General features: G+C 40.0%; 1 long non-coding RNA gene and 2 pseudogenes across 1 annotated transcript; all 3 read left to right on the forward strand.

The window, feature by feature from the left end:
• The first annotated feature begins 2,607 nt into the window (after nucleotides 1–2,607).
• Nucleotides 2,608–50,653, forward strand: LOC143436477 (nucleolar RNA helicase 2-like; annotated as a pseudogene).
• A 776-nt stretch (nucleotides 50,654–51,429) lies between these two features.
• On the forward strand, nucleotides 51,430–52,911 carry LOC143435660 (putative sperm motility kinase W pseudogene; annotated as a pseudogene).
• Nucleotides 52,912–61,432: 8,521 nt separating this feature from the next.
• On the forward strand, nucleotides 61,433–66,981 carry LOC143435661 (uncharacterized). Its single transcript, XR_013106140.1, has 3 exons — nucleotides 61,433–61,984; nucleotides 65,949–66,109; nucleotides 66,516–66,981. It is a non-coding gene; the product is annotated as an uncharacterized LOC143435661 (long non-coding RNA).
• The last annotated feature ends 5,108 nt before the right edge of the window (nucleotides 66,982–72,089 follow it).

Consider the following 72,089-nt stretch of genomic DNA (forward strand, 5'->3'; position numbering starts at 1 on the left):
TTGCCTCTTTCCATCTACAGACAAATTACTGTCCAGAAAAGGACACACTTGCAGAATAGTCAACTGATTATATCTGCCTAGACAGAGAAATCAGCCCTTAATAATTCTGCATCTCTAAGGTCTGTCAGATGATTCTTGGCCAGAAGGCTGAAGACTTGATGCTCCAACGTTCGGTAGTATAGGGGCTTTCCAGGTGTTCAGCAGTCTCTATAAATTGGCTAAGTTTTAGAAGCTATGTTTAATGCTTCCCATAACTTCTGTTAACTCAGTCTTTCTGGATTTCTGACAGGGTTGAAGACCTATAGTCTCATAGCCAATCCTGGCTATTTACTTTGAGAGAAAAGATCTGAGTAGATGGTTTTCAGCTGACATTCATTCTAACAAAAAAAAAAAAAGAGCCAGGTTCAGAACTAAGTGTTTTAGTTAGGATAGATGACAGAGGTTCTGGTTAGTCAACAAAATGATGGACTGGGTATTAGGACTATCTTGTACCTCACTGGTACAATTAGGAATAAGTATGCTCTAATTGTATTCTGAGAGAAAAGTTTTACTTTAACAGGAAGAGTGATATGTAGGAGGAGCTAAGTGGGAAGGAGTGCTGAGAGAAAGAGATGGAGTAAGGAGAGAAGATGAAGGAGAGGAGAAGCTAGGTGATGAGAGAGAGAAAGAGAGAGGGGGCATGGAGTCAGATGTTCACATGTCTCCACCAGTCAAAGATAGTTTTTATATATAGGTTGGGTATTGGGTTACACTTCTGATTGAGTATTACGAAATTTATAAAGCCTTTGATTAACATTTTTAAAAATTGTATAAAAGCAAAAAGGAAAAGGGGGCATGGGATAGGGGTTTTCTAGGGAGGGGAAATGGGGAAAGGGGATGGCATCTGAAATGTAAATAAAATATAAAATTTAAAAAATTTTTTTAAAAAGAAAAAAATATTCAATATCAATCTTCTGTAGGAACATCATTATTCTGTGAGGAGAGGTATGCTTTGAGCATACAGGAGAAAGGATTCTGTAAATTTCAAAAAAAATCTGTCCAACTTATGAGTGAGGATTATTTTATATGCAACCCAATTTTTTAAAACCACATGACTACAAAGATTTAAAAAAGAAGGTCAGACTTTTTTGGTACACCCAAAATCTAATAACTTGCTGGTTTTCTTCAAATTGTTATAGTTTCTAACAAATATTACCTTCATTGGAATCATTCTAAGTATTTGAATATTAATTCAGATAGGATTGACTTTCCAGACATGTTCATTTGCTTTCAATTTTCCTTATCATGAAATTGAGTTGGTATTATTTTTGTCATATTTTAACATTATTGTTTGAAGTGTGTGATGACAACTGTTGGTGGCTGTATCTCTTTGACATTTGGATTCACAGGAATCCTAGTGCTTTCTAATTAAAAGATACGGTGCTTTTGTACATCTTTTTTGAAAGATGTAACATATTTTGCCAAAATTATATTCCCTTAAAGAAAATATGTATCACAAATATCCCATTTGTATGAGCAGGTCACAGTAAAGAAGCCAGCAGAAGATTTGCCACTCTGGTATTACAGGGAAGGATTTCATTAGGGATAAGAGAAGAAGCATGTTCAGAGGCAGGTGGAAGAGTTCTGAGTAAAGAGAAAAAAGAAACAGATTTGCTATGGCCACGGCTGGGTAATAGAGAAGGAAGAATATCAGAAGAGAAAAATGGGGATAACTTGAGTAGGAGTAACTTTGCACTCATAAAGATGGAGAAGGGGACTGTATAGTTAGCATAGCACAGGAGATGGAGAGGTTTGGAGAGGTACAGAAATCTAGGTGGAGACTTTAAAATGTACAAGTGTTTTTACTGCCCAGAATCCATGATGATATCCTTACAGGAACCACAGGCAAGAGGCAAGGGAAATAACCGTTATTCTGGACAAGACCAACTTCACAAATATTTCTTGAAAGATGGAGGGTTTGTTTGATTGTTTGTTTGTTTTCTTATTTGACAGATATCTAGTTTATTATAACAGTTTTGACAGCTCAACTGAACATTAGGATCGCACAAGCAGAAGTCTTTGGCTTGAGTTGTTTAGATGAATAAAATTACACCTTCAGAAGACAATCTATACCAGCTGCTCATTTCTAAGTTTCCACCATTCAAGACAGTTTGGAGAAGGGACAATCACTTTAAAAAGAAATTTCTGAAGGAAACAAATGTATAGGCCAATATAGGAAAGAACAGGATGCTCACATGTATAAAAAGCAGCCTAAAATTTTTAACTATGGTTAATTTTTTAATTTCTTATTATCTTTTTCATTAGCATATTATTTATGTTAAAAGTTACAATTATATTTTAGTATCACATTTTTATTTATTTTTGAATTTCATGCATGTATACCATATGTTATAATTATAAATGTAATGTTACCATTATAAATGTTGCTATAATATTCCTCAGATCTTTATTTCAACTTTATTTACTGTATTTTAATATCATGAACTCTTTAAAATTTAATATGAACATTGGTTTTATAACTTATCCACTAAGTCTTGTTCTGTTAGGTGGAGACCTGTACCAGGAGAATCTTATTTTTTGTATATGGAAACCCTTGTTAAGGGAGACATGGGAGGAGTACATCGATCCTTGCTGTGCCAAGGCCCCGTGGAAATCACGAGCTACAACAAAAGGAAGAAAAGATATCTATCCTTATTCAATGATGTTCTGGTTGTGTCTAGTAACCTGTGAGTATATGCAGCATGCATTCCTCACTATGAGAGGCTACACGTTAATTGGGCTTTTTGTACAAAAATAACCTATGTGCTTTTACTTCTTTTTTTAAAAAAAAGATTATAATTATAATTACTTCATGATCGCAACTTCTCTTTCCTCTGCCATGGTTTAGGCTTGGTGAACACTCCCCTATACGTTTCTCAATTTGTTTTGACAAAAGTTTTAGACACAATTTAAAAAATGAATTATTTAAGGTGCTCCCCTACTACCAATGTTGTAAATTTGCCTGTGAAACCTGACCAGTCACTGTAAGCTCCCAGCATAGAAAATGGTAGTTAGTATCTGACTGGTGCAGGCTCAAAATAGGTGAATGGCCTGGCTGTCTTTCAATCTGTCCATCCTTCTTATCACTTCTGCCCAACTCCCCTTCAGTCTACAGATGGAAATACATTTAGAAAAAAAAGATAGTAATCAACTCATTTGAATTAAAAACTGATATATACTGATAGTGTATCTTTTAAGTGTAGTCAATGTAAGTAAGTGAAATTCACTTTGATTTTTGAGAGTAAAGGAAACTAGAATGACTGTTTTTCTTGAGAGGCCATCTAGTTTTCCACTTTTGCTGTATGGTAATAATAGGTAAAACTATTTTGAGAGTGTCATTCATATTATGGAAAGAACATTAGTAGTTCCATAGGAGATAATTCTCATTATTACCGTTTTCAAAGAAGATGATCTCTTTTTATACCTATTAAAATTAAAGGTTTTAGGTTTAGGCATTTCTTCTAAAATATGGTTCATATATACATATATGTATATTATATGTACAATTGATGTCTTGTGGTGGAAAAATGTAAGTACAGATGTTTCATATGATTAATATGTGTGTTTGTATGTTTGTGAGTGTGTATGTGTATCCTTTTAGTAAACTTTACTATGCTTTAGTAAATATGCTTTAATTTTGACCATTCCATGTTATATTACATAGTGTGGAAAATCATTCTCTGTAGTATCATGTTTCAAAAACATCACTCATTTGCAGTTTAGGTGGGCTTATAGATACGATTTTTGAATCAGGGTTTATTTTTGTGTCATATTGTCTCCTGAATCTGAGAGACGCAGAGTCAGTATTTATAGTTTTGGACAAACATACTAGCTTAAGTGTCCAATGCTGAGTTACATATCCAATTTAACACACACGCACACAGACACACACACACACACACACACACACACACATACACACAAACACACAGAGGTAATATGCAGTCTATTATAAAAAAATAGAACAGTCACAAATGTGGAAAGGATTCTGTCAATAGATTAAAGAGAAAAAAGAGAGCAACAAAAAAATAAATGAAAGCACTTTATGTATGTGAACTTCTCAAAAGACAAACTCCATATAAAAGATATGATGAAAACAGGAAAGATATGATTACAAGATTATTATTTCTTACAAACATGTTTGATAAGATCAGAATGCTTGATAGGAAGACACAATTCTAATAATTTGTTTAAAATATTGGGATAATAATCTTTTGTATACTTGTATGGGATGTGCATCATATGTTTACTAAAGAAGCCATTGTAGTGAGCTGATGTGACTTCCTAATATACAGAGAAGGACAATGGAAAACAAATTTTATTCAGTCAGACAATATTTCTACATTATTTATTTTGGAAAAATGATTAAATTAATTAAAATACAAAATTTTAACTAACATTTTTTGGTATGTATGTTAAGGAAATAAAGCAAAATGGTTACTAATTAACAAAAATGAGGGATGAAATATTGAAACACATGGCTTTCTAAAATTGACATATACATTAATACACACACACACACACACACACATATATATATGTTCACAGTATAGCCATTCATATTCTCCAATCATAAAACAATCAGGCTATGTCAAGTTGCGTGCATTGGGAATCTTGTATCCAGTGACTTCTTTCAACACATGATTTGGTGAATGCCATCTACCATGGTTTGAACTGTGCCTGAGTGATAAAATGAAGGAGTCTTGTTCTGCTCTGGGGCAGGAAGAACTGGGAATTTCTACAAGCGATTACAACTACAATGCAAATCAAACTAACAGATACACTTGATTCTCTTTCTAGGAAAAGGAAGTTTAAGATCAAATGCATCATACCACTGAATAACCTGTGGGCCGTGGATGATGTGATCCTTTACAGGGGAAACAAAAACTGTAGTTCCAAGACCCTTTTTCTCCTATGGCCTACTGAAAATTTTTTTGCCACTTTTCGGTAAGACCTACAGTTTGGACCTGTATTCACAAGAGGATACCTATATAAATTGAGGGCCAATCAATGCTTCATGATTCACAGTTTAAACAAATTAAGCAGAATGTATGAAAAATAAGAATCCATTTTAGTCTGATTGTATACAGATTGACAGCTCAAATTTCCCCCTTATATGATGATTCTAGTGTGTTCCCCAATTGAGTAACATCACCTTCAGCGTTCACATGCAGAGATTCCTGATCACAGCATCAGAACCAATCCCTACATATCACCAAGTACCTATAAGTTTTCCTGCTATATCACTTTTTATTTTACTGACATTAGATAAGTTTTATACACACAATATATATATATAATATACTATATATTATATAATGTATATTATATACAGTTATACACACATACACGTGTGTGTGTGTGTGTATGTGTGTGTAGGTTGAGGGGCACAAGCATAATCCACCCTTCTGATAAAAATGTTTGCACCTGGAGAATAGAGTAGGTGAGCAGTTAATGGCAGAAACATGGTGCCAGTCTTTGGGTAAGAATCAGTCCATAGTTCCATAGGAAGTCAGCTTGAGTTATAGATGTTAGAACCATGGCAAAAGGGAGAAGAAAGTTCTGTGAATGAAAGATTTTGCAGCATGGATAATTATTTTCAGGATGAGGAAACAATATACACATAATTTACAGATGGAAAAACTATACCTGACATAGGGTTGTGAACATGGGGAAGAGTAATAGTGCATTGGGTAAGGGTTGCTGTTTGGATAAGAAAAACATTGAACAACAAGATAATGTTGATGACTATAAGACACTGTGATTGTGTCAAATATCAATGAGTTCTAACTGATTCCACATAGAATTTGCAGTTATAAAATGTTAGCATTGTGAGTTCATCTTTAATCCATCTTAATTGAGAGTATTACAAGCTAAACTGGAATATTGGTGGGCTTATTAATTTGTACTAGAATAGTTAATGTGATGCCTCACACAGATGAAGCTCTAGTTTCTAGGATCTCCAGTCTTGTATGCCTATTCTGTAATTCACATGAAGAAATAAACAATATTTATTTTCTTAACAGATGTTCTCCCAGGGTTAAGTGTGTTCTAACCAAAGGTCATATAACTACCCTGTGTGTTAGTGTGAATAATGGTACCTTTCTATGTGAACATGACCTCTCCTGATAATAGGACACTGTTTGGTTTTTGTTTGTTTGTTTGTTTGTTTTTTGTTTTGGTGGTATACAAGTTTGGTTTTTTTATTTGAAAATATTTTTATTGGATACTTTATTTACATTTCAGATGTTATTCCATTTTCCCATTTCCCCCCACCCAGAAAACCCTGTCTCATCCTATCTCCTCCTGCTTATGTGAGGATGTGCTGCAACCCATCCTCCCACTCCCACCTCCCTGCCCTCCAATTCCCACACACTGGGGCATCCAGCATTCATGGGACCAAGGACCTCCTCTCCTACCTATGCCCAACAACTATATATCTATATCTATATCTATATCTATATCTATATCTATATCTATATCTATATCTATATCTATATCTATATCTATGAAATTGGAGCTAGGAGTAATTGCTGGCCCAGCCATAGTCACACAGCTCTTGGGACATAGTCAAGTCTTGACATTCCCAACTAGCTTCCACACTATATTCAACTTCCTGTCATACAAGTGTTCCATGAAACATGTCATTCAGAAGGGCAGTCATGTGGGGAATACCATCTACCCCTGCACCCTCATGGTGGCCATTCTTTTATAATAATTTTTATAATTTTTATGTGGAATAATCATATCATTCTCAAGTCTCTAATCCTGTTTTTCACTTTTAACATTACAGTTCAAAAGAACAGAAAGATCAGTGGTACTATTTTCTCAAAAGGTAATTTACTTGTGATTATTCTTTAACTCTGTAACTGATATGGGAATTGCAGTTTATGTTTTATTTCTTTCTTAAAAGTATATTTGGTAAATTGTTTCTAGGTATGTTGTTCATTAGATGATCACTGGATACTGCTTTAGATTCTCCTGTCTATCGCATATTTCATTTCATTTTGAGGAAGTTCTGCATTCATTGTCTCCTCTTTATATTGGAGTAAACAGTACTCTTCAGTCTTACTTTAAATTCAACTCCATAGATGTTACTCTACCGTGTGCATCCAAACCATGTACTACTTCCTCCTGTGAGGTCAAGCAGATTTTTTCCTTTTGCTTGTGTATTAGTCACTGAACTTTCTCTAGAGCCATGGAACTTATGGACTGTCTCAATATATTAAGAGAATATACTGTAATGACTTACATTCTGTAGTCCAACTAACCCAACATTGAGGAGCTGTGAATGGGAAATCAAAAAATCTAGTAGTTGTTCAGTCCATGAGGCTAGTTTGTTTCACCTGATCTTCTGTATAAACTGGAATCCTGAAGAAGTAGATATCAACAGATGTACTGGCAGTTACTGCAAGCAGGCAAAGAAGAGTGAGTCTGCCTTCAGTCAATGTCCTTATGTAGACCTCCATCAGAAGGTGTGGCTCAGATGTGTGTACCACCATGCCTAGATTGGGACCTTGCTTTGTCCCAGGCAGACCTTGCCCTCAAAGATCCTCTTCCATCAGTCTCTAGGGATTAATGGTGAGTGTGCCAATTCTACCTTGCCTGGGCCTATGCATTTCATGGCATCCATGCCTTAAGATCTCCATGTCAAGGTCCAAGTCAAAAGCCATGCCTTCCAGCCTCAAGATCTGGAACACAGGTGTGCCCTCTATTTCTGGATTGTAGTTCATTCCAGATGTAGTCAGGTTGACACCATTGCAAACAAAATTCTCTGAGCTTCCTAGACCAATGTATTATTTATTATCTGACCATGGCTTTGGTTCTGAAATATTTTTAAATATTCCCTAATCCAATAATGAATATTGCTAAATTGATTGTCTGTGTTTAACACTTAGATGGTACTTATAAAATATTAACAGAAATTAGCTTAAAAGAAGCAACTAACAAATTAATTTTACTATGCTTTGTGTTTTTATTGCACTTGAGCAGGTCCATTAATAAAGCCAAGAAGGGGATCAAGAAACCATTCTCACTGCAGATACTCACGGAGAACATCCCAACCTGTGACAGTGTATGTGAACACAAAGTCAAAACAGATATTTCAAGCAGAGAGACAGGCAGTTTGTAGAATAATGAAAGATGGAAACAGAAGAAGAGGGTGGAGGGGAGAGATAGTAAGAATTTATGTATATGGAAAAGCTGTAAGTGTATGGCATGCACACTTGTGTCTTTTATATGTGATATATAGAAAGAAATATGAAGCAAGATTGATCCACATGCTAAAGCAAGGACAAAGAGGAAATTTTTTTGACTGAAAATTAAGTCAGGTGGTTATAACAGCATACATTTCCAATCCAAATATTATTATTAGAATTAAGCTGCTTTATCCTCTGAGTTTTTATTTCTTTTTTTTTAAATTATGAAAAAAATTATTTTTATATTCAACGTCTACCTATTCTTTTTTTGGATATTTTATTTACACTTCAGATGCCATCCCCTTTCCCCATCCCCCCCCACTTAGAAAACCCCTATCCCATGCCCTCTTTCCCTTTTTGCATTCATACACTTTTTAAAAATGTTAATCAAAGGCTTTATAAGTTTGATAATGCTCAATCAGAAGTGTAACCCAATACCCAACCTAGATATATCCACTGTCTTTGACTGGTGGAGACACGCGAACATCTGCCTCCCTGTCTCCCTCCTCTTTCTCTCATCACCTAGCTTCTCCTCTCCTTCTTCTCCTCTCCTTGTTCCTTCTCTTCCTCTCAGTACTCCTCCCACCTTAGCTCCTCCTACATATCACCCTTCCTGTTAAAGTAAAACTTTTCTCTCAGAATACAATTAGAGCATACTTATTCCTAATTGTACCAGTGAGGTACAAGATAGTCCTAATACCCAGTCCATCATTTTGTTGACTAACCAGAACCTCTGTCATCTATCCTAACTAAAACACTTACTTTTGAACCTGGCTTTTTTCTTTGGCTTTAGAATGAATGTCAGCTGAAAACCATCTACTCAGATCTTTTCTCTCAAAGTAAATAGCCAGGATTGGCTATGAGACTATAGGTCTTCAACCCCGTCAGAAATCCAGAATTACTGAGTTAACTGAAGTTATGGGAAGCATTAAACATAGCTTCTAAAACTTAGCCAATTTATAGAGACTGCTGAACACCTGGAAAGCCCCTATACTACCGAACGTTGGAGCATCAAGTCTTCAGCCTTCTGGCCAAGAATCATCTGACAGACCTTAGAGATGCAGAATTATTAAGGGCTGATTTCTCTGTCTAGGCAGATATAATCAGTCGACTATTCTGCAAGTGTGTCTTTTTCTGGACAGTAATTTGTCTGTAGATGGAAAGAGGCAATTCTTGCCTAGTGGCTGTCACTGCACAACTGGAGTATCTCCAAGGATGCTCAATTTCTTCTTAGAATCCACGACAGGAAGCTGTCAGGAGCAGACAGGTCTCTAATCAAAATGAACATTAATACAGAAATGTTTGTAACATCAATTCTGTGGACTTCTGACGCTTTGAAAACCAACTATCCATGTAAGGTAACCTGGACTGTTGTCTGTTAACTAAACTCAGCTATTTCTAAATAAAACACAGAAAACACCCAAACAATAAACTCCAAGACACGAATTTGCTATAGTCCCTTAACTCACAGGCTAACCATCTCAAATCTGTTTAAAAAAAAGTTAAAGAAAGACTGGGTCTAAGCCTTGTATTCCTAAATGTGTTATACAGGCTCAATGTCCATGAGAGTATCAATATTCATCTCACTTTTATATCAATAAGAAGCTCATACCAATGAAAACCTTAAAATTTGAAATCAAAATAAATTGGTACCATTTAAGAAATTATATCTTCATCTTGATAATAATTGTACAGATTTCTACCAATAGGTTATGGCTATGCAATAAATCCTAGCTAATTCTCTCTATTCCCACAAACCACTACTTTTCCCTAAAAAGACAGCCCAACATTTACCACCTTAGTCCCCAAGCCCAGGGAATAGGGGCGCTGACTCTTCATTAACTTCTTCAAGCTGATTATGGGTGTTGAGATATTAGAAGAGGAGTGGGAGGAAGAGTAAATTGATAAGCCTCTGATGCTGTGTCTTCACTGAATCCAGATGGAATTCCAGGACCTCAGAGGTTTGAGCAGGTCTGCCCAGCTTGCTTGATGAGAAGATACACCAAGGCTGTGTATTCTGCAATATACAATTCTCAAAACAAATTTTAGTATCAAGATAATTTTTTTTTAAGAGGGCTGACATTTTATTAAAGATGTTGGTTTTAACGGCTTTTCTTTTCCCCCTCTTTTATTGGATATAATATTTACATTTAAAACTTTATCCCCTTACCCCATTCCCCCCACCACCCAGGAACCCCTTATCCCATCCCCCCTCCTCCTGCTTCTATGAGGGTGTGCACCCACCTACCCCCACTCCCCCTCCCCATCTTCAGATTCCCCCCACACACACTCAAGAGTTCAGCCTTCATGGGACCAAAGATCTCCTCTCCTACCTATGCCCAACAAGGCCATCCTCCCCTACATATACATCTGGAGTCATGTGTCCCTCCATATGTGCTCCTAGGCTGGTGGTTTGTGGGGAGCTGACAGAAGGCTGCTATCATGCTTGCAGTCATCTTGAGCCATATACCCTGATAAGAGACTTGATTACATTAGCCTGCAACAGCTGAGCACACTCTGATAACATCTTGTTTTAGATACCCAGGATTTTCCCTTGGGTGTGTGAGACTTAAAGGTGTGTGACTTAAGTTTTGATATGATGTGTCCTCATTTTCATTTAAATCTAAGAAGTCTTTAATTTCTTTCTTTATTCTTCCTTGACCAAGTTATCATTGAGTAGAACATTGTTCAGTTTCCACGTGGGCTTTCTGTTGTTTTTGTCCATGTCAAAGACAAGTCTTAGTCCATGGTGGTCTGATAGGGTACAAGGGATTATTTCAATCTTTTTGTATCTGTTGAGGCCTGTTTTGTGACCAATTATATGGTCTATTTTGGAGAAGGTACCATGAGGTGCTGTAAAGAAGGTATATTCTTTTGTTTTAGGATGAAAGGTTTTAGGATGTCAGTTAATGTTGGGAGCCACACTAGCCCCATGTTCAGGTGGCCAAAATGTCGAGGCCCAAGCAAAATGTTGAGGCTCGGGCTGCCCCGAGTTTGGCGGCCACTGTATCCCAGTCCAAGCTGCCACTCTGGTCCACGGGTCAGGGTTCAGCAAGAGAGAAAGTGAGGATGGACTCGAAGAATGGAGGGAGACCAGACAGAGGGTGATTCAATCCCATTTACTCTTCAGTCTCTCTTCTCTTCAAGTCCCAAATCCTAAGATCCTAGTCCCTAGTGCCTCCAAGTTCCAAGTTACTTCTTCCAAGTTCTCTTCCAAGTGCCTGCTACCTAATGCCTGATTCCTACTCCAAGTTGTACTCCAAGTTGTACTCTCTGAAGTATCTCCTAAAAGTGTCTGATTCTCTACCATTTGCCTCTGCCTTTTATATGTCTCACTTCTAAGCCATGCCTTTTGGTCACACCTTTAATCATGCCCTTAGGTCTTGTCTCTAAATCTGATCTCTACACGTCTAAGTCAAACTCTTAAGTTACACACATTTAATCTCACACACCTTTAATCTCACACACCCAAGGTATCTAAACCAAGATTATCAGAGTGTGCTCAGCTGTTGTAGGCTATTGTAATCCAAGTCTCATGTCAGGGTATATGGCTCAAGATGGCTGCAAAGCTGATAGCCGCTTTCTGCTAAAAGTTGGCTCCCAACAAGTTAAGGCCAATTGGTTCATAACTTCTGTTAGTTTCATTGTGTCTCGGTTTAGTTTCTGTTTTCATGATCTGTCCATAGCTGAGAGTGGGGTGTTGAAATCTCCCACTATTATTGTGTAGGGTGCAATGTATGCTTTAAGCTTTAGTAAAGTTTCTTTTATGTATGTGGGTGCCCTTCATTTGGGTCATAGATGTTCAGAATTGCGAGTTCCTCTTGGTACATTTTTCCTTTGATGAATATGAAGTGTCCTTCTTTATCTTTTTTAGTTACTTTTGGTTGAAAAACGATTTTATTTGATATTAGAATCGCTACTCCTGCTTGTTTCTTGGGACCATTTGCTTGGAAGATTGTTTTCCAACATTTTACTCTGAGGTAGTGTCTGTCTTTTTCAGAAAGGTGCGTTTCCTGTATGTAGCAAAATGTTGGGTCCTGTATCCAGTCTGATAGTCTATGTCTTTTTATTGTAGAATTGAGTCCATTGATATTAAGAGGTATTAAGGAAAAATGAATGTTGTTTCCTGTTATTTTTGTTATTGGCAGTGTAGATGTTTGTATAGCTACCTTCTTTTAGGGTTGTTGGAAGATTACTTTCTTGCTTTTTCTAGGTTGTAGTTTCCCTCCTTGTGTTGGAGTTTTCCACCAATTATCCTTTGAAGTGCTGGATTTGTGGTAAGATATTGTGTAAATTTGGATTTGTCATGGAATATTTTGGTTTCTCCATCAATATTGATTGAGAGTTTTGCTGGGTAAAGTAGTCTGGGCTGGCATTTGTGTTCTCTTAGGGCCTGTATGATATCAGTCCAAGATCTTCTGGCTTTTATGGTCTCTGGTGAGAAGTCTGGTGTAATTCTTATAGGTCTGCCTTTATATGTTACTTTGCCTTTTTCCCTTACTGCTTTTAGTATTTTTTCTTTGTTTTGTACATTTGATGTTTTGATTATTATGTGGCGGGAAGTATTTCTTTTCTGGTCTAAACTATTTGGTGTTCTATAGGCTTCTTGTATATTTATGGACATCTCTTTCTTTAGGTTAGGGAAGTTTTCCTCTATAATTTTGTTGAGGATATTTACTGGTCCTTTAAGATGGGAGTCTTCACCCTCACCTATACCTATTATCCTTAGGTTTGGCCTTCTCATTGTGTCTTGGATTGCTTGTATATTTTGGGTTAGTAGCTTTTTGTATTTTGCATTTTCTTTGACAGTTGTGTCAATGTTTTCCATGGTATCTTCTGCACATGAGATTCTCTCTTGTATCTCTTGTATTCTGTTGGTGATACTTGTGTCTATGACTCCTGATCTTTTTTAAGGTTTTCTGTCTCCAGGGTGTTCTCCCTTTGAGATTTCTTTATTGTTTCTACTTCAATTTTTAGATCCTGGACGGTTTTATTTAATTCCTTCTCCTGTTTGGTTGTGTTTTCTTGCAATTCCTTAAGGGATTTTTGTGTTTCCTCTTTAAGGGTTTCTATCTGTCTACCAGTGTTCTCCTTAAGTTCTTTGAGAGTGTTATTTATGTCTTTCTTAAAGTCCTCTATCATCATCATGAGAAGTGATTTTAATTCTGAATCTTGCTTTTCTGGTATGATGGGGTGTTCAGGGCTTGCTGTGATGGGGGAACTGGGTTCTGATGATGCCATGTAACTTTGGATTCTGTTGCTTATGTTCTTGCGCTTGCCTTTCACCATCTGGTTAACTCTAGTGCTGCCTGTACTTGCTGTCTCTGACTGAAGCCTGCCTTTCCAGTTATCTTGCTTGTGTCTGATCTCCTTGGGGTCCAGATGTCTCTGTGATTTTCTCCAGCTGCACTGAGTACAATGGTACCTCTAGGATGCCTCAGGATATGGTGCCTCCAAGGTAGCAGACCAGCTAAGTGTCTGCTGTTCTGGGTGCAGTGTCTCCTCTAGGATGTCTCAGGATAAGGTGCCCACTGTTCTGAGTGCAGTGGCTCCTCTAGGATATCTCAGGATATGTTGTCTAACGCTCTGAGTTCAGTTGTTCCTATGTGGCTCTGGGTTGAGTGAACCTTCCAGAATGTCTCGGGCAGAATCTGGGGTCCACACAAGAGCAGACTGGGCAGAGGTCTGCTCCAGGCCTCAGATCTCTCACATCCGGGAGAGGGGTGGAAGGCTGAGTTTTTATTTCTTATATATTAACTTACGTGTTGTTCAAGTGTTATTTATTTTAAAATATTTCTGTTTAATCAAAAATAATTATATAAGATAATCAAACTATTTTAAGAAAGCAAAATATTATCAAGAATTAATTTCCTCCCCATATCCACATGGATCCTAACTTTTTATCTCCTTTCCTCTGTCCTCTGCTCTTTCAGGATGTCTCTTACTGTGCATCCTGACACCTGCTTTGGAAGGCCCAGGACATAACCATGGCTCTTCCTATTTATTTGAAAGTTCTAGTCGTAGGGATGCCTTTTCCTTAACTTTTATTTAGAAATATTTTTATTGACTTACCATTGTTGTGTGTGTGTGTGTGTGTGTGTGTGTGTGTGTGTGTGTGTGTTTGTGCGTGTGTGTGTGTGTAGTCATTTGTGGGTACAGAGCTTAGAATATATCTCGTGACCTCACACATACTACATAGTAGTTTTATCATTGTGTTACACACATAGCTTTCAAATAATTGCCTGTTTTTCTAATACTTAGAGTATTGTTTCATTTTCAATATTGGCTTTAGTGCAGATCAGAAATTTACCTGTTATGCAGCATGCAGAGCACTGAAGACCATTCCTACTGTAAAGCAGAATAGAATGTAGCTCAGAGAATCACCATCTCTCTGACTTTGTAAATGCTAATGGATATAAATTGAACCTAGAGTTAATATTCGAACATGTCACTTTCGAAATTGCACTAAACTTACCAAGATGTGTATAATGATCACCACACAATTTGATTTTCATACTTTCTTTTTTTGTCTTTATTTATATTTTAAACTCCAGATTTTATTTCTGCTCATCCACCCTCCAACTGTTTCACATCCCATACCTCCTCCCCCTCCCCTGTCTCCATGAAAATGTTTCTACCACTCAAACTCACACCCAGCCAGATCTCTAAATTCCCTGGGGTCTCCAATCTCTTGAGGGTTAGGTACAACTTCTTTGACTGAACACATTCCCAGCATTCCTCTGCTGAATATGTGTTGTGGAGCTCATATCAGCTAGTGTGTGCTTCATGGTTGGTGGTCCATTGTGAGATCTCAGGGGTTGAGATTAATTGAGACTGTTGATCCTCCTACAGGGACACCCTCCTCCTCAGCTTCTTCCAGCCTTCCCCTAATTCAACCACAGGGGTCAGCAGCTTCTGTCCATTGGTTGGGTGTAAATATCTGCATTTGACTCTTGTCTGCTGCTCGTTTGGTCATCCAGAGTGTGGTCATGCCAGGTCCTTTTTTTGTGAGTGTTCCATAGCCTCAGTAATAGTGTCAGGCTTTGGGACCTCCCTTTGAGCTGGGTCCTACTTTGGGCCTGTTGCTGGGCCTTCTTTTCCTTAGGCACCTTCCCACTTCCATCACTGCAATTTTTTCAGACAGGAACAAATATGTGTCAGAGTTTTGATTGTGGGATGAAAACCCCTTCCCTCTCTTGATACCCTGTCTTCCTGCTGGAGGTGGGCTCTCTAACTTCCCTCTCCCTACTGTTGGTCATTTCATCTAAGGTCCCTCCCTTAGAGTCCTGAGAGTCTCTCACCTTCCAGGTCTCTGGTGCATTTTGGAGGATTCCCAGTACTTCCTACCTCCTTAGGCTGACGGTTTCCATTCTTTCTGTTGGCCCTCAGGGCATCAGTCCTTTTCCCTTGCCCAGTACCAGATCAGGTCTTTTCTCTCCCTGATAGGCTCCCCAACCCTCGTGCACTTTCTTTCCCAGGTCCCTCTCTCCTTCTGCATCTGTGATTGATTTATTTTCCAAGTGAGGACTGAGGAATCCTCTCTTGGGCCCTTCTGCTTGTTGACAGTTTTCAGGTCTGTGGACTGTATCTTGGGTATTTGGTACATTCTTTCTATCTTTCTGTCTATCATTCTCTCTCTCTCTCTCTCTCTCTCTCTCTCTCTCTCTCTCTCTCTCTCTTTCTCTTTCTCTCTTATTCTTTCTTTCTTTCTTTCTCTGGCTAATATCCACTTATTAGTGAGAACATACCATGCATGGCCTTTTGGGTCTGAGTTACCTCACCCAGGATGATATTTTCTAGTTCCATCCATTTGAATGCAAAACTAAGGATGTCCTCCTTCTTAATAGTTGAGTGATTTCCACTGTGGAAATGAAGCACAATTTCTGGATCTTTTCTTTTCTCATGGGACAGTGGAACACTGACCCCTGTGGCATGGTAGGGCATCTTTTGGGCATCTTTCTAGGTTATACAAACAGTACATAAAGAGAAAAGTGTAGTATAAAAGTAACTTCTAACCAGTGACATAAATTAGGAGAACACTCACTAGCTTAGCTGAACTAGATGTGTCCTCAGGAGATAGAAGAGAAGAGCTTATAGTCCTGTAGGGAAGTGTTCTCTTGCCTCTGCTGCTTGATTTCAGCTGTGGAAAATGCTCAGTATTGTACATGAGCAATGTCTTTGATGTCTTTCAGCACCTTTGTGACTTAGATCCAATTCCTTAAAGGAAACATTTTTACTGATTTTCACCGATGACTCTAGTATTTTCTTATTTTATCCTGCCATAATTATTGAAAATATTTTCTGTATTTCAGAAGATTGCTAAAAGACACTTTTTAGCCTTTCTTCATGTGATACTATGTTTAATTCCCTTTTGTTCTTGAAGAGATGTTTTCAGGACATAAAAACATTCTTCTAATCTAAATAAATATCCTCCATCACTTTTCTCTCTACAGATTCCCTGAGTATTCAGGAATGTTCCCTCATATATTTGTCAGTTTTTGGTGGTTTTCTTTGATATTTTGTTTACAGTTTGGCCTTTTAGGTTTAATAGTTTTTTTAAGGGTCTTAGGTTTATTTTTAAATCAAGCATTGACAAAAGGTACATAAAGGATGTTAGTGCCTGTCCTTCCTTTGTAACTGATTAGCCATTAAGAATAGCACTGAACAAATAAAACACATACTGCAAACCAGTGCATGTGCATGTGCATCTCCTTCTTTGTGCTTCAGTTTGTAACAAGGATCCATGTTAAACAGTGGAATTTGCATCTTTTAATGTCAGATTTCCTTGGTTCGTCAGTCTGGTTAACTTGGCAGATGTTAAACTACACATAATTTATTTCTGAGATTAAAAAAAGTACTTTACACAAAGATCATATGTCAAAAGAAATACTGCATACAGGATTCTTTCAGGAAACTCGTTTTCTTTCCATGTTTCTTTCTGTCTCTGCTTGATTTCCAGACAAGCGCAGGTCTATTTAACATACCATGCTATAAAGAGGTTCTGTCTGTTACTGTCACACAACCAAATGTTGCACAAATTCATACTGAAGAGCATTGCTTTCCAGACAAAGGGTTGTAGAAAGAGCTCCCCTCCATCTCAACAACTGTGCTCACATACAGAATGTCTTCAGACTGTTCAGTTCCATGCTTAGTTATATTAATGGAGTTGGAAGAGACAGGTCTGTAAGATTACAGTGGGAAAGTTCCTCTGACTACAGTATGCTACTTTACCAAAGCATATCTCCCCTCTCTCTCTCTCTCTCTCTCTCTCTCTCTCTCTCTCTCTCTCTCTCTCTCTCTTTCCTCCTCTCTGTCTGTTTTTCCTTCTAACTCTGCTCTCCCTTTGCCTCCTTCTTCCTCCTCCTCTCTGTATGTGGGGAAGCTAGAGGTATGGAGAGGAAAGTATAGCAGAGTTGGTGTGCTACGTAACACGTGATGTTACTCTAAAATTTACTCTGCATGATCACCCATGTATTTCATTACACTTGAGATAATCCTGTATTTTTTTTCTTTGGATGGATTAGGAAAATGTTTTTGCTATTCTTACTTAGGAATTTCTTTTCCTCGAAATTTTATTTCTTTAAATTATTCTAGGAGTGAATGTAAATCCCTCACTCTGTTTATATTTTAAAAATAGATGCAGATGATTGTAGAATCATCTTTATTTGATAATTTCATATAAGTATAGAAATCCCCTGCCTATTCACCTGCACAAATCCTAAGATATCCCCAAACTTCTCCATGAGTTGCGCATGTCTTCTCCTATTCTTGACTTCATATACAAATATGTAAAGTACTGAGTGTTTTGACTTAATATTGTAGAAATAACAATTAACTACACTGTCCTAATGAGTCAATGCCTATGCCATGGCTGGAGGACAGCATCTTTCTACATGCCCTGATGTCTTTAAGTAACCTGTTTTGAAATTCATACCTTAGTGATAGCAAAACCTTACTGTTTCTCATTAAGTTTATTAATATATAATTTCCATATTTACAGGATTTTTATTTCTGAGTGGATAGTTTCTTTTTTATATATTAAACATATTGTTTGTATCATTGAACAATTTCTAATTTTTTACCTCATAGTAGGAACATGTGATCTTTCCTAAGGCTGATTTTCTTTCCTAAGGCTGAGAATTACTTACATAACTGTGAGTCAAGAAATTTTTTAAGATGTAAAAACCTCCCAGCTTTTTTATTTTCATGCTTTAAAATCATTATTTTTAGAACAATTTTGTTTAAAAAGAGTTTGCCTCTGAAATGTTTCTGTTTTATAACAACATTACCCTCAGGAAGAAATGTACACATCTTTGCAAACATTAGTTAGATCTTAATATATTTGAAATGCTCTGAGAACACAATATTTTACAATAATGTGAATTAAAATCCTATGTGAATTATTTCTCTAACTTATGTGTGGTTTTCTATAATAATACTTTGTTGTTTTATAATTATACAGATGTTTTCAGATATTCAACAAAATATCAGAAGCTTTAATTTAATTTATTATGCTCAGTCTCTGTGTGTGTGTGTGTGTCTTCATGCGTGAATATGTGGGCTCATGTATGTGGGATTCGAATGTGTTCTCCTAAAATATATGATTTCTGAGTCATAAGCTGTAGTTTCACCTTTAGATGACTATGTCTACATTCTGAGCAGATGCACACATTGGTTCCTTCCTATTTACACTACAATGACAAGAACAGAGCTGTTCTCACACATTCTAAGATGTTTTTGCATAACTGTTAGCCTATAGATAGCAAGATGCAAAATCAGTTAGTGTGAGATGTCCTTGTTCATAAAATTCAGTAAATGGCATATTATGACAGGGTCTTGGAGGAATATTCAGCAAAACACACACACACACACACACAGACCCACACACACACACACACACACACACACACACACACACACACACACACACACACACAAATTATTTTCAGGGTAATAGGTTATGCCCAGCAGTTAGAAGACAATAAATAAAAACTCTGTGAAAGAGATGGCTTATGAAGTGGTTTCCTTTGGCCTTGGGTCAAGGTTGTTTATGCATGGGGGGACACTGTGTTATGTTTTTTACTTAAGAGATTGTTTCTGAGACATGCTGCTTATTGCAGATAGCTGATACTGTAGAAACTATCTTCATAAAGATATACCTATCTACTCACTGTCATACACTTTGGTAATGTATTAGAATTCCAGTGTATCAGTGGTATCTTCTCAGATTCATATCATTTGATTTCATGCTATTTTCTTCTTGCTGTCTTCCTAGGTCTCTGGAGCAATTTTTAAATGTGAGAGGCAGTAGAGAGCTAATAATACAAGCACCTTGCTTGTTCTTGGCAATATTAAGTGATGGAGTAATTCTAAAATATTTATTTTGGGTTCCTAGTTCTATCACCATTACTTATTTCAGCGCAGTATATCTGTATATCATCTAACTATATGCAAACCCTGATGTGGAGAAAGTACTCATTTGTTTTTTGTTTGTTTTGGTTTTTGATTTTCTTTTGTTTTTGTCTTTTGTTTGCTTTTTTAAGTGCAGCTGCTATTTATCCTGATTTTCCTAGAACTGAGCTCATGCTGTGTATGAATGAAAGGGTGTAAAATGATGAAGTCTGGATGGAGAGGAAGCAAAGCATTTTGCTCTGTGTTAACCACCCTCCCTGATTTCCACTGCCATAATTCAAGAAAAATCAGGATACTGTGCTCTTGCACACATGGCTACTTAGTAATCCTTTATTAAATACAACATGTTACAAACACAGTTATGTTTGTGTTTCAAGTACCCACATAGTTAATTTTGTGATAAATATGGTAGACTGACAGTCTTCCAGATTTAACTCAAGGGAAGAAAACAAGTTGTTAATTCTGTATTAGAGTTGCAATTACAGACTGTAGATTATAGTAATGATTAGACACTAATTTTGTAATCGTGAGTGGTATTTTATACCACTCTTTTCTGTACTTTTCATAGCCTTTATGTGTATCAGCAACAACCATCGATACAGTGAATGATATAATGAAGAAGTTACTACCAATTATTAGAGTGCCTGTAAGTTATTTTCAAGTTACTTAGAGTTAAAATTAAATTTTGTTTTTGAGATCCATATATGTTCATGTGTGTATGCAAATAAATGATACATATGAAACTTAATCATGATAAATTTTCAATCATATCTTACAAACCTTTGAAACTGATGGCATCTAAGATATTATAATAATCTTTACAGGGACTTTTTTCTTGAATTTCTTGTCTATGTTTCCATGAAAATTAAACTCACAGCCCAAGGATATTGAGCTACACTTTTAATCACTAGACACTAAAGATGCATCCTAACAAAGTGAGATTTATTGGTCATATGCACGCACAATAATTTAAAGATGCCAACCTTAGAGACAACAAGATTTTTCTTTCTTTCATTTTTCTTTCTTTTCTTTCTTCCTTTCTTCTTTCTCTTCATTAAAATATTATTGCACTTCCTTTATGGTATATAAATCCTCTCCTTTGCCATTCCTTCCTGATCTCATTTCTCTGTGTGTGGAGGTATAAGGTATAAGTGTGCATGTTCTAGTGTGGTGTTGTGGTTTTTAAATCTGTAATAAATGATTTTGTCTATGTTATTTAATCTCTGCATACATGAGTGTATATTTGGTCTTTCTATTTTTAAATGTCCATGTGTATCTCTGTCTATTTCCCACTTTCTCTCTCCATCTCCCTCTCCCTTTCCCTCTCCCTTTTCCTCTCCTATCTCTCTCTGTCTCGGTCTCTCTGTGTGTATGTGTGTGTGTTTATTGAATGTGTGTATGTTGCTCTCAATCACTTCTTGTGAGTTTGTATGATGACTCTCTGAGTGTCATTCTGTTTTTCTTTCTCTGACTCACTATTTTCCTCTCCTTGTGTGTTTCAGTGGGTGTAGGTAAGGGTGTCTGCTAGAGTGGACTTTTATCCCTTTGTGTAATACTTAAGAACTCTATGGGACAATATCTTGATTGTTTTAACCATGAATCAACAAGAAAGTACAATTAATGATAACACTAGTTAGAGCATATTATCATTTTAGTCACTCCTGGAGGTTGCTAACCATTTCTTTCTTTTCATTTATTATTTAGTTTTTTGCACTCCATATTTCATTGACTGCCCAGCCCCCATCCACCCTCAGTCTGTTCAACATCCTATACCTCTTCCTGACATACCCCTGTCTCCATGAGGATGTCCCCACCCCTCAACTGCCACCCAACCTGACCTCAAAACACACTATGGCCTCCAGTCTCTTGAGGGTTAAGTGTATCATCACTGATTGAACACAGACCTGGCAGTCCTCTGCTGTACATGTGTTGGGGGCCTCATATTCACTGGTCTATGCTGCATTTCGGTGGTCCAGTGTATGAGAGATCTCAGGGATCCAGATTGAGTGAGACTGCTGGTCCTCCTACAGGGTCATCCTCCTCAGCTTCTTTCAGCCTATCCCTAATTCAACCACAGGGGTCAGCAGCTTCTAACTACTTCAACAGAATGTTCTATTTATATGACTGTTTTGAATGGATCCATTACTTGGTGTGCAATAACTATGTTGTGGAACTTCTTTCCAGTATCTGGCCTATTTTCCAAGTTAAACACACCTTCGTCCTTTCCACAGACTGGCTATCTCTGAATGAAAACCAAAAGTTGTGTGTACTCCTAGGTACCTTCAAAGCTTCTCGGTTTTTGTCTATCTTTCTCATGTTGCTGAAGCAACCATAGCTTTCACATGTTCTTTATCAAGTCATCATCATCACTGGAAGTATATGACTCTGTGGGTACTAGGTTGTGTGCTCAAGCCAAATCAACCTTCAATATTCCACTGACAGACTGGAGAGACCTATGCAAGTAATTTTATAATATTTTCTTTGTTACTGTTGATGGCAGAACGCAATTAGTCTACTGAGCAATAGGCCAAAGTTTCCTCAGAGAGGAAAGGCAGGTACCCAAGGGTGTCCTCTGAAATTAGTCCTGATGACTCAAACCTGTGGTCAGAACACATGCCATTAATGCTGGCATGTGTTCTGACTACAGAATACTGGTTCTAATAATTTCACTGCTAGAGAGCTCGAAATTGTAAGAAAGGAAACTACTAGATTCTGTCAGATTATTTGTGACGGTTGGTTCTTTTTGGCTCCCAGTACATTGAAGAATACCAACTGTGGTTCTGTCCTGGCCAACGAGGAGCTCCAAGATTACTCCAAGGTAAGTAACAGGGAAATCTAAGGAAGGTACCAGCTGAGTTCAGTAATCTAAGCCTGAAGTCTCAGTGTTTTCATTTTTAGTCTTAAATATAAGTACACACTAAAGCAAAATAACTAAACAGTTTTTCATTTATTATATTAATAATTGATAATTTTAATACAATTTTAAATTGATTAATATAAAGCTAGACAAGTAAACTAAATTTCTCATGATGTAAAAATCTTATTGATATCAAGACTATAACAGGCAGGTCTTAATACTGTCAGAGTAGAACACAGCAAAATCTGCCAAACAAAGTGCTCTGGGAGATATAAATAAAGTGATAAATTGAAAATTATCTCCTCGATTTTAGAATTTTCAGCTTATACATTCTTCCTTTATCATAATATCTTTGTAAGTCTCCTAATGCTTAGGGTATACAGTTTACATTGTCCAGAAGAAGAATGAGACACAAAACACAGCAGTGCATGCTAAATCCCATTGGAAGGTTTGCCCACACTCATTATTACTAAATTTAATTCATACTCTATTTTCTTCTTATAGGCCAGGAGTGTCTACATGATATTATACTGACCAACCTTCAAACTAACTTAAGTAGATTGAACTCAAAAATGTTCCCTGCTTTTCCCACCTTGCCTGGGCTGCTTGTGAACGACATATACTTGGATGCACAGGGGCAATTCATCTTAAAGCCTACCTTAACGTACTCATCTTCAAGCCAGCAGCAAAGTGAGTCCTCCACCTTCCTTCAAGTACCAGTTCAGTTCCCTTCTCAATTTGGCACAAAATACCAATGCATGTTGTCATTTTCTTGCTTGAGGAAGGGGCACTGTAGAAAACAAACCACAAACAAAACAATATGGCCCAAGTCTAGCCTGAGATCTCTATATTGTTATATAAAGCTTGATTATAGGAAGAACATTATATTTGTTCTAGATAGATAGTCAACATAAGCTGGTATGCCCAGACACTATATGCACATGAGTGTGTGTGCACACATCTTTTCTCCCATTAGAATATGATTTCCCTTAGTTTCATGATCAAAGCACTTCTTGGCATCCACAATAGTGTTTGGGATGGATCCCCATGTGTTGCAGTCTCTGGATGACTTTTCCTTTAGTCTTAGATACACTTTGTGTCTGTATCTCCTCCCATGATTATTTGGTTCCCCCTTTTAGGAAGGACCAAATTATCCATCCATTCTTTGGTCTTCCTTCTTCTTGAGGTTCATGTTGTCTTTGAATTGTATCTTGGGTATCCACAGCTTTTGGGCTAATATCAACTTATTAGTGAGAGTATATTATGTGTGTTCTTTTGTGACTGGTTTACCTTACTCAGTATGATATCTTCTAGTTCCATTCATTTGCCTAAGAATTTCATGAAGTGATTTTTTAATTACTGTGTAGTACTCCATTGTGTAAATGTAACACATTTTTTGTATCCATTCCTCTGTTGAAGGATATCTGGGTTCTTTCCAGCTTCTGTCTATTATAAATAAGGCTGCTATGAACATAGTGGAACAAGTGTCCTTGTTATATGTTAGAGCATCTTTTGGGTATATTTCCAGGAGTGGTATAGCTGGTTCCTCAGGTAATACACTTTCCAATTTTCTGAGGAACAGCCAGACATATTTCCAGAGTGGTTGTATCAGTTTGCAATCCCACCCTCAGTAGAGGAGTGTTCCCCTTTTTCAACATCCTCCCCAGCATCTTCTGTTGCTTGACATTTTTGATCTTATCCATTCTGACTGATGTGAGGTGGAATCAAATCTCAGGGTTGTTTTGACTTGCAGTTCCCTGATTACTAAGGATGTTCACTATTTCTTTAGGTACTTTTCAGCCACTCAGTATTCCTCAGTTGAGAATTCTTTGTTTAGCTCTGTACCACATTTTTTAATTGGACATTTTAAATAGGGTTATTTAGTTCTCTGGGAGTCCAACTTCTTGAGTTCTTTGTATATATTGGATATTAGCTCTCTGTTGGTTGTAGGGTTGGTAAAAACTTTTCCCATTCTTTTGGTACCCATTTTGTCCTATTTATAGTGTCCTTTGCCTTACAGAAGCTTTGCAATTTTATGAGGTCCATTTGTCAATTCTTGATCTTAGAGCATAAGCCATTGGGGTTCTGTTCTGGAACTTTTCCCCATGCCCATGTGTTTGAGGCTCTTCCCCACTTTCTTATCTATTAGTTTCAGTGTATGTTGTTTTATGTGGAGGTCCTTGACCCACTTGGACTTGAGTTTGTACAAAGAGATAATATTGGATAGATTTGCATTTTTCTACATGCTGTGACAACCAGTTGAACTAGCACTGTTTGTCGAATATGCTGTCTGTATTCCACTGAATGGTCTTAGCTCCTTTGTCAAAGATCAAGTAATCATAGCTGTGTGAGTTCATTTCTGGGTCTTCAAGTTTGTTCCATTGATCTACCTGCCTGTCTCTGTACCAATCACCATGCAGTTTTTATCACTATTGATCTATAATATAGCTTGAGGCCAGGAATGGTGATTCTCCCAGAAGTTCTTCTGTTGTCGAGAATACTTTTCACTAACCTAGGTTTTTTGTTATTCCAGATGAATTTGCAAATTGCTCTTTTAACTCTATGAAGAATTGAGTTGTAACATTGATAGGGATTGCATTGAATCTGTAGATTGCAAGTCTCTTCAGAGACTTGAAGTTTTGTCATACAGAACAAGAATGAAATTATGCTAGTGTTTGGAAAAATAATAGTGTTATTATTAGAGTCACACTAAGGTATTTTATAATATTTGTGACTATTGCGAAGGGTGTCATTTCCCTAATTTCTTTATCAGTCTGTTTATTCTTTGCGTGGAGGAAGGCTAATTAATGATTTATTGGAGTTAATGTTATATGCAGCCACTTTGCTGAAGTTGTTTATCAGGTTGAGGAGTTCCCTGGTGGAATTTTGGGGTCACTTAAGTATACTATTATATCATCTGCAAGTAGTGTGTTTTTTATTTCTTCCTTTCCAATGTGTATCCCTTTGACCTCCTTTTGTTGTCTAATTGCTCTGGCTAGGACTTCAAGTACTTTATTTAGTATGTAGGGAAAGAGTGGGCAGCCTTGTCTAGTCCCTGATCTTAGTGGGATTGCTTCAAGTTTATCTCCATTTAGTTTGATGTTGGCTATTGGTTTGCTGTATATTGCTTTTACTATATTTAGGTATGGGAATTGAATTCATGTTCTTTCCAAGACTTTTATCATAAAGGGGTGTTGGATTTTGTAAAATGCTTTCTCAGCATCTCATGCTTTACTAGTTCCTCCATTCTTTGCAATAGGTATGAAATTTAAATATGTTATCTAAGTTGCAAAAGTGTCTCCATTTTAGACACAGATTTTATTTCACAGGTTCATATCTGCTTGTAGTAACTGCTATTTTCTTCATCATTTTACATTTTAATTTTTTATTGATTTCCATTTTGTAAACTATTTGAAATGACAGAGGATCTTGTTTTTGCTTTTTGGTGTTACAGATGTCTCTTATGCAAATCATGATTGACAACAATGTAGACGTTTTGGGAGATGATGACAGTACAATTTATAATGATATTCAAAAGAGATCTGATGACATAAAGATGTCACTAAGTGCCGCTGGTAAGTCACCTGTTATGAAAAGGCCATAGGTGACCACAGTGGGAAAACCTCAAATTCTATTACTGAAGAATTAAAGATTTCCTCTGCTCTTTCTCAGGAGGAAGGTTCTACTTGTAAGGGAAGTTTTAATTAGTCATCAGATGAATGGAAGGATGATAAAATTCCCTGATTTCATAAATTTGTAAATATCAGAGCAGCATTGGGGCATATCATGGTATTAGAGTATGGGAAAAGTTTTTTTCAAATAACACTTTAATTAAATTATATATGAATATATTATATATACATATGTATACATATAGAAACACATAGTTATGCACACACAGACACACACAGACACACACATAGATAGATAGATAGATAGATAGATAGATAGATAGATAGATAGATAGATAGAGGGATATAGTGAGAGATATAGTGAGAGGTAGAGAGATAGAGAGAGAGATAGATACAGAGAGATACATACTTACATGTGTGTATGACAGGGGGACTACTTATTTAGCCACTGTAAGACTTTCAGAATATTACCTGCTATATTTTTCACTTTTCTTCCCATGGTCCACAAGTCTTGTAGATATCTTGGATGTGAAATTGTTTTTTTTAAAAAAAAAAAATCACTTAAAGAATTATTTGATTTTAAAATCCATTAAATGTACTACAAGACTGATGTATGTGCCAACAAGCTTTGCTATCCTTGTGTAAAAACACTAATTATTGTTTAATTTACATTGAGAAATAATCTTGCCAGATGCTTAGGATTTGCTATAAATATTAAGCTGCACAGGATCCATTACAACACATATGTGAAGAGTAATAAAGATGCTAAATAAAACATACCAGATTTTACAGGTAACACCATCCAAAAGAAGATATACTATTAACTCAAGTAATTTTTTGTGTAGAGTCCAGAAAACGCACTGAAAAAGTAGTCTTACCTGAAGTGTTTTGAATCTATCATCTGAGAATGTTTGTCTAATGAAGACATTTTATGTTTTATTTAGGATGGGACAATGGAAAGACTTCAACATATAATGTTCCACAAAGGAGCTATTTGTTCCAAATAGTTTCACTCACTATACTCTTCTTCTGTTGTGTATTATATATATTTACCTATTATAATACATTTTATTAAAGTGTGTTATTGCTTAGACTCCAATGTGCCTGATTCATGATTCTCCATAGTCTTTGGAAAATGGCATTTTCAGTTTTCTCCTCTATCTCTGTTGCCCAGGCACCTGTATTCATGTGACAGAACCACTAGAATCAATTATTATTTCTTTTCCAAACTACAATCAAAGTGACATTACAAGTACTGCTCAAGAAATGAACATTGGAGGTTTGTCTGACCAAATTCTTCTAGATTCTCACCATAAAACAGTCCCCATTGCTCAGAATCAACTATGTAGTAGTACAATAAAATCAGACTCACTCCTGGGCATTAGAGCAACAATGTTTTAGAAAAGAATTTATGTTACTATTTTTGTGAACAGGTACTCTAGATAATTATTTCATTAGGAAAAACAGGTCATTATTTGAGGGCTCAGGGTATCATCATACAGCAGTTCTGATGTCAGGAGTTTGCAGCTAGTGAATTTGTTCACCTAATTGAGAAGCAGAGGATGATGAATGTTCATATTCAGTGAGCTGCTTCTTTTATACATTCCAGGAAGCTTGCCTAAGGAACAGTACAGCCCAGTTACAGTGTTACTTTGCATACTTTGTTACTTAAGCATAGACAGGAACTAATTACATTAAATATTCCCTGAGAGTTGTGCCCAGAATCCTTTGTCATAAATAGTTCTAAATAAAATTCTATTGACAATCAATATTAATCTTCACACATGATAAAATTAGAGTTGAATCACAATTTAAAGAATATTAGAAATGATCTGAAAAGAAAGGTCAGTGTCTCATGCAATTGAGACACAGGCTGTGTGACATGAATTCAGGTCATCAAAACTTACATTAAAAAAAAAAAAACAAAAAAAACCCTAGGTATTGTACCACAATCATGTGTAAACTAGACGTTTCCACCTGGAGATGGAATTTGCAGATTGGAATGAACATGTTGTTCTGTAGTGACCAAAAGAGATCCTGTGTCAAAAAGAGATGGGAAAAAGACCAAAACTTGACTCTGTCCTCTAACATACATAAGCTCAAAGCTCTAGCTATATTGCCAGTGCGCTATGTATCTTACATGTGTGCATGCGCACAGACACACACTCTCTCTCACACACACATATGATACACATTTGCACATGCATCACATATACTCAGAAACCCACATAGGTATACAATATATTTGATGTAGTATCTCTCTTCATAAACTGAGACCCTTATCTCAATGCCAAGCATTCTTTATTCATAGTTTGTGTTTCTAAAAAGAGTCTGTGATTCAAATTTGAGATATGGAAATCATAGAAAAATCCCTAGTAAAGAAATTTATAAATACCACATTAATTATTTCTAGGACCCTCCTGTACTCCCATTAAAACACATTTGAAATGTTTCATTTATCACTATTATTATTTTAAATTTTTATTGAAAATTGAATTAAAGCACTGTGACCAACTTCAGTTTCCTGTAATATTTTGACACATGAATTATGACCATTGCATTGACATTGCATTGATATGGCCATCATTGTGGATTTGCTTCCATTTTCTGAGATTTCAAAACACCCTTTCAGGTGTGCTGCCTCTTGGTCTTTGTAACCCCATTTCTGCAATATTCCCTGAGGTATACACACTGGTGCTATGACATACATGTATTCTTTGGTGCTGGGTTTTCCCCCAATCCACTGATCTCTTCACTGTCCAGTTTTGGTTTTCTATGATGGTCTCGATTTCCTGTACAAAGAGGCTTCTTTGATGAGAGTTGATGGCTTCACTTGTATGTGGGTATAAGAATGAAATTTAGAATGCTGCTGTAAGGAATTGAACTGATCTAGTAAATTAGTCTGAGACATTTTCATGTCCATGACCTCACTAGTTTCCTAAATCTGACTAGATTTCTGCTGCTAGCCATGATTTCTTTCAATCTCTTTGAGAGTAATCCTTCTAAATGTTAAAATATTTCAAATTACTTTTTCCCAAATACCGATGTTTGTCATAGCCATTGGCTTCCTCTCAGGGGTGACGGGTTTAGTGCCTGTTGCCAAATAAATCTTACAGGGATGTCTCTGAATTCAACTGATTCTAGCAGGATATGACCTAGAAGCCTCTGGCTTGAAGTTGAGTTTCGCTGGTACATAAAACAGTAGGCAAGTTGACATGTTAGGAAAGTAATTATTAGCTGTACCTACCCTCCTGCAACACTTATGAAGTATGTCAATAACCAGTACAGGAAGCTATCAGAAGAGGTGCAGTAAGTGACACTTACATGTCAGTAGTATCCAAGAGGTCTTTGATTAGACTTAAGTTTATTTACTTTACCACATAATTGAACATAGTTCTGGGTCTTTCATTTGGTTTTTCAGAAAAAAAAAAATGTTATTGAAAAGAGGCCTCTAAAGTTCAGTAATTTAGGCCTTGTTATTTGTCTCTAGGATTATCCCATGCTGGACCATTGACTTGACCAAGTCACACATTTTCACTCCTCTCTGACAAGAGAAATGCATTTTCCTAGTATATTATAAAGTAAATGAAATATAAATATAGTATAAAGTTCTTTCCTTTTTGGCTACTTTCCTTTTTGACTTACCAAGTCGTCAATTCACCTTAATCAACTATAGTCTAAAATGTTAAATGTTGAAATATCTAGTAATAAAAAGGTGCATACATATTAGATGGAATACCATAATGATTTAAGTGAAGAAAAATTTTGTACCAGTAACTCCCTTGTTTCTACCATTCCTTGTGATCATCTCCTGATCATTTGTTTCTCAGATATGCTGGGATTTCCACTGCATCCCAGGCTGTACTGTACCCACACCAAAATCTACCACTGGCCTTTCTTCAGATAGTCTACACTGGCAACACATGTATTTCCTATAATTCTTTGTCTAGGATGGAATCTTGTGTGCCTTTCCCTAAGTCTACAAATTAAAACATTTAAGAAACCGTTATTTTAAAATACACGAGTCAATTATAAGTTGAACCTCTGTATAATATTGTCTCAAATTTTCCAAAGATCTTTAAAAGTCAGTTATTGCATTCTACCATGGAAGGACTGAAGGATCCAAAGGGGCTTGCAACCCCACGGGAAGAACAATATCAACTAACTGGACCTCCCTGAGATTCCAGGGACTAAACCACCTACCAAAGAGTATACATAGAGGAAGCCATGACACTAGACATATATGTAGCAGAGGATGGCCTTATCTGACATCAATGGGAGGGGAGGCCCTTTGTCCTGTGGAGCCCCAATGCCCCGACATAGGGTTATGCTTGAGCAGTGAGGCAGGGGTGGATAAAATGGTAGATAAGAACCCTCAGAAGCGGATTTGCTCCCCTCTGGAAACTGAGTTCGGAGGTACCCTAGGGAGGGCAAGGGGAAGGTAGGAGAACCCGCCCACAGCCCTAAGCCTTAGAAGCACATCTGGCAGTTGAGAGCCCCCCAGAGGGCACCTGGCAGCCAGACCCTGCCCCTGCGGAGAACCACTCCCCTTCTGCCTCTGGCCGGGATACCAGTGGCTCGAGCAGTCTCCCAGCCAATCTGCTCCCCTCTGGAAACTGAGTTCGGAGGCACCCTAGGGAAGGCACAGACCCCAGAGCTGCAGAGGCACCCAAGAGAGGTCAAAGACCCTAGAGCTGCAGGCATCCTAGTGAGGACACGGCTCTCAGAGCAGTAGAGCAGGGAACACCATATCTCGAAGCATCATAGAGGAGCAACTACATTCAGAATAGCAAACACCTAGCTGGTCTACCACTGTGGAGACTCCATATCCTGAAACATCCTAGAAGAGCCACTGAACACAGAGCAGCTGGAGCTCAGGATCATAGAGTCATCCATACCCTGAGGAGTTCTGATACAACCAAGATAACTGAAAAGTCAGAACCAGTGAGTGCGAGTAGAACTACAGCTAACCAAATGGCGAAAGGCAAGCACAGGAATGTAAACAACAGAAACCAAAGCTACTTGGCATCACCAGAACCCAGTTCCCCTACCATAACAAGTTCTGATCACCACATCACCCCAGAAAAGCAGGACACAGAATTAAAATCACTTCTCATGATGATGTTAGAGGACTTTAAGAAGGTCATAAATAACACTCTCAACGAATTTGAAGAGAACACAGGTAAACAGATAGAAGCCCTTAAAGAAATGCAAGAAAACTCAACCAAACAGATGAAGGAATTAAACAAAACTGTCCAGGATCTAAAAATGGAAGTAGAAGCAATAAAGAAATCTCAAAAGGAGACTACTCTGGAGATAGAAAACCTAAGAAAAAGACCAGAGGTCATAGATGCAAGCATTACCAACAGAATACTAGAGATAGAAGAGAGAATCTCATGTGCAGAAGACACCATGGAAAACATTGACACAACTGTCAAAGAAAATGAAAAATGCAAAAAGCTCCTAACCCAAAACATCCAGGAAATCCAGGACACAATGAGAAGACCAAACCTAAGGATAATAGGTATAGATGAGGGTGAAGACTCCCAACTTAAAGGGCCAGTAAATATCTTCAACAAAATTATAGAGGAAAACTTCCCTAACCTAAAAAAAGAGATGTCCATAAATATACAAGAAACCTACAGAACTCCAAATAGACTAGACCAGAAAAGAAATACCTCTCGTCACATAATAATCAAAACATAAAATATACAAAACAAAGAAAAAATACTAAAAGCAGTAAGGGAAAAAGGTGAAGTAACATATAAAGGCAGACCTATAAGAATTACACCAGACTTCTCACAAGAGAGTATAAAAGCCAGAAGATCCTGGACTGATATCATACAGGCCCTAAGAGAACACAAATGCCAGCCCAGACTACTTTACCCAGCAAAACTCTCAATCAATATTGATGGAGAAACCAAAATATTCCATGACAAATCCAAATTTACACAATATCTTACCACAAATCCAGCCCTTCAAAGGATAATTGGTGGAAAACTCCAACACAAGGAGGGAAACTACAACCTAGAAAAATCAAGAAAGTAATCTTCTAACAACCCTAAAAGAAGGTAGCTATACAAACATCTACACTGCCAATAACAAAAATAACAGGAAACAACATTCATTTTTCCTTAATATCTCTTAATATCAATGGACTCAATTCTTCAATAAAAAGACATAGACTATCAGATTGGATACATAAACAGGACCCAACATTTTGCTGCATACAGGAAATGCACCTTTCTGAAAAAGATAGACACTACCTCAGAGTAAAAGGTTGGAAAACAATCTTCCAAGCAAATGGTCCCAAGAAACAAGCTGGAGTAGCAATTCTAGTATCAAATAAACTAGTTTTTCAACCAAAAGTAATCAAAAAAGATAAAGAAGGACACTTCATATTCATCAAAGGAAAAGTGCACCAAGAGGATCTTGCAATTCTGAACATCTATGCTCCAAATGCAAGGGCACCCACATATATAAAAGAAACTTTACTAAAGCTTAAAGCATACATTGCACCTCACACAATAATAGTGGGAGATTTCAACACCCCACTCTCAGCTATGGACAGATCGGGAAAACAGAAACTAAACTGAGACACAATGAAACTAACAGAAGTTATCAACCAATTGGACTTAACTGACATCTATAGAACATTTCATCCTAAAACAAAAGAATATACCTTCTTCTCAGCACCTCATGGCACCTTCTCCAAAATAGACCATATAATTGGTCACAAAACAGGCCTCAACAGATACAAAAAGATTGAAATAATCCCTTGTACCCTATCAGACCACCATGGACTAAGACTTGTCTTTGACATGGACAAAAACAACAGAAAGCCCACATACACTTGGAAACTGAACAATGTTCTACTCAATGATAACTTGGTCAATGAAGAAATAAAGAAAGAAATTAAAGACTTTTTAGATTTAAATGAAAATGAGGACACATCATATCAAAATTTGTGGAACTCCATGAAAGCAGTACTAAGAGGAAAAATCATAGCTCTAAGTGCCCACAAAAAGAAAATGGAAAGAACATACATTAATAAATTGACAGCACACCTGAAAGCGTTAGAACAAAAAGAAGCTAATATACCCAAGAGGAGTAGACAGCAGGAAATAATCAAACTCAGGGCTGAAATCAACCAAGTAGAAACAAAAAGAACTATACAAAATATCAACAAAACCAGGAGCTGGTTCTTTGAGAAAATCAACAAGATACACAAACCCTTAGCCAGACTAACCAAAGGGCGCAGAGACAGTACTCAAATTAATAAAATCAGAACTGAAAAGGGAGACATAACAACAGAAACAGAGGAAATTTAAAAAATCATCAGATCCTACTACAACGGCCTATACTCAACAAAATTGGAAAATCTGGATGAAATGGACATTTTTCTAGATAGATACCAGGTACCAAAGTTAAACGAGGAGCAGATAAATCATCTAAACAGTCGTATAACCCCTAAAGAAATAGAAGCAGTCATTAAAAACCTCCCCACCAAAAAAAGTCCGGGACCAGATGGTTTTAGTGCAGAATTCTATCAGACCTTCCAGGAAGATTTAATACCAATTCTCTTCAAACTATTCCACAGAATAGAAACAGAAGGAACACTACCCAATTCATTCTATGAAGCTACCATTACGCTCATACCTAAGCCTCACAAAGACCCAAAAAAGAAGGAGAACTACAGACCAATCTCTCTTATGAATATTGATGCAAAAATACTCAATAAAATTCTCGCAAACCGAATCCAACAACACATCAAAGCAATCATCCATCATGATCAAGTAGGCTTTATCCCAGGAATGCAGGGATGGTTCAATATTCAGAAATCCATCAATGTAATCCACTACATAAATAAACTCAAAGAAAAAAACCACATGATCATCTCACTAGATGCTGAGAAAGCATTTGACAAAATACAACATCCCTTCATGTTAAAAGTCTTGGAAAGATTAGGAATTCAAGGTCCATACCTAAACATAGTAAAAGCAATATACAGCAAGCCAGTAGCCAACATCAAACTAAATGGAGAGAAAATTGAAGCAATCCCACTAAGATTAAGGACCAGACAAGGCTGCCCACTCTCACCCTACCTATTCAATATAGTACTGGAAGCCCTAGCTAGAGCAATTAGACAACAAAAGGAAGTCAAAAGTATACAAATTGGAAATGAAGAAGTCAAAATTTCACTATTTGCAGATGATATGGTAGTATACTTAAGTGACCTTAAACTTCCACCAGAGAACTCCTAAACCTGATAAACAACTTCAGTAAAGTGGCTGGATATAAAATCAACTCAAACTAATCAGTAGCCTTCCTATACTCAAAAGATAAACAGGCTGAGAAAGAAATTAGGCAAATGACACCCTTCACAATAGCCACAAATAAAATAAAATATCTTGGAGTGAATCTAACTAAGCAAGTGAAGGATCTGTATGACAAGAACTTCAAGTCTCTGAAGAAAGAAATCGAAGAAGATCTCAGAAAATGGAAAAATCTCCCATGCTCCTGGATTGGCAGGATTAATATAGTAAAAATGGCCATCTTGCCAAAAGCAATCTATAGATTCAATGCAATCCCCATCAAAATTCCAAATCAATTCTTCATAGAGATAGAAAGAGCAATTTGCAAATTTATTTGGAACAACAAAAAACCCAGGATAGTGAGAACTATTCTCAACAACAAAAGAACTTCTGGGGGAAATCACCATCCCTGATCTCAACCTATACTACAGGGCAATAGTAATAAAAACTGCATGGTATTGGTACAGAGATAGGCATGAAGATCAATGGAATAGAACTGAAGACCCAGAAATGAGCCCACATACCTATGGTCACTTGATCTTTGACAAAGGAGCTAAAACCATCCAGTGGAAAACAGACAGCATTTTCAGCAAATGGTGTTGGTTCAACTGGAGGTCAACATGTAGAAGAATGCAAATCGATCCATTCATATCTCCCTGTACAAAGCTCAAATCCAAGTGGATAAAAGACCTTCACTTAAAACCAGATACACTGAAACTAATAGAAGAGAAGGTGGAAAAGACCCTTGAATACCTAGGCACAGGGGAAAAGTTCCTGAACAGAACACCAATGGCTTACGCTCTAAGATCAAGAATTGACAAATGGGGCCTGATCAAATTGCAAAGCTTCTGTAAGGCAAAGGACATAGTCAATAAGACAAATCAGCAACCAACAGATTGGGAAAAGATCCTAACCAATCCTACATCTGATAGAGGGCTAATATCCAAGATATGCAAAGAACTCAAGAAATTATACTCCAGACAACCATATAACCCTATTAAAAAAATGGGGTACAGAGCTAAACAAAGAATTCTCAACAGAGGAAACTCGAATGGCTGAGAAACACCTTAAGAAATGCTTCACATCCTTAGTCATCAGGGAAATGCAAATCAAAACAACCCTGAGATACCACCTCACACCAATCAGAATGGATAAGATCAAAAACTCAGGTGATAGTAGATGCTGGTGAGGATGCTGAGAAAGAGGAACACTCCTCCATTGTTGGTGGGATTGCAAGCCTGTACAACCACTCTGGAAATCAGTCTGGCGGTTCCTCAGAAAACTGGACATAGCATTACCTGAGGATCCAGCTATAGCACTCCTGAGAATATACCCAGAAGATGCTCCAACATATAATAAAGACATATGCTCCACTATGTTCATAGCAGCCTTATTTATAATAGCCAGAAGCTGGAAAGAACCAAGATGTCCCTCAACAGAAGAATAGATACAAAAATTGTGGTACATTTACACAATGGAGTATTACTCAGCTATTAAAAATAATGAATTCGAGAAATTTTTAGGTAAATGGATGGATCTAGAAATTATCATCTTGAGTGAGTTAACCCAATCACAAAATAACACACATGGTATTTACTCACTGTTAAGCAGATGTTAGCCCCAAAGCTAGGATTAGCGAAGACTCAACCAGCAGACCACATGAAGCTCATGAAGAAGGAAGACCAAGAGGGGATGCCTCAGTTCTACTTAGAACGAGAAATAAAAATGCTCAAGGGAGCAAATAGGGAAACAAAACATGGAACAGAAACTGAAGGAGGGGCCATTAGGAGACCTTTCCACCTGGGTATTCACCCCATGTACAGCCACCTAATCTAAACACTGTTGTGGATGGCTGGAAGTGCATAATCTGAGGAACATGATATAGCTGTCTCCTTAGAGGTCTGCCAAAGACTAACACACTCAGAGGACGATGCTCACAGTTAACCACTGATATGATCAGGGGTTTCCCAATGGAGAACTTAGTGAGAGGACTGAAGGAGCGGAAAGGGGTGTTTGCAACCCCAGGAGGAAAGCAACAATACCAAACAACCAGAACCCCCCAGGGTCTAAACCACCGGCCAGGGAACACATAGGGAGGGACCCAAGACTCCAGCGGTATATGGAGGGGAGGATGGCCTTGTCGGGCATAGGTGGAAGAGGAGTTTCTTGGTCCCATAAAAGATAAACACAGAGTGTGGGGGGGGAATGTGAGGGTGGGGAGGGGATAGTGGGGGGGTAGGTGCGGTCACTGCCTCATAGAAGCATGAGGAAGGGGATGGGATGGGAGGTTTCTGGGTGATGGGAGGAAGTGGGGTTAGGGGATAAAATCTGAAGTGTAAATATTACAACCAATTTTCAAAAGGGGGAAAAAAAGAAAAGTTGTTAGAACCAACATCTTTAAAAAGAATGTCAGCCCCCTGGGGGGGAAATTTTTTTTCTTGATACTAAAACTTGTTCTGAGAATTGTATATTGCAGAATACACAGCCTTGGTGTATCTACTCATCAAGCATACTGAGCAGACCTGCCCAAACCTCCAATGTCCTGGAATTCCATCTGGATTCAGTGAAGACACAGCATCAGCATCAGAGGCTTATCAACTTACTCTTCCCCCCACCCCTCTTCTAATATCTCAATGCCCATAATCAGCTTGAAGAAGTTAAAGAAGAATCAGCACCTCTATTCCCTGGGCTTGGGGACTAATGTGGTTAATAATGGTCTGTCTTTCTAGGGAAAAGTAGTGGTCTTGTTGGAACAGGGAGGATTAGCTAGGACTTATTGCATAGCCATAACCTATTGGTAGAAATCTGTATAATTATTATCAAGATGAAGTTATAATTTCTTAAATGGTACAAAACTTACTTTGATTTCAAATTTAAGGTTTTCATTGGTACTAGCTTCTTACTAATATAAAAGTGAGGTGAATATTGATACTCTCATGGACATTGAGCCTGTATAACACATTTAGGAATACAAGGCCTAGACCCAGTCCTTCTCTAACTTTTTTAACTGATTTGGGACGGTTAACCTATGAGTTAAGGGACTATAGCAAATTCGTGGCTTTGAATTTATTGTTAGGAGGTTTCCCATATTTTATTTAGAAATAGCTGAGAGGAGTGAACAGACAACAGTCCAGGTTACCTTACATGGATAGTTGGTTTTCAAACCATCAGAAGTCCATAGAACTGACGCTACAAATATTTATATATTAATGTTCATTTTGATTAGAGACCTGTCTGCTCCTGACAGCTTCCTGTCGTGGATTCTAAGAAGAAATTGAGCATCCTTGGAGATACTCCAGTTGTGCAGTGACAGCCACTAGGCAAGAATTGCCTCTCTCCATCTACAGACAAATTACTGTCCAGAAAAGGACACACGTGCAGAATAGTCAACTGATTATATCTGCCTAGACAGAGTAATCTGTCCTTAATAATCCTGCATCACTATTGTCTGTCATCAGATGATTCTGGGCCAGAAAGCTGAAGATTTGATGCTCCAATGTTCGGTAGTATAGGGGCTGTCCAGGTGTTCAGCGGTCTCTCTAAATTGGCTAAGTTTTAGAAGCTATGCTTTGTGCTTCCCATAATTTCAGTTAACTCAGTCATTCTAGATTTCTGATGGGGTTGAAGACCTATAGTCTCATAGCCAATCCTGGCTAATTATTTTACTGAGTGGAAGGTTTTCAGCTGACATTTATTCTAAGCCAAGAAAAAAGCCAGGTTCAAAACTAAGTGTTTTAGTTAGGAGAGACAACAGAGGTTCTGGTTAGTCAACAAAATGATGGATTGGGTATTAGGACTATCTTGTACCTCACTGGTACAAATAGGAATAATTATGCTCTATTTGTATTTTGAGAGAAAAGTATTATTTTAACAGGAAGGGTGATATGTAGGAGGAGCATAAGGGGGAAGGAGTACCAAGAGGAAGAGAAGGAGTAAGGAGAGGAGAAGAAGAAGGAGAAGAGAAGCTAGGTGATGAGAGAGAAAGAGAGAGAAAGAACGGGGAGACAGGGAGGCAGATGTTCTCGTGTCTCCACCAGTCAAAGACAGTTTATATATCTAGGTTGGGTATTGGGTTACACTTCTGATTGAGCATTACCAAACTTATAAAGCCTTTGACTAACACTTTAAAAAATTGTATAAAAGCAAAAAGGAAAAGGGGGCATGGGATAGGGGTTTTCTAGGGAGGGAAAATGAGGAAAGAAGATGGCATCTGAAATGTAAATAAAATATAAAATAATAAAAAATGAAAAAAAACAATAAAAAAAGAAATGGTCATGAAAAGGAATAGATATGTGCAACTGGCTGGGGTGAGTAGATAGCAGGTATCTGCAGAACAAAACATAGAGCTGGGGCAAGGGAGGCATCTAAGAATTAGAGGGAAGGGAGGTGGGAGTGGGTGGATGAGTGGGGCCACACTCTCATAGAAATAGGAGGATGGGTTAAGGAGTTTCTGGGTGTGGAAACAGCGGGGAGAGGGGATAACATCTGAATAGATAATTAAAATACCCAATAATAAGAAAAGAAAAACAAAAAAAAAAAAACAGATAATGGAACTGACTATAGCAGTCCAACATTTGATAACTTTTAGCAGCAATTTAACATTACTCACATTATGGGGATTCCTTATAATTGTCAAGGACAAGAGACTGTGGAATGGCCTGATGGAACTTTAAAACAATATCTTCATAAAATAAAAAAGGGGAGATATATCCCTATACACCAAAAATTTATTTAAATCATGGTCTTTTTATTTTAAATTATTTTTTTAAAAATTTGGATGACAAGGAACTTTCTGCTGAGTGTCTATGGTCCTCTACAACCAGGCATACTTATGCACAGGTGAAAGAGAAGGATTTATTTACTGGCATAAGGCATGATCCTGATCAGGTATTAAATATGGGGAAGAGGGTATGTTTGTGTTTTCTCTGCAGGGTGCTGAAAGAGCATGGTGGTCACCAGAGCTATGGGTGAGACATGCTGATGCTGACACCAGGACAAAGAATGATGCTGACCTGTGAGCTTGGTGTGTGCCCTGACAATGGTGACTGGGAAGCTGTATTGAACATAATTTCCTGACTCACCATTGCTTACCTATACCCCTGATGGGACAAGCTGCCTTGCCTCAAGTTCTTAGACCTTGTGGAACAGAGAATCAACAAGAGAATTTATAATGCCTCTTGTATTGTTATTAAATGTGACAAGTTATTCAGACTCAATCACATACTGGTCTAGAAATCAATCCAATATTGGAAATAACAGTCTTCATTTGAAAGTCTGGTTACGTACATTTTCAGAGACATAGTTGGAAGTTAGCTGCAGTTCTCTATGATGTTATGTTAGCAAGAGATAAAGTTGGGGCAGGATCTGGATTTCAAACAAGTGCTAGTACATGTGTTAAGGCTTTTTTAATTGGAAAGTTAAAATTACTTTTATTTTGTTTCTTCTACAGTATTTAATGTAAGTTGCATTAATTGTACACCTTCTAATTGTGTTTGTGTTTTGAAATCCACAGTTATGAAGATCTATCAACTACCTTTTGTTTTAGTGCCCTGAGTATCACAGAACCTTGGTATTCTAAAAATAGCTTGCAAGTACTAGAAGAAATGAGGTAGGCTTTAAGCAGAAGCAAGAGGGTAGTGGGTATTGTTGGTATAACAGCTTTATTTAAATTAATTGCTAGCACCACTGCTTCTGCAATTGCTTTGACACGAGAAGTTAAGACAGCTACTTTTGTTAATCATTTAGCAAAAAATGTTACTAATGTGTTGAATATACAAGAGGATTTAGATAGGCATTTGGAAGAACGGATTGATGCTCTTTATCCTATTCAAATTACTGGAAGGAGGTGCAGAATTTAAGGGTAAGGAGCCATCTTGAGTGTCATGCCAAATACCATCAGATTCATGTTAGTTCTAAAATTTACATTGGTAGTCATTATAAATAGGAAGAAGTTTAATGACACAGTGTATTTGGCATAATTCTAACAGCTCTCTGGACATTATAATGATACATAGGGAGCTTGTGAATTTCAAGAATGCTGTTCTGCTGAACGTTGATGCTGCAGATACTGCTGATAAAATTATCCATGGCCTGAGGTCAGTATTTCTATTTTGGACAAGTCTCAAAAATGGCATATATAGCTTGATCATGCTAGTCCTTTTTGTCCTGGAAATACTTTTTCCCTGCCCATGATGATAAAGCTTTTCTTTAACAACATCAACATGTTGGCAGCTAAAGTACATGGCTTGAACCTGAAAATAGACCCTCAGACAGTTATCAAATTAACAGGCTGGCAAGCCAAGGATGAGTAAGATTCTGCACAGAGCCTTACCAACCTAAGACATAAGTGCATTGCTTTTGATAATGCATATTCCATGATGCTTAAGGAAGGCATTCTTGTCAGAACAACCTAAGATAGACTCAGTCTTGTTAATGAAATTAAAAAGGGGGAGAGGCAGAGAGCCCTTGGGCCTGCCTGGCAAAAGTCTGACAGTGGCCAAGGACAAGGAAATGGGCTTCTTGGCAGGAATATGACATTGGCCAAGGACAAGGAAGTAGGCCTCAGGCAAGAATCTGACAGTAGGCTAGAACAAAGAAGTAATTTCAGGTAGGAATCTAAATCTTAGGCTAGAACAAAGAAGTAATCTCAGACAGGATTATAAATTTAGGCTAGAAACAAGGAAGTAGGATTCAGACATGAAAATGACCTTGTGCTAGGACAGGGAAGTAGGCTCAGATACTTTGGTCATCCTGATAAGCCCTTACAAACAGTTATCCTGGGAGTGTTCATGTAGTTGGGTTTAATGCCTTGCTTTTTCTTTGACTATTTGTGTTTATTGTCTTGCTAGTTCCTTGACTATTTACATCTATTGTATTGCTAGACACTCAACCTAGAACTGACCTTAATACATGCATGTAATTAAAATAGTATTGAAAAAATGGAAAATTTTGAACCCCCCCTGGCAGATAGAATGGAGCCAGGCCAGCTATGTTCCAGGAACTTAGCAGACCACAAAAAGGTGGAACCAAGAGTGCAGGTCAGCTGGTCATGAGCTCTAGGTTCTAAGAATTGGCTAGCCACAAAGTAGGTAGTTGAGCAAGATTAAATTCCTGAGGAAAGCATGTACAGGGAGTTCCCCACATGACTGACTAAATGATGGCCTGGTACTTTCCACCGGTATTCCCCATCACCCCCCTTGGTTTGTGGTTTTTCCTTTAAATACCCCTCACATTCTGCACTTGGGGTCGAACTCCTCTACCCTGTGTGGGTATGAGTCTCGACCTCAGCCAGCTGATCCTGAAATAAAGCCTCTTGCTGTTTGCATCAAGAACAGTGTCTTGAGAGTTATTGGGTGGCCATGATATCCCGAGACTTGAGTGAGGGTCTCCCATCTCGGAGCTCTTTCAGTATAAAAGCATAAAGGAAGAGGGGCGATGGGATAGGGAGTTCTAGGGAGGGGTAATGGGGAAAGGGGATGACATCTGTATTGTAAATAAATAAAATATCCAATAAAAAGGTTTTAAAAGTTTTTGAAAGTCTGGAGTACATGAAGGGGTCTGTCCTACAGATTCAAAACTCCAGGATATCTGTGACACAGATAATATCCATGACAACAAGATATCTGTGAGGAGTCACACTGAAATTCCATTGTGGATAGAGTAGCAAAAGCCTCTTACCACACAGCACAGCCATCATAATGAACATTTGCAGGCAAAAAGATGAGGAACACATGGTGACATACTACAGCTTCACAACAATATTTTCTCCCCTATGATTGGGGAAAGGTGGCAAAGGTGAGGAATGGACTGGAGGGGAGAGGGAGATAGTGGGATTGTAGGAGGTGATGTGATGTTCACATAAACACACACACAGAGACACCAAAATTGTATAAAGTTAAGCAAAACTAACAAAGAAAAGAACTCCTAACCCAAAGGTCAGGGATGTAGGATGAATGCTAGAAAGACCGTAAATGCCGAAATGGTAGATACCATCAAGGACATAACAGGGCTGTTAGAAATAGGAGCTCACGGTAATTGTTACAGCATGCATGATTGCTGAGCAAGCTCATACCAGGAAGAATCTCATGAACAGGGAAGTGGGGACATGGACAAGAAATCCAACCACAAGGCGAGAGATGGTTGGCACTTGACAGATGCTGGGAGAGGGAAAGACTGTTTATGATGCCAAACCTGAGAGGTCAGTGATTCTCCAAGGCAGACTTCACAACTGATATTAGTTGGGTAACAAAAACTGCGCCTGATGGAGAGATAAGATGGAACGTGAGAAGGAGGAAGAGGAGAGGGAAGGAGGGGAAAAGGGGAGGGGGAGATGGAAGGGGAAGGGAGGGGGAGCAAAACAGAAAGGGGAGGGGAGGGGAGAGGAGGAAGAGAGTAAAGAAGAGGAGGAAGATAGGAGGGGGATGAATAGGAGGATGAGACAACATGTCAGAGTTCAGTGGTGTCCAGTATCTGTGTTGTGTATACTTTTCCTGAGAGACTGAAACTTCCTTCATGGAATTAAACAGGGAGGTAAACAATGCCATATAGCTCTGGGAAGGTGCTGAAACTGACCAGATTCTCTAGGTCTCTCTTTTCCAAGAAGTAATCAAACCAATTATGCTCAGCATCTCTCTCAGACAACACAAGCTACAAACACAGTTGAAACCAGAGACCAGCTAGCTCCCTGGCAGGAGGAGGAACAGCCATACTGCCCGGAAGAAGTTTAGACCAACTGAGACTTAAAACAGACAGTCTTCCACCTGCTGAGCAGCTGTCAGGATGTGCAGTGTGCTCCAAGTTCCCAGCTTTAGTGAGCTTGTAGCCCATGCTGGGATGGGCTGTCATGATGCATCTGACTTTGAGTTATTTCTTTTCCTCTGAGTCACCTCCCACCTCATATTCCTGTTTGTAAAGGGAATATGTTTGTAAAAGTCATTGCATTGCACCACCAAGATAGACTGTGTGGTATCCATACTATTTTGTCTGTTTCCTAGCTGTGGTGGGTAGATTTTTGTGTTCCATGTGCCCAGGAAGGTTTGGAAGGGACTCACACACATGAGAAATAGAGAATAGCTCACTACAGGGCCCAGGGTAAAGCTGAGACCACAAATCCACATCCAAACACCTTTTTCAGAGATGCTTTAAAATGGCTGATTTCTGACTCAGGCAGGAACAGCAGCAAATGACCTAGTATCTCTGATTTTCAACAGAACAGGTATTAGGATGGACTAGGATACACTGGTTTGTTGTAATTAGACATGGCAAATATGTGAGCCAAACGGGACTTTTGCTTGCTGACATTCAACGCATTGATAACTGGACCTTGGTGGTAGCTTGAGAAAGAAGACCTGGCCAAATAAGGGAATAGACTTTTGTGACTAGCTTTAAGAATGTACTATAAGGATTTTAACAAGGAAGGAGAAATGGGGTAAAGGGCACAGCCTGCCAGAAAGATATTTGTCATGCTGGGACTAGCACTCTAGAGCCCCTTCAGGTTTTGACACACAGTAGGAAGGTGGAGAGAGAAGAAAGAGAGGGCATTTGTGGTAGTAGTTGGTAGAATGAGTGATGAATATGTTCAAAACATGTCATATGAACTTTTAAAAATTAATCAAATTATTGTTTAAAAAGAACACAGATCAATGAATGCTGGCAAGTAGGTAGACAGCAGGGTCTTAGACACCACTAATGGAATGTAAGTTGGTCTAGTGACTGTGCAAGTCAGGACACAAGTTTCTCAAAACTCAGTGAAACCAGATCCTCCATATGAACCAGCTCTACTACTCCAGGGTATTCAGATAAAGGACCCCAACATTCCACAGAGGTAGGTATTACACATCATTGCTCACTCCACCTCTAAGTATGAAATCCATTTATTGAAGCCACACACCCATCTACAGAGATGTGGACAAATGTAATATAGTACACATAAAAGATGGGATTAGGAGCAAGTTATTGTCTGAAAAATGGATGCAACTGTGGAAGATCACATTAAGTAAATCAAGCCAGCTACAGTCCTAGATTCCATATAAATACATTGAGTCACTATACATCGAAGAATTAAAGTAACACTGTCTATGGAGACAATGGGGACCAAGGGCAGCTGTAAAGGACACCTTGAGTAGTAGAAGAGACACAGGTTAGGAGGTAGACATGTTAGCCAGATAGTCTTTTCCTGAGAACTCCTGACCTTCTGTACTCTCCTTCTTGTCCCCATTCCTTCTCTACTGCAGAAAATTGTAAAGGAGGAATATCTAGTTCTTAAGGAGCCTGCTGAGGACACTGCTAGTTCTTAAGAGGCCTCCTCTTCTAAGATGCATGCTTTGGGCATTTTTCATGTTCTAGAAGCATCAGGAGAGGAACCCGAAGTAACAGGCGGGAGGCTGGCCTTGCCCTGGTGATGCAATTTCTTCAACATAACTTCAGACATCTTTGAAAATCCAAACAATTTTAATTAAATATTAATTTCCTTTATCTCAATACATTGTTTTTAGTTTTCTCTTGCTCTTTCACCCTTTTTCTTTCTGTGTCTTTTTGTGTCTGTATATCTCTGTCTTTTCTTAAGCTGTGCATCCAAGTGCAGGCACCTATAGCAACCAGAAGAGGGCACGATATCAACCTGGAGCTGGAATTACAAGTGATTATTAGTCCTGGGACATAAGTTCTAGGAAGTAAAATTAGATCATTTCCAAGAACAGTAACCCTCTTACCACCAGCCCTTTCTCTTGATGGTCCCATTCTGCTTCAAGAGAAGCTATTGATGAACTGCACTTGATTGTGGGGAGAGTTGTGTCAGGAAGTTCTTCCACAGAACTATTTAGGCTCTGACTAAATACTAAGTAGATCTTTAGTGGGACATACTTGTGGAACACTTCCAAAAAAGGACACTCACTGAGCATTTATGCCCAAATGAAAGGACACCCACATTCATAAAAGAAACTTTACTAAACCTCAAAACACACATTGAACACCACACAGTAAGAGTGAGAGACTTCAATACCCCATTCTCACCAATGGACAGGACATTGAAACAGAAAGCAAACAGAGATACACTGAAACTAATAGATACTATGAACCAAATGGATTTACAGATATCTATAGAACATTTCATCCTAAAACAAAAGAATATACCTTCTTTACAGCACCTCATGTTACCTTCTCCAAATATGACCATATAATCAGTCACAAAACAGACCTCGACCACTACAGGAAGACTGAAATAGTCCTGTGCATACTATCAGATCAACACAGACTATGGCTTGACTTCAGTAACAACAAAAACAACAGAAAACCAACATACCCATGAAAAGTGAACAACTCTCTACTTTGTGTGGGAAGAAATAAAGAAATTAAAGACTTCCTGAAATTCAATGAAAAGGATGACAGAGTACACCCAAACTTATGAAACATACTGAAAGCAGTGCTAAGAGGAAAATTCTTAGCACTAAGTACCCAGGTAAAGAAATTGGAGAGATCCTACACCAGCAACTTAACAGCACACCTGAATGCTCTAGAACAAAAATAAGCTAACAAACCCAAGAGGATTTGTCATACCAAGAACATGGTAGGAAATGATCAAACTCAGGGCTGAAATCAACCAAATAGAAACAAAGAGAACGATACAAAGAAACAACAAAACCAAATGCTGCTTCTTTGAGAAAATCAATAAGATAGATAAATCCCTAGCCAAACTAACTAAAGGGCCCAGAGACAGTGTCCAAATTAATAACATCACAATGGAAAAGGAAGACATAAAGCAGAAACTGAGAAAATTCAAAAAAAAAAAAATCATTGGATCCTACTACAAAAGCCAGTATTTAAAAAAAAAAAAAAACTTGAAAATCTAGACTACCTAATTCATTCTATGAAACCACAATTACTCTAATACCTAAACCTCACGAGGACCCATAAAAGAAAGAGAACTTCAGACCAATATCACTTATGAATATCAATGCAAAAATACTCAAGAAAATTCTCAAAAATCAAATACAAGAACACATCAAAACCATCATTCACCATGGTAAAGTTGGCTTCATTCCAGGAATGTAAGGTTGGTTCAAAAAATCCACTAATTCAATTCACTATATAAACAAAATCAAAGACAAAATCACCTGGTCATCTCATTAGATGCTGAAAAACATTTAACAAAACACAACACACCTTCATTTAAAAATTATTGGAAAGAACAGGAATTCAAAGCCCATAACAAAACATAATAAAAGCAACATGGAGCAAACCAACAGCCAATATCAAATTAAATGGAGAGATACTTGAAGCAATCCCACTAAAATCAGGGACAAGACAAGGAGGACCACTCTCCCATATTTACTCAATACAGCACTGGAAGTTCTAGCCAGAGCAAGAAGACAAAAAAAGAAGAGATCAAAGGGGATACGACTTAGCAAAGAAGAAGTCAAGGTATCACTATTTGCCAATGATATGATAGTATACACAAGCAACACAAAAAATTCTACCGGAAAACTTCTACAGCTGAAAAACAACTTCAGCAAAGTGGCTGGAAATAAAATTAATTCAAATAAATCCTTCAAATCAAATAAAGCCTTCCTTTATACATATGGTAAATGGGCTCAGAAAGAAATTAAGGAAACAACACACTTCACAAGAGTCTCAAATAATATAAAATATCTTGGGGTAACTCTAACCAAACAGATGAAAGATCTGTATGACAAGAACTTCAAATCTCTCAAGAAAGAAATTGAAGAAGACTTCAGAAAATGCTCATGGCTTGGTAGAATTAACAGTAAAAATGGCCCTCCTACTAAAAGCTATCTACAGACTCAACACAATCACCATCAAAATTCCAACACAACTTTTCAAAAAAAACTAGAAAGAGCAATCTCAATTTCATCTGGCAAAACAAAAAAACAAGAAGAGCAAAAACAATAAAAGAACTCAGGAAATCACCATCCCTGACATCAAGGTATGCTACATAGCAATAGTGATAAAAACTGCGCAGTGTTGGTACAAAGACAGTCGGGTTTATCAATGGAATAGAACTGAAGACTCAGCAAAAAACAAAACAAAACACTTTTGGACAATTGATCTTTGACAAAGTAGAAAAATACATATATACATTGGAATAAACAAAGCATCCTCAATAATTGGTGCTGGTCTAACTGGCAGTCTGTATGTACAAAAAGGAAAATGGATCCATATTTGTCATCCTGCACAAAGGTCAAGTCCAAGTGGATCAAGGACTTTAACATAAAAACAGACACACTGAATGTAATACAAGAGAAATTGGGAAAGAGCCTGGAACACATTGGTGGCTGGGGGGATTTCCTAAACAGAGCTCCAGTCACTCAGGCTCTAAGATCAAGAACGGATAAACAGGATCTCATGAAACTGGAAAGCTTAGGGACCGAAAAGGATATAGTCAATAGGACAAACCAGCAACCTACAGCTTGGAAAAAAATATTTACTAACCCTACATCTGATAGAGGGCTAATATCCAAAATATATAAAGAATCCAAGAACCTAACCACCAAAAAACTGAACAACTCAATCAAAAAAATGTGGTATAGAACTAAATAGAGAATTCACAATGGAGGAATCTCGAGTGGACAAGAAGAACTTAAAGAAATGTTAAAAGTTCTTAGTGATCAGAGAACTACAAATCAAAACAACCCTGAGATTCTACCTTATACCAATCAGAATGCTGAAGATCAAAAATTCTGGTGACAGCACATGTTGTGTGGAGAAAAGGCAATACATTGCTAGGAGGATTGCAAACTGGTACAACCACTCTGGAAACCAATCTGGAGGTTCTTCGGAAAACTGGAAGACTCAGCTACACCACTTCTGGGGATACATCCCAAAATGCCCCACCATGCCACAGAGACATGCGTTCCACTATGTTCAAAGCCGCCTTATTTGTTATGTACAGAAACTGGAAACAACCCAGATGTCCCACAACGGAAGAATGGATAAAGAAAATGTAAATTCATTTACACAATGGAATACTACTCAGCTTGAATGACAAGTATTAGGCTGCTCTGTCACTCTCTCTGCTTTACACACAGTTGAGAAAAGAAGTAGGCCTGAGCAGTTACTGCGGAATAGTGACTGAAAAACTCTGGAGTGCATCCAAGGTGGGATCAGACGGGGCTGAGGAGAACATGGAGTTGCTTCTGAAGCCAAGCGAAAAGAAAACTAGGAAAGAGAATGGAAGAGGCTGCTTACTCCAAAGCAAAGGCAGGTAAAAGGAACAGCCTTCTGAAGATGATGTGGATCCCCTACATCCAAGAAGGCTAAGAAGCAAAAGCAGGAGCCTCAAGACGATACTTCTAAAAGCAAAACCCAAGAAGAAAAGGGAGCCCCTTGAGAAGAACGAAGCCACTGTTAAAACCAAAGAGATAAAAACCAAGGAACCTTCTGAAAAAGAAGGAGACCTTCCTAAGCCCAAGAAGACAAAGAAAGGGAAGGAAGCAAATGGAGACATGGGAGAGAAAAGCCCCAGGATGAAGAATGGACTCTCCCATTTCAAACCAAACTCCAAACCCAGGGAAACTCCTGGTGAAGAAAGTAACAGAGAGACAGAAAAGGAAATACCCATGGAGTAGAAAGAAGGTGCGTTCTCTTAATTTTCCCATATCAGGAGAGACTGTCAAGCTTCTCAGAGCTTGTGGGATGAACTTTCTGTTTCCTATACAAGCCAAGACATTCCACCATGTATACAGTGGGAAAGACCTAATTGTCCAGGCACAGACAGGAACCAGGAAAATGTTCTCTTTTGTGATTTCTTTGGTTGAGAAACTTCAAGGTGGGCTACAAGGGAGAAAGATGCCAAGTGCCTCAGGTACTAATTCCTGCACCTACAAGAGAATTTGAAAATCAAGCGAGCAAAGACTTCAGTAACATCACCAAAAAGCTATCAGTAGCTTGTTTTTATGGTGGAACTCCCTATGGTGGTGAAATTGAACGAATGCAGAGTGGTATCCTGGTTGGGAGCCCAGGTCATATAAAAGACCACTTAAAGAATGGCAAGCTAGAATTCACTAAACACACACATTGTTCTGGATGAAGTCTACCAGATAGTGGATGTGGGTTTTGCTGATCAAGTAGAAGAAATTTTATATGCGGCATATAAGTTAGATTCTGAAGACAACTCCCAAACATTGCTTTTCTCTGAAACTTTCCCTCATTGGGTATTTAATTTTGCTAAGAAATACATGAAATCTGCATACAAACAGGTGGAACTCATTGGTAAAAGTTCTCAGAAAGCAGCCTCAACTGTGGAGCACCTGGAGATTAGTTGTCACTGACAGAGGGCTGCGGTGATTGGGGTTGTGATCTGAGTGTACAGTGGTCATCAAGGGCACAGGATCATCTTCTGTGAAACTAAGAAAGATGCCCAGAAACTGTCGCAAAACACATGCATACAGCAGGCTGCCCAGTCCTTACATGGTGACAGTCCACAAAAGCAAAGGGAAATCAGCCTGAAAGGTTTCCAAAATGGAAATTTTGGAGTTTTGGTTGCAACCAGTGTTGCTGCCCGTGGGTTAGACATTCCTGAAGTTGACTTGGTTGTTTAGAGCTGTCCACCAAAGAATGTGGCGTCACATTCATCGTTCAGGGAGAACAGGCAGAGCTGGAGGGACAGGGGGTTACCTCTGTTTTTATCAGTACAAAGCAGAGTACCAGTTGGTGCAAGTTTAGAGAGGAAAGCAGGAATTAAATTTAAGTGGATAGGTGCTCCTTCTGCAACAGAAATAATACAAGCCTCCAGCAAAGATGCCATCAGGCTTTTGGAGTCTGTGACTCCCACTCCCATTGGCCATTTCAAGCAGTGTCAGCTGAGAAGCTGATTGAGGAGAAAGGAGCTGTAGAGACCCTGGCCACTGCTCTGGCCCACATCTCAGGGGCTGCATCTGTCGAGCATTCCCTGATCAATCCACAGGCATGCGTTGTGAGCATGATCATCCCGTCCTCTATCAAGATGCCCAACACTAGATATGCTTGGAAGGAGCTTGAAGAGCAGCGGGACGAGAGCTTCGAGCCAAAGTGAAGGGGATGCTCTTCCTCAGAGGAAACCTGGGAGTTTGTTTTGGTGTCCGCACTGAAACACTCACAGAACAGGAGAAGTGGCATGACTGGACTATGGCAGGGAATATACAAAGAGAATATCTTTGGTACTGTGTACAAGCTTCACTTGTCAGTGAAAAGCTGATGGCCAGTTAAGCAAGGCAGCAAATAGAAGGTGGGACATGAGGCAGAGAGAGATAGGACTCCGGGAAACAGTGAAGACCTGCAGATTGGCCTTGAACCCTGAGGAAGACAGAAACATGAATCTCAGGAGAGATAACCATCCATGTGGCAGACACAGACTAGAATAAATGGGTTATATCACTTACAAGCTAGCTGGGAACCTGGCCAAAGCTTATGGTCTAGGTATTTCTTCATGAATAGTTAAGTCTCAGAATCTTATTCTGAGAATTAAGTGGCTGGGTAGAAAAGCTCCCAGTTACATTTTGTGATGACTTAGCTTCTCTCTGAGAACACTTGCCCAAAATGCACCTCATCCTTGAAAGTGCAGATGTTGGTTTGACACACTCAGCATCCAGCTACAAAGGCCACGAATGCATTCTGCTGCCTGTGATTGCTAAACAAGTAAACATCTGTCTCTTTGATCTGCTGGAGAAGAAGCTGATGGAGGCTGGTCTCATTTTCATGAGAATGGAAAGATCCCTCTGGGCCAGAGGGAGGACAGCCACTATGGGTTATAACCTTCTCTGCTTGGTGCATTTTGTGCTCTGACCTCACAAAGAACCACTGTGATGAAAGAATGAGTGTCCCCTGTATAAGACTGTGGACCTGCCTGCTGTATTTGTCCATACAGAGCAGGGAGCTGTTTTTGGTGACCTGTGGGACTTCTTCTTAGCTGTCTGGTTTATTAGTTCTTGGGTCACTGTACCTTACACCCTGTGTGCAGCAGAGCACAGGGAACACTTAGCCTCATGGCCAGCAACTCCACAAAAGAGAATTTGAGGAGTCAGTATAGAGTGCTTTTCTATCTTGGCAAGGGTGCATTTGGCACTGTGAATTTGGCCTCTCACCTGAAAACCAATGCCCTGGTTGCCATAAAATCAGTAGAGATCACCAAGAAGAACATCAGCCTTATCCTGTCAGAAAGAGCAACATGGAAGACACTGAGCCATCCCAACATCATCCGCCTCTTCCAGGTCCTAATAACATCAACCGACGTTCACTTTGTAATGGAGTATGCTCCGGGAGGAAGCTTATATGGATTAATAGAGGAGAATGGCCCGCTGCGGGAGGAAGAGGCAAAGAAAATATTCGGGCAGATAGTGGCAGCCGTAAAGTACTGCCACAACCTTGGCATTATCCATCGAGACATTACACCCCAAAATATTCTGAGAGACGCAGAGGGCAATGTGAAGCTGACAGACTTTGGGCTGGCCATCAAGTGCAGACCTGGCGGCTTACTGAAACAAAAGTGTGGGACCAAGGGCTTTCAAGCCCCAGAGCTGGTACTAGAGGAGCCATATGATGGCAGGAAGACAGATGTGTGGAGCTTGGGCGTGCTATTGTATTTTATTAACACCGGGTACTACCCCTTCACAGGAACCAGCATGAAAGAGCTGGAGAATAAGATCACCATGGGGACCTATAAAATTCCACCTAACTTCTCTGCACAACTTGAAAACCTAATTCACCAGCTCTTCACCATTTCCCCAGAGATGAGGCCCTCTACGGAAGATATTGAGAGACACCCATGGGTAAGGAAATGTGACATCAATATACCAACTGATAAATACCCAGATTCCAACATCATACACATGCTCTGTGACATGGGGTTTAATGCCAATGACATCTTGGAATCCCTGCGTAAAAACAAGTTTGATGAAAAGATGGGGACATATTTACTTTTAAAAGAGCAGGTACGCAAAGGGATAGAGCACACATCAACCATATCAGCCAAGCCTGGGGATCCCTGCCCTACGCCACCACCATCACCAGCACACATCTCTGATTCGGGTCTTCCCCTCAAAAGAAGGGCCAGTGAACCCATCCTTGGCCTCCTCCACATCTGGCCCTCAGGAGGGCAGGGCCCTGTTGCTCTGACACCATCAGGACACAAGGTGGCCAGAAGTGTCTCCATGCCTCCCATTGCACTACACTGTCCCACAAAGAAGAGCAGTGCTTCCACCTACGCCCTTCATTCCAGAGCTGTGGCTGCCCCATGTGTCTCCAGTACCACATCAGAAGATGAAATATGCCTGCCACCTGAACAAGACTTTACTGTGGAAACACCTCCCCCTCTGAAGACTGGGTGCTTCAGGAGACTAGGCAGGAGAATCTGGCATTGCCTATCAAAACTTTGTTGCTTCCCCCGGGCTCCAACCACAAACACCCAGCGGCACTTGTCCTTAAAGAAAGTGGCTCCCCTGAAAGAGGGCAGATGCAGAAACCAATGAAACAGCAGGCAGGTATGGGAGGGTGCATCTCAGCTCTGAATTTTTTGTCTCTGTCTTTATTCATGTCTTCTCATTGGAAAAATCAAAAATGGGCATTTTTCTGGGGTCTCTTGGGATGCTCAGATGTATTTCTACTCCAGCTGGATTAGCCAGCTCCTTGGCTTACCATCTGAGGAAGAAATCTTGTCAGAGAATGCCTAGGTGGTATCTGATGCAATTGAACTAGCAGTAATCAGCAAGTGACTATGGGTACAGCCTGGGTAAAGTGGGCATGTAGAGCTTTCCTCCATGCTGAACAGATAGACACAGTGCTTGGAGATCTAGTGCCTGGCAGAGCGACCATGGCAAAGTACAAAGGGACCAGCTCAGTGTCTTCCTACAATTCAGTTGGACAGGCCGAGTGTGCAGAGCCCTGTGAAGTCTGACATTGATGCTTGGATACCTACATGGAGAAGCAGATCTGGATACCCAGTTCCTGTGTATCAGGCATGCCTCTTAGAGAGGAGATGGTTGCAGTGTCTCCAGAATCTCACTGTGGCATTTAGAGCCTTGGCATACACTATTATGCTAGTCTTATGGAAAGGGTCCATAACTTCTCCCATCTCTGCGTTTGATCCAGAGTCCTTCCCTCCTGAGACCTTCGGCTCTTACATTAGTGTCATCCACCAAGAGAGTTCTCATTCAGTAGGAGGTTCACAGAAGGGATGAGACTGCCAATGTCCATGGTACCAGGTTGAAGTCCCCCTCAACTCTAATGTGTTTCCCTCCTTCAGCTTCTCTTCTGCAGATGATGGTGCTGTGCTACAGAAGCTGGTGCTTGCGAGGCCAGGAAGGTCCTGGATCCCTGACCATGAGGGCAGTGGTTCATTGGGGCTGAGGATCACACCTCAGAATCACAACACTGAACTAGAAACACAAAGTAAAATTCTCCTACCTGAGCAAGGTATGCTGAAAAGATGGGAGGCTGTTGTACACAGGGACCAGTGTCCAGATGGAACCTAATGTGATGATCTGGTGCCTGGCAGAGGATCAACTGCCAAGGCTCTAGTGGTCCACCTCAAAGTCTCCCTGCAGTTCAGAAGGACACCCAGGGCCTGAGATCTGTGGTTGCTGTATCAGTGTGGAGCATCTGCCGAGGATGGAAACCAGCATCTGTAGACAAGGGAGAGGCTGAAGTCCCACACTTTTGTATTGCATGCCCAGCCAACAAAAACACCAGCCAGTCCATTAATGAGGTGTGTATACACTGATACAGAATTCTCCATAGAAACTCTATTCACAAGAACAGGGCCTTTGTTGTAGCCTTCAAAGTATCTGATGCACATGCAAAAAGACTCAAGAAGACTCCTTCAATCTCTGTACCCCAAGACCAAATGATACTCATTCTCATAGGACCCATAGCTGGTCCTTGTTTCTCTTCCTGCCACCATTCATTCTATCACCTATCAGATGAAGACATTTCCTTCCCATGCTCAGAACTGAATCTTGTTCCACACTTCAGTGAACACATGTGAAAAGAGGATCTGGACCTCTCTGTCCTCTGTCGTCTGTATGGACATTCGGGTTGGACAGTCTCTGGAAGATTCCGTGAGAGCTGCAGAAAGGGCTGAGAGGCTGTGTTGACAACATCTACTGCAGAAACACTTGAGCCAGCAGACTATTCTCTGACAAGACCATTCTGCCCTTGACAACGATGTGATTATTCCCTTGTATCCACATGAACACACCCAGCCTGCCCCAACACTGTGCTACTGTCACTACGGTGACATCTAAGACAAGAGGACTATGACAGTGGGATGCTGAATGCAAAAATAACAACAACTGAGTCACCTTCTAATGCTGACGAGAGAAGCTCAGGCCTCAAAAGGAGGTGGACTTCAAGTGTGAGAGCTGAGTGTTACTTCTGGATTTGAGTCAACACCAACACTCAGAATTCACCAGCTTTGGATAGTGGGTGCTTCTGGCCAGACTGGGAGAGTGGTAAGTTCCTGAAATGCACTGAAAGAGTACTCACTCTGTTAGCTGCACAGGGCAGGAAATAGTGTTGTCTCCCTGGACATCAGGGTCCAAATGAGAAAATAGCATGCACAGGCTTCTCCATTTGGGAAAGGGGTGGGGGTGGGAGCGGACTGTGTATATCCTGACCCCCTGAAAGCATGCAGTTTGGGTGGGAAGCATGAATAACTATGAAACATGCTGTCTGCCAGTACCTGAATCATTCCTGGGAGAATTTAGAAGGGAGTGGGAAGGTGACCTCTTAAAGGTCACCCAGTTTGACAGCTAACCTCTAAGGCCTGAATCACTGTGAAACCTGTTGTCTAAAAGTACTAGAATCCTTCCTGAGAACAGAATACACTCCCAAACCACCAGAGGCCAAAAGTAATGATGAGTCAGGTGAGAGCTCTTCTGATCACCTGTATCAACATTAAGCGCGCGGAGGCTCACCTCCTCCTATATCCAAATGAACCTTCATCAGTGCAGGTCACTCCAGGGCAGCTGCCACTGTTGCAGAATTCCTGCAGCCAGGAAAGCTAAGGCGGTCTCCTCCTCCCTGTTGCCTTTGTCTTCTCAGGAAGCTTGAGCACCTATGTCACTTCAGATTTCTTAAGCTGTCACCAACTCTCCACTAATCCACTGTTCCAGTACTTTCCAACTGTGAGGCAAGAGAAGACCACAGATATTTGCAACACTGATCCAATCTAACTGAGCTTCCAGTGCTCAAAAGCAAAGAGTGGACAGAGATTTCTGAGGCCTCTCCATGAATGCTGTCCAGAATCAAGCTCTGGGGGAGCTCAGTGTGGGAGAATTGCAGTACCTTGGATGGAGTCTGGGTGCTAAGGAATGAAATGTGCCTTCATTGGGTCCACAATATACATGAGGAGGGCCAGAGTAGATACAGAAGACACGCTGTCATGATGTGGAGCCCGAGGCCAAGGAAGGCTACTGAGAAATCTAATGCCTGTATGAGTAAATCAGAACATGCACAGTGTGGATGCACATGGTCCCCTTCACTTAAAGCTGCAGTTTTGTCACCTGCACACCATCTTACTTCCTGCAGAAGCCCATGTTCTAGTAGACTATCGTCTGACAAGGCTATTCTGCCCGTCAAGCTCATGTTATGATTTCTCTGTCTCCATAAAGGAGACCTGGTCTTAAAAGGTGTTACTGTCACTTAGGAGACAGAGAGGAGAGGAGGACTGTGACAGTGGGAGGCTGCATGCAAAAAAGATGTGAGGCCCAGCTGTACCTGGAAGCTATATGGTACAAACCCTTAACACTTCTTCAGACCTTCAGTCTATGCTGGTGTCTTCCTGGTGACAGCCCTGTCACCAAATGACAGCAACTTCTCCCTGACACTCCCTAAGCCTTGCTTCTCAGTCTTGATCTGAAGAGCCTAGAGCCTCTACAGATCAGTCAGTGGGTGTCCCCCTGACCACTGCCACTGCATTTCCTTGGGATTGTGTTCTAAGTGTGGGATCTCTCAGAGAGCTGGTCTCCCAGTTCTTGCAATGCAGCCAGTGCCTCACTTCCTGGACTGTGCCTGCCCCAGTCTTTCTGTAACATCATGGAAGCCATATTCTCTTCACAGACCTGACTTCTTTCTTACTCACAAGGAGGAAGAGTGAAGATTGGCTCTGAGGTGTGAGCCCACCTTCTACACTGTCTATGTGAAGTGGTTATTCTCTTCACAGAACTGATGTCATTCTTACCCACAAGGAGGAAGGGTTAAGATTGGCTCTGAGATGTGACACCAGCTTCTAGACTGTCTATGTGAAGTGGTGTGATCTGTCCTTTTGTGAGTTGCCATTCAATAGGCATAGTGACGTGCAAGGCTCTTCCTAGGTGCTAGTTCCCAGATCATGAGTGTGATGGACAAGCTGTGTACAAGGAGCTGACACTCTTGCAGAGTCTAGGACATTCAGGAAGACAAAGGTGGTGAGGTAAGTCCACATCAAAACAGGGAAAAACAGTAATGAAACTGGTAGTTCCCATCCTAGTACAGGTTGTTGGCAAACACTGTCCTGCAGAAAACAGATCTGCTGGGCAGAGACTGGACAGGAAGTAGGCCTGAGACAGATGGCCATGGGAGCAGCCATGTGACTGGCAGCCAATATGAATGACTGGATCAGAGGAGTGCCTGTGAGACTGTGAGTTGTATGGACACCCTAAAGGAAACTGATTGTAACTCATCTCTTGGTGAAACGGTGTTCTCCACTCAGATCACAGGCCCTGGGAGTATTGGGTGTGGCAACGTGCCAAACATGCCAAAGGCCTGAACTGTACAATCCTCTTCTGCTGGTGATGGGAAAGTCAGAATATGAGGAGGCCATCCTGATAGAAGGACAATGGAGGAATCCCAGAAACAACAGTCCATGTTTCCACATGGGGCTCCACCGTTCTTCACATATGCATGTTAAGTTTCTAAGCAGGTAAGGAGTGCAGATGAAAACTGTCCCCAGAGGGAATCCTGGACCTTGGTTGTCTCTTAGCACCTTAGTCTGCTATCTCTCTCATGAAAACACTCAGTCTTCTTGAGCACACTCTCTTACTCTCCAGGGTTTTTCTTAACTGTGAAAATAAGACACTGAGTAATACAGGTAAGAGGAGCTACTTAAATCTTCTGTGCTCTAACCTTCTGTCAATGTCCTCTCTTTAGATGTCTCCAGCTATGATTCTAACTTTCAGTAAAGCAGTAGAAGGTCATGAGGCTCTCCTAACAGAAACAAGACAGGCTGGAGCCAAACTCTAGATGCTGTGCAATGAAGTCCTTTCCTGTTTGGGGCTGCTGAGGAGAGTCTGAACAGAAAATCTGGAGCTGCTCTCTCAGTGAAGGCATAACCCTCTTGAACTCTCGGATTTTGACCTGTAGTTGTAGCTAATGCTGCTTATGATCCAAAAATCTAATTCAATATGTGAAAACATAAGCTTTCAAACCTCTAACCTGAAACATTCTGTCTCAGAGAAGACAGTGTGTGTATATAAAAGGGAAAACCAGGTGAGGAAGAAGGAGAGGTCGCATGTGGCTTTCTCAGTGTGTGCTTGATGTCAACACACTTCCCATAGTTCCTTCTGTCCCAGCCCAAATTAGTAGTAGTTCTACAATGAGTAGAGCCCTGAAGTGCTGACAGGGACTGAGGGATCCCTGGGTGGCATGTCCCATGAAGAAACTCTTCAGAATCTTCTGTGAGGGGCTCTTTCTCTTCACTCTTTTAACATCATGTGGTATAAATGATTTCTCTGAATACTCTGAAACTCACTGGTTTGTCAGGAAAGTTCTCCCACTCTGATTGACTTCTGGGTTGCAGCTTCTTTTCCACAGAAGGTGTTTAGTTTGGTTAAACAGGAACCTGATTAACACAGTGCATTGAGTAGCTAGACTTCTGTCATGCCCAGAGGCAGCATAAGATGGGTCCACTGGATACAGTCAGCTCTGTTTCTCTCAGCACCCTAGACACTGTGATCAGTTATCAGCTTAGAAAGAGACTAGTCTCTGCTTCCATCTTTAGTTGCTAAGTCTTTTCTGAAGGACATTACAATAGTATTGACCTGCTTGTCTAGGAACATCCTGTAATGTTCTACTACCTGTACACTCTATATTCTGTCCTCTCCTTCTGGACACTTGATCCCTGTGACTCTCTTACTGGGGAGCTCATCTATTCACATGTCTTTTATCCAGAGTCTCAGTACAGTGTCAGGATGTCAGAAAGCTATGGGCTGGATCATGACCAAGGTACTGGGGATTCTGTCCTTCTCATCCCATGGTATTCCATTCTCTCACTTCCCCCTTGCAGATCCTGGTGCTTTCCCACAAGAAGTTGCTGAAGGTAGTTGATGTGGCTACCTGGAAGGACAACCAAAAGCCTCTGTCTACCAGACAGGAGGGCACTATCAATACGTCAAGCAGCCTCATCTGCATCATCACAAGCACCTGTAGTATGGAGGTCTGGTAAACATAGTATGGGCCTCTCCCAACCCCAGTTGCCTCCATCAAATGTGATAGAGGACATTCATTTCAATGCCTTGACCTAGAATTCCTCTGCAGGTTGGAGCTTGGAAAAGGGCCATGTGCCAAGGTGCAGTGGTTTGTGTCACTTGTTATTCCTTAAATGTGAGAAATCGGGGTATGCAGCTGTTACAAAGCACCTTCTTCCCTGGCTCTTCGCCCATGCTTCATTAAGGGCGCTGCTCACTCATCTTCTCTCAGTGGAGTGGTGACAGAAGGGAAGCAAGGAGAGTATCAAAGGCTTGCCTCTCAATATGATTGGTAATTCCTGGAAGGTCATTAGTGGAGGGATGGTCAGCATCTGTGAAAATTTGCTGTCATCTGACACATGGCATGCAATGAGAGCAGTCCCTCTGACCCTTGACAGAACTCTCTGAAGGCAATTCTTAGATTGTGACTGGAGATCAGACATTCAGAGGGAGTGAGGCAGTGCTCCTCACCGAGCGTGACTTGGGAGCCATAGTTTGATAACTTCGACTGACTAAGGGAACCACCAGATATCTTCCACTGTTCTCCCTGGGTTATTTTAGAGTTGGGGTGATTATCTGAAACAAAATCTTTTTAGTTTCATTTCTGTCACAGTTACTTGACAATTTCCAGTTATGCTGCATTGCCACAGGGAAGCCAAGGCACATGTGCAAAGGGTCTACCCATGTCATATCCAGAGTCAAGAGCAGAGAGAAATAAATGAATGCATCTACTCATCTAAAGCTCTCTGCTATTATGCAGTCTGGTACCCAAGCCTAGGGAATGGCACTGCCCAAACTGTTGTGTCTTCTCATGTCAATTAAGATAATCAAATCCATCCTCTATAGACATGCTCATAGCGGAACTTCATCTACAGGATTCCTCTGTGGAGACTCTCCCTCCAGGTCATTTCTCCTGCACTACCTGTGAGTTCTAATTAAAGAGCATGAATTGCTCCCAAAGGCCACCACAGCTCCCAACATTGAAAATTGTCACACTCATGACTAGAGGCTTCAGCTTCTCATTTTACCTAGGCTCAAAGCTGACCTCATGTAGTGTGAGCTACCTGTCCCTCTCAGCTTCTCCCCACATTATACCTGACACTATTTTCACTCAGCCATCAAATCATCACTGGGATGTCTCAACTGTTCGCCTTCAGGTTGATCTACTTTTCTATTTCCTCTGCCAGGTCCTTTTCCATGTGTGGAGTCCCTCCAAGAAAAGTTCGCAACTGGTCAGCCTTTCGTGCCATTTTTCTTCCTCTAGCCTGTGCTTCTTTCAGTAGGCCCAGTTCAGTGCTACTAGGTATGTATGATGCTTACAGATCTTGCCCTAATTTTTACAGATGGTGTGGGCATTTAGAGCACGTAACCTTACAAAGTATTTTAAAGTAGTTACATATTTTCTCATTTATGACCTATTCTGTCTCCTCTATCCTCTCTGTCTGGCTGTATCTTCTGTCTGTTTCTCGGTTTCTTTATCTCTGTGTTACTCCAGCTTTGTCTCTGTCTCTGCATCTGTTTTTTATTTTCTCCTACTCTCTTTCTCTCTGCCTCTCTGCCTGTCTGTCTCTGTCTCTCTCTGTGTTTCTCTCAATCTGCCTGTGTCTCTGTGTCTCTGTCTCTCTCTGTCTCTCTCTGTCTCTCTCTGTCTCTCTCTGTCTCTCTCTCTCTCTCTCTCTCTCTCTCTCTCTCTCTCTTTCTCTCACTGTATGTGTGTGTGGGAGAGGTGGCATGCATATTTTCTGGGTAGCCTGTGGAGGTCAGAGGATAACTCTATTGAGGTGTTTCTCAAACCCTTAAAGGACCCAGGGATTGAACTCTATTGATGATTCTTGGAGAAGTTTTATAGGTGAAGAACTTGAAGGATCTGAGGCTATGCCAATACATGCTGGAGAAGTACCTGCCTGGACTGGGGAGTGGGAGCCTCGGCCTTGGCTCACACAGATGCTGTTCTCCTTCCTTGGATGACAGTCAGGACCATGGGATCTTCTCTGTCCCTCAGAATCGTCTTGGTTGTTGAATTGGGGATCCTCAGTCTCTCAGCTTAGTTCTGTAATGTCAAATCTTACTGAATGTTAGCAGCCTACTTTATTTGCCCCTGTTCTTTCTGCCTACCTTTACTTTGCCAGAACTTTCTATGGCTATGACAGTACATTGTAACACTTTAGGAGTGGCAAGCCCACATCAGGATACCCAGAGCCCTTACATAAGATGTTCTTATTTACCTGTGAGAAGTCCAAGTCAGTAACCCTAATCTTGACTCAGCGGTGAGAATGAACATAAAATCCTGAGCATGACCTGCCCCAGTGTGGTTCCTGATCCTGAGAGCTCGCAACTCCACCATCCAACCTTCTTGGTTTATTCAGGTTTGGGACCTTTTCCATTTCTTTCTTGTCAGTGTCAACAACTACTTCTGTAGATGCTGAGAGTCTGGAAAGCAAGGGGAGGGGGTTACTTGCATGCTCTTGACACACAGTGGATCTTCTGCCTTCCATCTCTGTTGGGCCCCATTTTGCTCAAAACCAGAGCTAGGCTCAGGTTTGTCCTCAAGGCTCAAACCAGGGCCAATATGGGGCCCAAAACATCTCCGCCTTCAACTTTAAATATAGCACATCTCTCCAAAGGTCATACCTGTTCCAGTATCCTGTACTCAGTGAGGAGGTTGAAGCAAGTGTCCAATGAGTGAAGGTCAAGCTCTGACTTTTTATCAGATGGTTTGAGGGAGACCACCGATGTTCTGAGAAACACTTGACTTCTCGATGAGATCTTCATCTCCTGTAAACAACCAACAACCTGTTCAAGGATCAATGTTCCTCTGCCATGATGAAAACCAGGTAGACAGTGAGTCCACAAAAGGAAATGGTTCCAAGATCTACCACCCTAATGCTTCCAATTCTGTCTTCTAGGGACCACTAACAAATCTGCATACTGCCCAGAAGATGAGTCAAGGTGTTGCAGTTAGCATGACTGGTGACATGAATCACACAGAGGTTCATCACAAATCCGAAAGGCAAGATTGAGATGTTCTCAAGGGTCTTTCCTTAGTCTCCTTTTAGAGACAGAATTGAAATACACAGTGGACCTCATCTTCTACATGCAGGTAATATGATAAGTTTAGATAACATAGCATTTGATGCTAAGACACTGGGATTCCAAACAGCTATGAGAGGAAAGGGCCCAAAGTGGAGCTCAGTCCTGCAGCTCATACCATGCATAGCTGATGTCCTGAGGTTCTGTTCTCAGAGGGCAGCATGGGGAAATGTCTATTTCTTGTAAAAGGAAACACTCCCAAGCAGTCTCAGGTCTCTGTACCTAGAATAGAAGCTTTGATTGCACCACATGCTAAAGAAAGAGAGGTTGGAAACATAGCTGCATATGAATAATCTCACCACACGTGCTGCAGTTGATGTAAAGAATGTACCTGTATAGCTTTATCCAATGCCATCCAGGTTTGAGTTACATACTCTTGCTAGAATAACAACCCAATGCTTCTAAATTGTTGATATATTATGTTTTGGGTAAAAGTACCCATGTCTGTCCATGACTGAGATAAATATTCACTGTGTCCTTGTGAGAAGAAGGAAACCAGGCTGAGGAAGGTCAGTCCTGATAACGACTGACCTGACAACAGAGAAACCCATCAAAGTGCACAGGAAAGGGCCACATCTGAAGCCCTGCTTAACAGGCTCAGACCCAGGAAAGACATCCTGTCTTTCTTTGTCCATTTCAGTCATTTTTACAGCCATCACCTTGGCACACAGTCTGCATGTCATCCAGCTCTTACACCTCTCCCATTGTGTAACATGGAAGGATGGTAATCATGTCCAGTGTCCTGACAGTTCTACAGTAAGCCCACCTCACTGCACATTTAGACCTGTCACAGCAGGCTTTGCTCTTGTGTAATATGGGCAAATGGTGGCCACATCCAGTGTTCTAACAGCTCTAAAAAGAGCCCACTTTACTATATATCTAGGCCTGCCACAGCAGGATTTGCTGTGAGCCATGTCTGCATCTTCCTCCTTTTGTATACTTTTCTTGAAAAGTAGACTTAGGGGATGATATCTGAGCATATCCCTCCACCTTGTAAGTCTTCACAGCTCCTTCATCATGTCTGTGGCATTTTGAAATGAGCCACTGCTCCAATTTCACCCATTGCAATGGCAGCCAAATCACACCTCGTTCATTCCTGACCTGGTCCTCATCTCACCTCCAAACTACTCAGAGTATATAATCCTTCTCTCAATTCTCTGAGGTCCAGATGATGAGCTGACACTTGGAGGGAAAGCAGAGGTGAAAACCCTCTGTTAAGCATCCTCAGAGTTTTAGCTATTCAGATCTACATAGAGGGAGATCATGACTGCAATCTGGTCTTTGAGAGTACCATATATTCTAGGGACATGAAGTAATGACATTGGGATTCCTCTAAAGTTGAAGAGGCCCATACTCTCATAACAGAGTGCTGTGTTGTTTTAAATTTTAGGGGAGAGATGGTCTCCTTTCACAGATATGAGCTGGGTTTAGTACGGCTCATGCTGGAAGATGATCATGGTAAATCAGAAGGTAGACTATTACTTCTTGGCCAACATGGAGCCATGGATCACCTGTCTGATTCTTTTTTCTGCCTGGAAATCTCAGAGTCTTTGTGTTTAACATAGGGAACCACTGGGCTTCAGGATAGTGGGGTCTATAATTAAGAAATGCCTCCATTTCCAGCACATTCTGCCCACATACCAACCATACAGTCTTGATTCACTGAATGCTATGGAGTTCTTTAAGCTTTCCCAGTCTCTCTGGAGAACTCAATGGTCTTGGTTATTAGCACTTCCTGTGGAGGATGCCACTGAAATGCCATATGCTTTTATTATTGACCTTACATGCTTTTACTGTTTTGTTTGTTATAAGTGAACATTCATGAAGATCAATTAAAAGACTACATACAAGATGTAGTCACAAAATTGTCAATGCTGTTTTCTCAAGCTGTTATGCCCGTTAATTCCTGCTTCACCCCTACAAGTTATCTCATTCCCAAGATTTGCTCTGTCTTTCTAGGATTTGTGCAGTTGCATCTTGCCCTTGTTTCCTGTAGATATTTCCTTTTGGTTTCTAGCAATGACCCTGCTGCTTTTAGCTGGCAGACTATCTCATTTTTCTCAGGTGGTTGTTGAGTAGACTATCTCCCTTGTCTTGACTGATGTGCAGTTACTACTATTATAAAATAGCTTGCAAGAAGGAGTTGAAAAGACCACTTGCAGTGTTGTATTTATGGGCTTAATTGTCAAGGAACTCATAGACATGAGACCAAGGTGGGTCGAGGGAAACATCCTATCAAACTTTGATGTGTGCAAATATCTGATGCTTGAACTTTGGAAAACTTCACAAGACTAGGCTAGAGCCTAGCCATGCAGAACCATAAAATTCCACTTCAGGTTTTAGGTTTACCCAGGCCTGAAAGACAAATGTACTAATAGCCTTTGGCACTCCCACATCCATGTAAAACCAGATGCTATTACTAGATGTCATGAATGATCCTTTCCTTGTGGGTAACTTGTCATCCTTTAGGCTTTTAGCTTCTTTTCTTGTCATTTGTACTTGCTTCCTCTTGGACTATACCATGCTCCCTTTTTTGAAGAACTAGCCTTTCCCAACAACCTGGGACATTACAAAGGGTGGATGATGTTGCAATGAGAAGTCTGCTGGCATATGACCTAAATAGAATCTGAGTGAGTTGTGCAGTTTTCCTGAGTTCAAGGTACCCAAGCAGCATGAGGCAGGACAGGGACACATAGTCTGGAGTCAGTGGTCTTGCTTTGGCCATACACTGCTCTACTGTGGAAGACAGCACAGAATGAGAAATTGACAATTAGCTGGCATGCTCCTCACTACACTCTCACAGCTTTAAAACTTGGACCATGCTGGGCAGTGGTGGAGCATGCCTTTAATTCCAGCACTCGGGAGGCAGAGGCAGGCCGATTTCTGAGTTCAAGGTCAGCCTGGTCTACAGAGTGAGTTCCAGGACAGCCAGGGCTATACAGAGAAACCTTGTCTCAAAAAAACAAACAAACAAACAAACAAACAAAAAACCCTTGGATCACCTTTGTTCTGGTCAAAGGTGCAGCCAGTGTGTTATAAATGCCAGTCTACTGGCTGGTGGATGAGTTAGGATGCTCAATGGATACTGTTTTATAGACCATTCTGTGCCTCCATTTTGAGCCCTGCCTTTGGTATCACAATGTTATGTGATCCACTCAGAGTTCATTCCAACATTTATCAACATGAATAAACCTTCCAACCAGCTCTGAGAATCCATATCCCAGAAAATAGAACTTCACTGGATGGCTATGACATCTCTGGGCCCTAATAATCTAATCCTGGTAGAGGCTAGAGCTCTGTCAGTCAGAGGAAGAGTGAGTCTCTGCTGGTTCATGATGAGCAGATTCAAGGCAACTTTTATCACATTGTAATGAACACTCTTGACCCTTTGACTGTTAAGTAAGTTTTCAAAATGGTTCTTGGACAACCCATTTTCACTAAGGAGGTAAGAAGCCTACTGAAGGCTTTTGGGGCTTTTGGACCCTGCTTGTGTGTTTAGCAAGGTATGTGTCTGGGAGGACATTACTGGACAGTGGCATATCTGCATGTCTCATTATCTCTTCATGATGCTACCATGAGACTGGGAAATAGAGGACACAGTCACATTAAAATGTAATCTCTGGAGAATGAATTTTGGGCTGTGCACTGTAGAGTGGGCACTCATTAGAAGTAACTTTTGGACATTTTTACAGCCATGGAGGAAGAACTATTTGGCCATCACCTTCATGCCTGGATGTGTTTATATTTGTGTACCTGCCCTTGAGTATTGAGTCTCTAGGGGAAAACTTTTGTTTGGTTGCTGCAGGATCTACATGTGGTTCTCATTGTTTGCCTTCTGTATGGATAACACAGGTGATGTTTTCTGTAACTGGGCATGTGATCCCTGAATATGGAGTTGTGTCTCTCCCCTCGGAGTACCCAGGGTCTTCACATTCTCTGTGCTCACTTACCCCATTCTTGAAACTCTTCCACAGCTGCTTCCCAGTCACAGTCTAACCACAAGTGATGAGACTTTTGATGTGTCCATGAGAAGGGCCCTGCCTGGATGTTTCCATTCTTAGCCCCATTATAGAGAGAAGAACTGACTGGTGGTAACATGCTGTTCATCAGTTCAGACAGTGCAGAGGAAGAACAGGTAACCAACACCAGAACTTCTGAGTGCTAGGACGTTACCTAGAATGCCTCTAAACAAGCAGTATAACAGAAGTTAATTCTTTATTTAAAAAAAAAAAGCCTGGCATGCATAGTGGAGAAACGGCCAACAAACTCCCTGTCTCAGTCTCTGTCAGCGCTTGCATATCTCCATGGCTAACACTTCAGAGAGCTTCTGATTCTCCTGACAGGAGAACTCCTGCCAAAATCTCAGATGTCAGGATAGATGGACAAGTATAGCAATGAGGCTTTTCTTATGCATTGGTGGAGTGCTAGGATATCTGGGAGGTGCAAAGCCTGGTGGGAAAGAGCTGGGAACAAATCTTCTAAAAGAAAACTATTCTTCTCTCAATTTACACAAGCTCCTTCATTTTGTTCTCTATATTCAGCCTCTTGATACTGAACAGATTGTTCCAGCTGATGAGTCCAGGCTTAGAAGATGAACTACAGCCAAGAAGCCTGGCTACCATAAGGACAAGTCACATCTTTAGGAAATACTCGAAAAGCACTTATGCACAGGGGAAAAGTGCAAGGACCAAAGTCCCATCAGACACTCCAGCATACAGAGGGTCTGACAGACTCAGGTCAGAGGTTACCTCTGAACACTAGAAGAGGAAGAAGGCCCCACTCCACAGAAGAAGCCTGTTACTGATGCTGTTGCAACAAAGACTATGATTACTAAACTTGTGTCTCTACCGGGTTCAGGAGTCTGATGTCCAGTATCCACAGTCCTCCTCTCATACCGCACTTGGTAGAACTTTGCACGTCCTGACATTGAGTTTCATGTGCTGCTGGTATCACACTTGACACACAGGCTAAGAAAGACTTTTACTCGTATAAGGGTATACAAATAGACTGGACTCTCTGTTGATATTAAAACTGCAGTTCTGTACTTTGTGGTTATTGATCCTTTTCAAACTTGTTTGGGCACAAGGCTCAGAGGCTGATATTTCCAAGATTTACACCTATGAAATTCACAATCCCACAGCTCAAAACAGTATAGACACCACTCTGGAATGAATCCAAAGACAAGGTGTCTGATTTAAGAATTTTACAGATTTGTTTATAGGACCAGGACTCAGCAACATGAAACCCACGAAGAATCATTAAGGGACTCCAACTTTAGAAACTGAGGGATGTCATTAAAGAAATGACCCATGGGAGGCTCACACAGACACAGCATTTCCTCTGTGACCCACAGTGCTGTGATTGGCATGCTCTCTGTCAACCTCAAAATGAGGTCACCATTTATAGAATAACAGTGCAGGGGGCAGAGCACTCCAGTGGCCCTAGAGTGGTGTAGTGTGTGGTCCCAGGAGATACTGAGATCACTCCATCCCCTACATCTAGGATGAAAGCAAGAGTAAAACATTTGGGATTCTGTGAGATTGATCCCTGACCCAAATGCAGCCTAGGTGTCAGCCATCAGGCTGGAAGAGCACATCTGCCTCTGTATGGAGGATTCAGGTCAGGAATGTCACCAGGGACAGAGGAGTCAGTGCTCACCCTATGAATATACTGTACCTGACATCTTACACTATGACAGAACAAAGAGAAGACAGCTTGCCGATACAGGCATGGCACACTGCTGGCATAATGGGATTCACTGGAAGGTACAAGATTGGTTGAGTACACAGGAGGGCTGGCAAGCCGGCAAAAGTGTAGGACACAGACTGAGATCATGTGCCAGGTAGCATGAGCTATGTAGCCACACATCTAGATAGATGGGCTTCTTGCTCTGACTGGAGCAGAACCATGGCAGGACCTGCCTCAGCCTTCAGTCTGTACCTTTGGTTTCAGCTGCTTCTCTCTCTTGCAAGTCACAAGCAGTATGAAGCACTACCCTTGGCTGCCAGCATCTCTTCGGCTTTGTTCATGTTACAGACAGGGCAAAAAAGAATCTATTCTCCTGCTACCTATGACCTGGACTAGGGACAGGAGAACATCAGATCCCTAGACCCGGCCTTCTGACCATTCCTACAGGGCATCAGGGATATAGTTTACCATTGGATTTCCTGCCCTTAGAAGCCAAATAAACCTGTCAGTCCAGCAATCTTATCAAGGATGATACTCTGCGAGTCATCTAAGCCAGCCTTATACTTAACCCTTCCTGCTGGCTATTTCCTGGTCAGTCAGTTCCTCTGTGGTATTAAAGAGCAATGAGCTAAGTAAGGACCTCAAAGTCACCCTAAGACTCCATCCTATTGTTCACATACTGAGAGGAAATAGAAGATCAAATGAGGAGGATTTTTCTCCAATTTTAACATTTGTTTTCAGAATTTGAACTTTTCCTAATGAACACTTGCCACCGTCAACATTTCTGACCTAGAATTGTTTCTGTCTAAAAGAACTGCAGGAACAAAAATAGAGAAGAGACTGAAGGAAAAGCAGTCCAATAACTGGCCCAAGTTGGGATCTACCTCATCAGGGTGGGGTGGGAGAGACATCAAGTCCTGGCACTATTACTGATGCTATGATGTGCTTACAGACAGGTGCCTGACATGGCTGTCCTCTGAGAGGCCCTAGCTGACTGAGACAGAGGCAGATATTTACACACAACCATTGGACTGAAGTTGGGGACCCCTAAGGTTGAATTAGGGGAGAACTGAAGAAGCTGAAGGGGAGAAGCGACACAATAAGAAGACCAGCAGACTCAACTAACCAGACCCCTGGGAGTTCTCAGAGACTGAACTACTAACCAGGAGCATACACAGGCCAGTCCATGGTCCGTGGAACATATATAGCAGAGGTCTGCCTGGTCTGGCCACAGTGGGAGAAGATGTGCTTGATCCTCAAGTGACTTGAGGCCCCAGGGAAGGGAGAGGCCTAATTGGGTGTAACACCCTCTTGGAAGCAAGGGGAAGGAGTATGATAAGAAACTAGGGAATGGGGGACCAATGGGGGGCAATTACTGGAATTTAAATAAATAAAACAACTTAATAATAAAAAAAGAAAAAGCAAAGCAAAAGTCAAACAAATCCCATTCGTGAGTGTCCCTATCAGTCCTGCTTACACTGGCCCATCTCCTCCTAATCTCTCCCTATGCTAGTTGATGGAAACACAAGTTACAAAAACATTTCCTATTATATTATCCACTTCTTAATACATCCCAGAGATCTCTCTACTTAAGTATGGCAAGGTTTTTGTTTTTTATTTTTATTTTTCTTTCATATATTACATGCCTACCACAGTTTCCCCTCCTTCCTCTCTTACCAGTTTCTCCCCCATCCCTCTCCCCCAGATCCACTTCTCCATTTCCCTCTAAGAAAGGGCAGGCCTCCCAGGGATAACAACCAAACACAGGATATTATGGAACTGTAAATCTAGATACATCCCTTCATATTAGGGCTGGATGAAGCAACCTAGTAGGAGGAAAATGGACCCAAAAGCAGGCAACAGAGTCAGAGACCACCCCTGCCCGCACTGTTATGAGTCCCACAAGAAGACAAAACTACACAACTATAACATACAGGCCTAGGCCAGAACCATATAGGCTCCCTGATTGTCAGTCCAGTCTCTGTGAGCCCATATGAGCCCTGGTCAGTTGATCTGTGGGCCAATTTCTTGTGGTATCCTTGACAGCTCTGGCTTCTACAATTCTTCCTTCTCTTCTTCCACAGACTCTCTTGAGCTCCACCTAGTGTTTGGCTATGGGTCTCACACGGCAAGGACTGTGCTTAACCACAATTTATTCAAGCAGTTGTATATTGATACATAACTGGGTTATATTTGTCCTATTTGTTATACTACCTTTCATCTATTTGTATTCTGCCCTAGCATATGGTATGAATTTTAATTTGCTCCACAGAAGGATATTTCCAAGTAGCTATCCTGCATTCTAAATCATCTACTGAATTTTTTCTATCCACATTGGCTGAAGCTACTGTCTTTAGTAAAGAATAAATTATGTGTACGCAAGTCTGTCCTGTACTTCTTCTTCATGGGCTAATTCTAGAGGCTGCAGACACAGTAGGCCTACCAGTGCTCTTACTGTGAGTTTTCTAATGATTCTTCTTAGAGTGTTTGTGTGTTTGTTCATTTTTGAAGGGGAGCATCTGCTGCTTTATTGACCAGACTCAGGGAAAACTCCTAGGCAGAAGCAATTCACCTGACTCAGCCTCCTGAATAGTTGAGACTACAAATGTGTGCTACCACACCCAGCTCCAGAAATGCTGTCTTTCAATACAACCTTTGCAACAGCCCTATCAGATAATTAGCATGTATATGAACTGTCTAATAATGGTCTTACCTCGTTTATAATAAGTGCTTTTCTCTTCTATCTTCTGTAGTTGCTTATATATGTTAATTGTGTCGACACATATACTTATTAGTGAACTGTCTCTGTATTTGTAGTAAGTTTCATTACTACCCTAGGTTTATATAAAATATCATAGTTGGGATGATAGTGTGGCTCAGTTGGAGGAGCCTAACATGTATAAGACCCTGATTTCAAAACACCACATCTGTAAACTGTGCAATTAATTAATTCTAATTGTACCTCTCTAACTTTCACACTCATAATCTAAATGGTCCAATAAAAGTACAGATACTAGAATGTATTAAAATGTAAAACCTAACTAGATACACCCACAAAGGTTCACTTTAAACACAACCGTAGGAGAAAAGGGTTCAAACCATAGGAAAGTTGACTAACAGGAGGAATCAAAGATCAAGATGGGAAACCTCAGCTCACATAAAAGAGCAGGCCATAATGACGAGCATCAGAATGACATAGCTACTGAATACTGAATGTGTATGTTCCTACTGTAACAGATTTCAACATCAGGAAATATAGACAACTCTGGGAGAGAAACAAACACCCCCTTAGTCACTGACAGAACTAAACAACAATCAGCAAATTATGGAAGTTCTAAATAATGGTACTGGCCATCTCAATTTCACTGACATTTTACTCAATTTCCTGACTTCCACACAGGAAGAAATAAGTGTTATTCTACATTATTTTCAAGGGCATTTGAAATGTTCATTAGGAACAGTTCACATTCTGACCATAAGCAAATTTTGAAAGTAGAAAAAATCAAAAGTATATTATCTCACTGGATCAAAGCACTTGAAACAGCCAAACTTTTAAAACCAAGAGTAATATCAACTTCTGAAATAGACATTTAAGTAACATTTTTAAATCAATGATAATAAAAAATTATCTCTGGAATGAACTTAATCACCATTAAAAGCAAGATCATGTTTCTGTGTTTACATCGAGATCACAAAGAGGCAAAGATACAGGTTTCTACCCTGAAAAGATAGAAAATAAATATGGAACCTAAACCAAAGAAAAGGATCACAGAGGTGAAAACAGATGTACAGATGTTCAGTGTTAAAAAAAAAAAAAAAAAAAAAAAAAAAAAAAAAAAAAGGACCAAACTTTAGACAGGAGCTGAAGAGAGGGCTCCCTGAGTAAGCAAACTTGCTATACAAGCATGAGGAGCTGAGTTTGAATCCCTAGCACCCAGGTTAAAAAAAACTAAGGCACAAGGGCACCTGCAGGAAACCTCAGTGTTATAAGGCAAACACAGTTGGACCCATCCATGTGCTAGCTGGCCAGCAAACTTACCACCAAGGCGAGCTTCCAGTTCTGAGAGACCATAGACCATCTCAAGGCAATAATGAAGAGAAGGGACCCAATTCTTGCTCTGGTCTCTGCATATATGCACACTCACATGCAATGCACACACAACATGCACATGAGTGTGTATACACAGAGAGAGACAACTCTCCAGATATAAGTAGCTTTGATATTTAATTGCATTTAAAAACCTCTAATAATACTCAAGAAAAATTAAGTATGCATCACGAACATGAAAGAAAGAGCCTCGGCTCAGACTCTACAAGAAACAAAAAATAATAAGAAATATTATAAACAAACTCACAGCAATGAAATAAAAATTAAATGTTAGCAGATATAATCCATGAAAAACCAACCATACTGAAGCTGATAACTG

Source organism: Arvicanthis niloticus, chromosome 22, assembly GCF_011762505.2.
Source record: "Arvicanthis niloticus isolate mArvNil1 chromosome 22, mArvNil1.pat.X, whole genome shotgun sequence".
Taxonomy (NCBI): domain Eukaryota; kingdom Metazoa; phylum Chordata; class Mammalia; order Rodentia; family Muridae; genus Arvicanthis; species Arvicanthis niloticus.